At 47.4% G+C, this 72,089-nt stretch overlaps 1 non-coding gene and 1 pseudogene across 1 annotated transcript; both read right to left on the bottom strand.

Annotated features, from left to right (window-relative positions):
• Positions 1–44,090: 44,090 nt before the first annotated feature.
• LOC147690369 (U6 spliceosomal RNA) lies at positions 44,091–44,197 on the bottom strand. Its single transcript, XR_015300290.1, has one exon. It is a non-coding gene; the product is annotated as a U6 spliceosomal RNA (small nuclear RNA).
• A 1,572-nt stretch (positions 44,198–45,769) lies between these two features.
• On the bottom strand, positions 45,770–45,888 carry LOC147690368 (5S ribosomal RNA; annotated as a pseudogene).
• Positions 45,889–72,089: the final 26,201 nt, after the last annotated feature.

The raw sequence follows: 72,089 nt of genomic DNA, 5'->3' as shown, positions 1-72,089 counted from the left end.
GAAAAAAACCTCTAAGAGTGAGATAAAGAGACGGAAAACCAAGGGTTGTGAAAGAAAGAGTCACGAGGTGGATATCAGACTAGGCAGCCTTGTATTCAGCAACACCAGTTGCAGGAGCACCAGCAGCGAGCACTTAAGAAAAACCTGAAAATCTGTTCTTAGCTTTGACAAATTAAGAACAAATTAAGCACAGCCAGAGCAAGCAGAGCATTTTTGCTTCTTTTTTTGTTTTTATTACAAACAGATGCACACCACTTTTAGACAGGACATTTAAACTTGTTATCACTTTTTAAACCTATAATACCTTTTCTATATTTCTGAAAATAATACAAATTAAAAAATTGCAGGCTTGCAAATGCCAGATGTATTGGTTTTGCTATTATTAATTTATACTGTTTCTACTCCCGGCCTCTAGGCCCTCAGCAGCAAATCAGAGTCTGTTAAAGGACTAAAGAATGGGAGCGCGGGGCAGAGTCAACCCTCTAAGGATGGTGAAGGGTGAAATGAGAGGTTTGATATCAATTTTCCACTCCTATGCAAAAGCAACCATATTTTGCAAAGATCACGTTTTGGGCTGCACAGGGAAAGATATTGTTGCACGTTTGTGTTTCTTTTTATGTTCACATTTTTTATTGTATTTGGAGGAATACAATCAAGATAAACAGCGATACATAAATACCAAAAATGTATGCATACAAGTAAAAAGTTAAAAAGTTAAAAAGAATTAAATGACAAAAAGCACCTGAACTAGGATGATAATGGAAGAAAATTACTATATACAAATGACCATGGGGCAGATTTACAAACTCCTTGCGCTTCTTTTAGGTCGCCGCTGCCTCACTTTTGTGATGCAGCGGCGGTGCAAAAGATGCGCCATGGTGCGGGGTATTTACAAAGTGACACATCTCCCAGATGCGTCACGTTGTAAAGCCCTGCGCCAGAAGGAGGCATTCCATCTTAGGGGGGGGAGGGGGTTCCAGCGCAGGAACGCCCCCTAAAAGTGGCTGAGTGAAATCTACAAGATTTCACTCAGTCACATTTGGGCCCATGCTGCGTCAAAATCCTGCGCCTGCTTGAAGTAGGCGTAAGGATTGGCGCAGCATTATGGAGATAGGGCCCCCCAGGGCATTTCTGGAGCTGTGTCGCGCTTGCGACGTAACTCCAGCAATGCGCCGCTTTTATGGCACAGATGCGTGACGCATCTGTGCTGTTTTTGCCCCATGGTGCGGCGCATTGTGAATGCGGCGCATCCAGGGTGGCGGAACTGCGGCGCACAATAACTGGCGCATCTCTGCTGATATGCAGGGATGCGCCAGTTATTGTAAATCTGCCCTCATGTACTTTTAATGACAGAGAGCGTTTCAAAGTCATCGAAAAATAAACATCACCCCAGGTAAAAGGGGTCAGATGAAAGACCCCAATCAAGTGCGTCAATGTGATGCGTGGTAGAATGTGTATGTTTGTGTTTCTCGTGTAGTGCCAGAACCCTTTGCCTCACGTCTTGCAGTGTGCAACTGCTTACCTTTGTAACCATGATAGGGCTTTGCGTCTGTGTATGTTTGTGATTACTTGCTGACTGTTTGCATAGCTGAAGGATAAAGGAGCAGAGTTCAGTGACCCCCGCTCCTCCAACTCACACACCTGAGAAGAGCTCAGGTAGGGAGAACTCTCCATGCCCCCAGATGCCAATGGGTTGGGACGGCCTTCAGCAAACAGCTTGGTTTGCCCATGGATTAGCTGTTCCTTTCCCCAGTTTGGTCCTGCATTCATCATCCCGCCAGGCCGGTTCTGTCAGATTGTTGCGGATGGCATGGCCACACCGCTTTTTATTCCCTTTGTTCCAATCAGTCTTTGTTAATCTTCTGGGGCGTCTTTGCCAGAAGTGTGCACCGGGCATCACAACATCGAAAATAAAGTTTTGGAAATCTTGTTAGGTCCAGCATCCTTCTCCATTTACTCAATTTCTTAATTGTGATAAACCATAATAGTATGAGAGAGTTACAAAGTTTGTAGTTTTTTGTTTTTTACACTAGTCAGTGTCAAGTCAAGATACTTTATATCCAAGAAAAACATTATTACAGAAATATTGCACATTTCCCAGCTCATTAATATGAGCAACTACAAATCTCATTCAATCAAAATTACACCACTCATAGATCAATTCAACCAATAAATGACTTTGTTTTATGAGGGATATAGCAATATAAAATGTTACACCTCTCACGCTAAAAACTCTATAAAAGGTCAACCTCCCAAAATCAAACATACATTAAAAAACATTTGAAAAAAAAATTTGTGTTCTTACTGAGGTGACAAGCTGCTACATATACTGTACACGTCAGTTGTATATGCTGAGAAACAGAAAGTCACCATTTGAACGTTGCTGACAAAAACACTTATGGTGGGATTTAGAGCCTGGTGTTTTAGGATTTGTTGTATGACAAGAGTCAATATCTCGTATAATAAAAAAAGGACAATAAAAAAAACATTCACTTTACAGATAAAACATTACGGGGCATATTATCAAGGGGGTTTATCTCCGCTTTTTTGGCTTTAAAAGCCAAGAAAGCGGAGATAAAACTATCTCCCTATTACCTAGCTGCCGCTAACACCAGTTAGCGACAGCTAGTAGGAGATAGCGACCATCTTGGGCCCCACTTTGCATGTCAGTGATATTTATCACTAATGAGATGCAAAGTGGGCGTGCCAAGATGTTAGAGACTGAAAACAGTCACTAACATCGCTATCTCCTATTACCAACTTTTGGAGATATTCGCGCTAAGCTCGAATATCTCCAAAAGCTAACACCTGCCCTGAGCAGTTCTTAGCAATGTTATCCAATGGGAGGTGGATAACATGGCTAAGAGCATTTGCTCGATAATGCATGAATATCGCTGACTTTTCAGCGATATTCATGCATTGCGGCCGTTTTTTATCGCATTTGCGATAAACCTTGCTAATAGCAAGGTTTATCTGCGATAAAAATCGCCGATGTGCGGCGATAATTTTTGTCTCTAAACAAGTTAGAGACAAAAATTATCGCTAGTTGTTGGTAATATGCCCCTACATTCGTAAAAATAAAATAGAAAATCACCGTCCTCGATCCTCTTCATCTATATTGCAACATATCTTGCTATTATTTAGAGAACAATATGTAAAAGACACCCCGGTGCAAAATTCAAGTTAACTTTGTATGGTGTATCATGTTTCCCTAATTAACACAGAAGGTTACGGGCACCAACAGCATTTGTGCTGGTTTTGCACGTGTTATGTTTGCATTTTCTGCATGTTTTATTTATTTTTTTGTTTATTTTTGTTTGGGTTTACTTTCAGTGCTTTTACGGTAAACCACTTCGGTAAATGTGAGAATCACATGTACTCACACGTTAATAGGCGTTGGTGCTAAAAATTGAGTTAAAATACTGTTTGTTCCTCTTATTTTGTGTTTCAGCAGTGTCTAAACAAACGCCCACACTATTTCAATTTAGAATTGCCTTTATCATTCATAGCGACTGGTGCTCCCTGGCCATCCACATGGTAGGGTGTAGTTCCCTATCCCTGTAGGCAGACCAAGGGGAGGTCATCCTACACCAGCGTTAAGACTACCATGTCTCCCCATATGTAAATAAAGATGTTCTCTACACAGTGGGTAGATTCTCATGCAACCATTCACCAATGGATCGCTTCCATTTATTTGCAGGTTTTATAAAGCGCTATGTGTTACCGTGTGATTATTTCTGAGCACTTGATGTAGATATCAATTGTCCAATTTCGATGAAAGCAATAATGAAAGTTAGTCTTATCAAATAGGATTCTTCAACTGGCCTGATGTTCTACAGTCATTACCCTGACCTGTCCGGATCACAATTAGAAACCAAGTCAAATAGTTTAGGTTCTAGGAGTTTTCTGAGATCAAGATCAAGATCGACCAGCTGCGCTGACCATGAGCGGAGGTTTCTGGCAGAGGTGGAGTGTAGAGCTTTTTTCTCTAGATATGTATTTTTAATTAGCCTCTGGTGGCTTTGCAGATGGCGCAGAGAAGATGGAATTTGATCCTGCCTTTCACTGGGTGTCTGTGGAGGGATTTTAGGTCATGATGAATGAGGTCCCATCTATGGAGGTTTAGGCTGATCCTGGCTGTCTGTTTTGGAAAACCTTGGAATTCGACAATGTGTTTCTTCGTGTAGACAATGTTACAAAAACCCTAGTGTAGTATGATGAGGCACATGTCAACTCCACCCAATGTTTGTTTGGAGTAACTGGATGAGTTTATAAACTAGAGAGAGCTGACACATGAAATCGTTGGTCACTGCTGAATAAACAATAGTTCTCAATCGAGATGTTATCACACTTTCCCAATATTCAGGGTGATAAAGGAAAGGGTTACAAGGCTGAAGCCAGTTGAGCAGTAGCTTGAGACAGTTTCTTTCCTTATGAGAATCTCAGTCTTGGCTCTATTCGTGCAGACAAAGTTCTGGAATTACATGTATTAGTTACAATGGACATGTGAGGGCAATCCCTTTGTGGGTAAATGTCACTTGGACCCTTGGGACATCATCCAAAGGATCCGAATCACCCAACAAAAACACATTCATGTGAGAGGTGCTTCTACGTCTCAATGCAGCAAAGCTGAGTGGCTTTTCACAGGGTGAAGGGTAATGCGACCTCTGTTTATATGTAGGATGATATAATTTACTAAGAGGCTTGAAGATCCACATAGAAACATGGATCTGGATCTGTACGCCTGAGGTACTCAAGAGTTCTCTTTCCATCTCCCAGTTGCCCAGAGAAAGCAAATCATGGTCTGATTGGCCATTCGGGTGAAGTTGGTCATTGTCACCATGTGCAGGTGGTTGATGCTATAAGTAGTTATCTATTTACAGACTACATGTATGTAATCTACGCTTAGTTTGGTTTGGTTGATAGCCTCATCATCCTAGTGTTGTGGACCAGTGACTCATCCACTAAACACCACTTTTGTTTTGAGACTCATCCCTATCCTCCTCTTTTTCCCGAATAAAGATTCCCCTAAAGGATAGGGGATCATTTTAATCCACTCACCACTGTCACCATCCAAACAGTCTCCCTCCTGGTGGAGGTTTTGATGTCACCTGTAGAACGGGACACTCAAGTGACAAGACCCGATGATGACGCTATCCACTGAACCACACTAAGGAGAGATTACATGCGGTGCTTAATTTGTAATAAGATAAGTGCTGGGTCTCTCGTCAGGAGGCCACTGCAGCTGGCGCCACCCATTGTCCCTGCCAGTGCTGCCAATGACAGTAACAACACATCTACTAACTATCACACTCTCACAAGTGTCTCAGTACGAACTATTCCAGGCCACCAAATCTATAAGAATGGCTTGGGGAGCAGGTATCAGTCATTTTTTAATGTATATTGAATTAATAATGGGAGGTGCGAGGAGAGAGGTGCTACAGTGAACATCCACAGCGACGCTGCTGAGAGATGTATGTGTGGGAGGGGCAGTGTGTGAGGTAGGCACAGACCTTGACTTCACAAACCCTAGCTGCAGACAGATGTGCGTGAGGAGAACACAGAGACTCGATTTAGTTTAAGATATCATTCATCATGTTTTCTAAACATCCAGGAATGTTGAAAATAATTGTGGTGAGAGCAGTTTGATGCACTGACCTCATTATGTTTGTCTTTCTAAGAAACATTGATATGAATTTTTCCCACAGAACTTTGCATCCCTTCTATTACACACCAGGACGGCCTCTGCCCACAACCTGCCGTTTTCACACAGCTCCTGTCAGCAGGGTCTCTGGCACTCAGGCGCTAAGGGCGGGAAAGCCGGGGGCACTTGAGGCCAGCAGGGGTGGGGCAGCGTCAGTCATGGGCGAGGCTGGCACACGACTTGTAACTGGCTCTTCTCCAATCAGCATGCCAGTCCTGTTTGAAGCTACAAGGTGTGTGGGCCAGTAGGATCTGGACACCCTATTGGTTAACACTGCTCTTCAGCCACCTCCCCTCCCCCCAGCTCCGTCCACTCTGCCTATCACCCATCAATGGTCTCTTTGTGCCAAGGCCCAGAATGTGGGCTCTGCATTAATGTGTACCATGGAATGAGCCGGAGCTACACCGGTCATGCCACCAAGCTATAAAAAAAAAGTCGCATGTGCTGGTTCGCCAATGGGCATGGCATGATGACTCACTGCTTAGTGCTTAGAACTACTTACGGTTACACTAGTGGTTGGCCAGGGCTGCGGGGCAATGCCTTTAGTAACTGATAGGCCGCCTGATGCTGCTACTGCTGCGCTGCCTGCCCTCAACGTGCTTGGGTTGATGACTCACGGTGATTGGATGTGCGGGGGCGTGGCAATCGGAAATAAATCTGCTCTCAGCACGCACAACCAAATCCGGCCCAGCCCAATCAATGTCTGACTCCCGCCCACAAACGGCAATGCTGAATTAAGGGCCACCATGATGCCATCAAATATATAATCAATGCAGGATTAATGTTTGCTCAATGAATGCAGTCTCCGGGACTCCGGCTCACATTCACACTCAGTGACTTAAATGAAGCACTCACATAGACTCAGGAGACCAAGAATTTAGAACAACACTCTGATAGGAGTTAGTAATCTAACATGATGTCATATGTAACATGCAGTCGTGCAGACGCTTGTAGACATGGCCCTGAAAAGTAAGTGCCGGTGCTAAGCACTGGAAAGCACTGGCACAAATTAAGCACTGCATACATGCAGTCTGTGAACGTCTGGTTCATGGGTCTCTGAGACAAAAAGTTTCGAGAATCTGGTATTAAGACTAATGCGGTTCATTCCCCTCCTTTCTGATAGATAACCAGTACCTCTTGATAGCTAAAATGAAACTCTGCTTCTTCCTCCCTCCGTTCTTTTGATCTGCACTGATGCTGTAAGTAACCTGTTGGTTAATAGAAGTCTTTGTAACCGTCCCTCGCTGAAGATCGTTGGCTGAGGGATAGTTTTGTGTCCTCAAGGTCATCACAGCTGTGTAAGTGTTAGAATGTGTCTACAGGGGATTTGGAAGAATAGGGACCTTAAATGAGGCCTGATAGTGAGAGAACATGGCTTGTCTGCATCAGATCTGGGTAGTAATCAACAATAAGGAATCTAAACTCCGGTCAACAGTACAATTAATAGCATGTAGATTTCAAGAACGTATGGCAGACAACATTTCCTGCAAGAAATACCACTCACTGAAGTGCGCAAGGAACAGCAGCAAACATGAATTATATTAACTACAGGCAGGAAACACAAGTTAGGGACAAGGTTTGGTGTACCCAATATTCTACATGCAATTTTTGTTTCATAAACCTTTGTGTAGCTTACCGAACTGGTCCCTTCAATTACCTATTCAAATAAAGTCAGAAACTCTGGCATCACTTAAGATTCAGGCCTTAACCTTATCTCCCAATTTAACAGAGTTGTCAATGCAACACAATTTCAGCTATCTCTCTTCTGTAAAGCCTCATTCTCTTCCACACCAATCACTGAATAGAGCTAACTCGAGCAATGGTGATGGCATGTCTGTACAAATGCAATGTAGTCTACATCTGCCTCCCCAAGGAATTACAATCCAGGTTGCAAAATCTGAAAGCCAGAATACCCCTACACATAAAGAGTCATGACCTTGTCAAGACACCTTTGAAAGTGCTCTGCCGGCTTCTGGTGGAATTCAGAATAAGGTGCAATGGGGAAATATCCTGACCTGCTACTGCATACCAGCCAGGAACTATTAGCCAGGTACTGCTCATCTGAGCCACCAATGTTCCTTCAACAAATTAAAACATGGTGAAAGATCTTTGTGGGTCAGGGCTCTGAGACCCTGAAATACCCCCAGGCATTGATTCTGGCCAAATACAACTATTCCTGTTTTTATAAATTCTTCATAAAGAGGTTTTTTGTTCAGTCTACAATAGGACTTACTAGTTAAAAAGGAATTATTAGAGAATCCTACCCTATAACTTCCCTTTCTTTTTTTTTGTCCTCATATATGCCACCAGTTAATGAATGCTCTAAAATAGGCGCTCTTCAAGCCACTGTCACAAACTGTCCTTTCCAGCCCTCGTGTTTGTGGATAGCTGTAGAAGATTGCCCAGAGGAATGGTCGTTACCCATCCAACTTCCTTTCGTATTGGTACTTGCTGCTAAGGAAGGACAGGACCACTTACCTCTGGCATAATCATTGGACTATTGTTACTTTTCGATCCAGGCATTCAATGCTGACCACAAATTGACAGATTTATCACCCCCGCATAAGATATCAAGTTTACTCACCGCCACGATGTATTTAAGACAATCCGCAAACTTCGGGGGGGATACAGACTTCCATGCTTTGCAGATCTCTCTTCTAGCGATGATTATTACATAAAAAATAAACTGTGACAAGTTACTGTTGAACACATAATCAGGTAAAAGGCCGAAGAAAACCAATCTGGATGTACATTGAATTGGGACCGACAGTACCTCTTCTAAGAACTTACACAGTTGTTCCCAAAAATTACCTATGTTAGGACATTCAAAAAACATATGGATATCATTTGCGCTCATTAAATTACACCTAGGGCAAAAATATTGCACCCCAGAGATCCTAGAAAGTTTCGCTGGGGTCCAATACACTCTGTGCAATGTGTATAAATGATTTCTTCTTAGATTAGAAGGTTTAATTATCTTTTGGGATAATGAGAAAGAATCTATCCATAGTTTCTCTAATTCCTCAGCTATCTGAACTGAGGAAGGGTCCCATATATTCGCAATCTCTGTTTCCAAATTATCTTTATTATTCAATAATATATTATACCATTGTGCCGTCTCCCTTTTCATTTCTCTAGAATTACTAAATGACTCTAAGAACGGTTCCTCATCATTTGTATCCCAATTTTGACTTCCCCACCAGGCCGAGAGTTGATAAAACTTGAACCTCGTTAACGTCCCACCAGTTACGCCCTCCAGAAATTCCCACTTTAAAACTTTCGATGCATCACGTAGGTCCCCCCATTTCAGGAGACCTGCTCTTTTTAAAGGGAGAGCCAGTTGGTCCCTCAAACACTCCGGGGTACCTGGCGAGTCCCAAATTGGGGAGTATTGGTGATAGTATTGAATACACAACAACTTACACACCTGCGACCAATAGTATAGAGCAGCCTTTAAAACTTTCAGCCTGACTTTTTTAAAGAATTTTTTGTCACCGAATTTAAACAGAAAATAATCAGTACCATAAGGGAGATCCTGCAGCATAGCCTGGAATAGTAAACTGTTTGAAGTAAAATCCAATTTGTTAGCTAATATCCTAAAGTTTTTAAGCTGGAAAGCATAACAGTAAAATAATAAGTCAGGGAGAGCTAAACCACCTAATTTTAATCCTCTCCTTAGCTTCTTCCAAGCTATCCTTGGAGATTTTGTTGCCCAAATAAAAGACCCTATTCTGCCTTGCAAATTAAGAATATCTTTTCTGCTAAAAACTAAGGGAATAGAATTAAACAAAAACGTAACCTTAGGTAGGATGATCATTTTGACAAGATTCACTCTGCCATAGATATTTAAAGGCAGAGTGTTCCACCTGGACAGAAGTTTTTTGATCTCCTTTACCACAATTTCCCAACTAACCTTTGGAATATCGTCTATATTCTGAGTTAAATGAATACCTAAATATCTCATCTTACATTTAGCTTCTGGGATAGGGGGTAAATTATTCCAACACATTACCTCGCTTTTCTCCTTGTTAATAGTGTAACCTGAGACCGAGCCAAAGCTCTCCGCGAGCATAAATAACCTAGGGATTGCTACGAGGGGGTTTGAAGTATACAAAAGAAGATCGTCTGCATACAGCGCTGTCCTGATTAATAATTCACCAATTTTAAACGAAGAGATAATAGAATCTTGCCTTAAAGAACAAACAAAAGGCTCAATGTAGACATCAAACAACAGTGGAGACAAGGGGCATCCTTGCCTTGTTCCTCTGCCAACGTTGAACCATTCTGACAGTCCTCCGTTAACCAAAATCTTGGCTCTGGGACCTCTATATAGAGACTCCACACTTTTGATATAAATTTCAGGAAAACCAAATTTCTTCATCGTTAACCATAAATATTGCCAGTTTACTTGATCAAAAGCTTTCGCAGCGTCTATTGCGACTATGGCCAATGGTTTTTTATTTTGAATTGCGTAGTCAATGGCTCCGATTGCCTGAAACGTGAGTTCATTTAATTGTCTGCCCGGGATAAATCCGCGTTGGTCCGGATGTATAATAGTTTTAATCACCTTAGCGAGCCTGTTTGCCAAGATACCTGAATACATTTTTAAATCCGAGTTCAGTAAAGATATGGGTCGGTATGATTCTATTCTTTGTGGGTCTTTATTCTGCTTCGCAATTAATGAAATGGTTGCATCCAGCCAGGAAGACGGGATTTGCTGACCCTGGATGAAAATTTCATTGAAAAGTTTCTGCATTGGAACTATAAATTCATCCAGATTATCCTTATAGATTTCTGTTGGAAGCCCATCGGGACCTGCAGCTTTATTTCTTGCCATTTTCTCAACTTGAGATCTAATTTCCCCCTCAGTAATTTCTTTTCCCAAAAAGGATATTTCTTCATTGCTCAGATGTGTTAAGTTTCTCAGGATGTCCAGATTTTCTATTTCATCAGATGAGCTATTCACTTTTTCGCGATAAAGATCTTCATAGAAAGATCTGGCCTCCTCTTTGATATCTTCATCCTCAGACAGGACAGCGCCAGTTCCTCGTTGTATTAGAGTTTTAATGTTGTTTCTGGACCTATCAGATCTGGCTTTCCAGGCAAGCAATGATCCACATTTCTCCCCATATTCAAAATTACGCAACTTGCTTACCTCCCACTTATCTCTTAGTATTTTTTCAGAACTTAGTCTGTGGTTAGTTTGTAAGTCTTCTAGTTCTTTTTCCAACCTCAATATCTCTGTTCGATCATTAGAGATGGCATAGAGAAGTTGCTGCTCTTTTATTTTGATTAAATTGAGATCATTTACATCTTTTTCTTTAATTAACTTTCTGTTCAAAGCCATTTGGGAACCGTATATACCTCTTAGAAAAGATTTAAGAGCGTCCCATATGATCCGATCCGGAGCTGAATCATTATTAAATAAGAAAAACTCTCCTATACTTTTCTTAGTACTAGTATTGAAATCTGCTTTCAGTAGAATAGTCCTATCCAAAGTCCACCTATATTCTAAAGGGTTCCTTTTTTGAATGCTAATACACAACTTAACCACAGAGTGGTCCGATAATCCATTTGGGATATATGCAATAGAAAGTGCATTTGATAACATCGCTCTATCAAGCAAAAAATAATCTATCCTAGAGAACTGATGTTTTTTTTTGCTATAGAACGAATACTCTCTCTGGGAACCATGTTTAACTCTCCAGACATCGCACAACGCATACTCCTTGATAATATTTTGCAGCGTACAGATCGATTTTTTTGGGCAATTGTATCTGGCCTTTGAAGTGCGGTCTAGTTCTGCATCCAGTAGCAGGTTAAAGTCTCCCCCTAGCACTATGGGAATAGAGAATTGTAGTAAATAGCTTGCTAGTTTATGAAGGAAACAGGGATTATCTTCATTTGGGCCATAATAAACCCTGCATAAAAGTTTAACAGTGCCCACTGATACCACTACAGCCAACCACCGCCCTGACTGATCTGTAGCCCAATCATGGACAACTATTCCTTTATTGGCACAAATAATGATTGCCACCCCTCTCGTGGTACCCGATTGCTTGGAGCAAAAAATATCCTGAACCCACTTGTGTTTTATAAAGATATCTCTACATTTATTTGCTTCCAGGTGAGTTTCCTGCAAAAAGATTAATGACGCTCCAGCATTTTCTAAGAAGTGAGATACATTAAATTGTTTCTTATAACTCCCTAAACCATTCACATTCCAGGAGAGGATTATAGTATGGCTAGCTTGAGTCATACGAAAATTTTAAATTTTGGATGTGGCTGATAACAGAGCGTAGTACCTTATAACAATAATAATTGGCAAAAAGAAAATACTTTTTTATGGTGCATGAGGACATTTTTTGTTTATTGTTACCCCTTCCCCTGGACCAACCACCCACCCCCCGGGGAACCCTTCCCTCCTGATTGGCGAAAATACGCCCTAGGAGGCCCTTCAATCCTGACTGCCCCTCTCTAAAGTGAAGAAAAGAATGTTCACGGGTCTCGTTTCCCTGTCTTACCTATTTATTCATGCAAACTCTTAACTAAATATGTGGAATGATTTTTTTTTTTTTTTTAAATCCCCTTTTTTTATTTTTTTATTTATATATATATATTTTTTTTTCCCCACCCCACACAGAAACATTCTCTACCCTCCGATGAATGTGGAGGGGATAAATTTGAGAAAATAGAACATCTAAACCATCTCTAAATATGCTATTCCTCCTGGGCCTTCATTCTATCAAGAACAGCATCTACTTCCTCTGGAAACTGGCACGTGTACATTTTATTGTTCCACATGATTTTAAGAAGTGCTGGAAATTTCATCTGTACATTTGCCCCCATGGAACGTAATTCTGGCATTCTGGACCCTAACTCCCACTGCCTTTGTGCAGTTTTACCACCTATATCAGATCTAATGTTATAGGGGTTAGCTCGAAAATGTAGGGAAGTGCGTGATAAACATCTATTAAGGATCAATTCTTTCACACTATATGTTTGGAAGTATACCAAAATCTTCCTGGGGGCCTTTCTGTCTGGATGCAACCTATATGGGTCTCTGTGTACCCTCTGAATTTCCGTTTCTAAATCAATATCCGGACGGTCCTTAAGAATATCTTCACGTAATAATCTGCAAACAAATCCTTTTATATCCTCCACCTCGGCCCCTTCCGGAATTTTTAGGATCCTCAAGTTATTCCGGCGAGATTGGGTTTCCAGTCTCTCCAGATCCATAGCCAGAGATCGGTTCTGGGCTTTCAAGGCTGCTATATCTTTAGAATTGATATTTGAGGTCTCTGAAAGTGATGAAACCTTCCCTTCCAGCGTACTAGTTCTAGTACTGATGCCCTCAATTTTTGCCTCTAAAAGATCAAATCTATCATGCAGACGCAGTTGATTTTTTTCAGAAGTCTCAAATCTGCTTAGTAAATCTCCTCTTAAGGACTGTAGTAAGGATCCAAGGCTTTTATCTGCAAGGTCACTACCTCCACAAGCCCCTTCATCCTCGGCGTCGAGAAGCTGGGGTTCAGTATCCTGTGTAGTATTTTCTGGCAGCTCACTTCCATGACTAGTTTCTTGATTAATGACCCTTATATGACTGACTGGAGACTGTGCAGTTGCATCGATTACCTTAGCTACGGAGACTGCTTCAACTGTTATCTCTGAAATGTTAGCTGGTTCCAAAGCCCCATATCTATCACTCAAGGGAAAAGAGGCTAAAAGCGGGGAAACTTCTACCTGGGTCAGATTATTTAGACTCCGTTCCCCTCCAACCATTCCTGTGCTGTCCGTTTTAGAAGACAGTGCATGCTCCATTATCTTAAAATAACTCTTAAGTGACGGAGTACCTTTAAGTAATTTGGATTTGGATTGTTTTGAGTCTTTGGCCTTACCCCTCTTCGCACCCCCTTTTCTACTTTGTTTGCCAGGAGAAATTGGCTCTGGACCCTTACTACCAGCCTCGACCAAATTAGCAGTATTTAAGACCCCTTTTATCTTGAGTTCCTTTCTAGAGCGAAGCTGGTATCTATTTTTGACAGCACTCTTTTGCTCACCAATAGTTGCACCCACCTTGGGGGGGTTTACAGGCACATTTGCCGAAACAAGCCCCTTCGCTGTATCCCCCTTCCTGGAGGGACTTATGTTTCCCAAGGTAGATTGCTGTGCTGCAAGAATTCCCCTGTCTGTATCCATACAAACTATGGAGTCCCAACGAGATACAGACCCAGGGAGATGTGAAAAATGTTCGCGGCTTATGAACCCTGTTAACCGATACCATAGGGCTGCTCTTGTGCGGAGCCTGATATTGTAACAGCTTACCCTAGGTTTTATGCGCTCTGCAGTCTGCTCTGCCTGGGTTCGTACCATGCTACCTCGACATCCATTCTCGAAACGCCGAGGTCCCGCTCCTGATGCCGACGGTAACGCTTCACCAGAAACGCGATACAGCTGACCGGTTGCCGGCTCCCTGGCGTACCGCCGCACACCGGTCCAATCGTGCTGCTCTCTCATCCAACCTGCTGTGTGGGTCCGCGTAGGTCCTAGAGCCTCCTGTTTCGGCGCTCCCTGCTTCACGCTCGCGGTCTCGGCATTTGGTTTCTGCGGTCACTCTCGGTCGCACTCAGTCCAATGACAGACCCTTTCTTATGTTTATGTTGGCTCTGAAGTGGCCGAAACGATGACACTCTGTTCATCACCACCCCCTTTTGTAAATCGATTTTGGCCACTATAGGTGTGGCAGGGTATACTCAGACATGAGTCCCTTTCTCACTGCTCCATCAGGATTCAAGCAAGCCGGGCCGAAGAGGCTGAAATGCCAGAAACCGGTCCCCGGTAGCTTGTCTCCTTTCTGGTAAAGAATTGGCTTGGTAGTTTAGTCTGCCCTGTTCCCATGATGCACTGGGCCAGGGACAGACTGATTTGCATATAGCCAGGTTCTGAGCTGGGATGGGGCAGTGAGATAAATAACGGTGATGGATCAAGCCCTGATCTTTGGACTGGGTAAGAGTGGTCTGCTCAATTCAGACACTCTGTTCATCACCACCCCCTTTTGTAAATCGATTTTGGCCACTATAGGTGTGGCAGGGTATACTCAGACATGAGTCCCTTTCTCACTGCTCCATCAGGATTCAAGCAAGCCGGGCCGAAGAGGCTGAAATGCCAGAAACCGGTCCCCGGTAGCTTGTCTCCTTTCTGGTAAAGAATTGGCTTGGTAGTTTAGTCTGCCCTGTTCCCATGATGCACTGGGCCAGGGACAGACTGATTTGCATATAGCCAGGTTCTGAGCTGGGATGGGGCAGTGAGATAAATAACGGTGATGGATCAAGCCCTGATCTTTGGACTGGGTAAGAGTGGTCTGCTCAATTCAGACACTCTGTTCATCACCACCCCCTTTTGTAAATCGAAACGATGTGTAGCATGTTTAAAACTTCCTATCAGTACAAAGAATAAATAAAACTGTAAACATGCCTGCATGTGGGAGGACATGAGCCTCATGGAAATAAAGGTGTTGTCCCAAAGCTCCCACCTACTCAGTGTACTCTTTCCAAAAGTACCCCAAAAGGTGTGGTTTATTGCCACACTTGCTGACTAGTGGTAGAGTGCCTTATTTAAAGAAATTATTATTTGTGGTTGACAAATTCGCATTTATATGTTTGTATTTGTGTTTAGGCATGGTTTTTTACCAATCTAAAGGTACAAGAATTACCATAGATAGGTTGAGTGACTGGTAATCTCACTTTGAGAATTCTCACCCAGAGAATCCTGCCAGTGTGTAGATTAGGTTAGTTTTTAGGTCCTGAAGAATTGCCACATGATAATCTTTTACTATGACAAGGGGAAAAACATGTTGATCAATTGAACAATTATCCACTAAGCTATCTAAGACCATTATATCCTGTGGTAGAGATCACCATTTTAATTCGGCAAGTGAACTCATTCATTAAAATGTCTTGTTTTTGAGCATCACTTCACCTATTCTAACACACTTCTTTATGTCCTTACATTTATTTTACCAATCTACACTAACAACTCACACACCCTTACTTCATCTAATGGCGGTTCTATAAAAAGATCTCCGGCAAAGTGCCCCCTTGTGGGTGCCCCCTTGTGAGCGCCCAAGAGGGATTGTAGGGCCGGCCTGACACGGAGCTAGCCCAATGATGAAGCATGACATCCATCTGGGTGTGTGAGGGCCCTTGCTCCTTTTGGAGCATATTCCCCCTTTTCTAAACGGTCCAGGACACTACCTCCCCTCTATGTCCACTAGGAACAGCTCACTATTGTCTAATTTCTAGTGCTGGATTGTGCCATATGTATCAACAGTCATTTACATCAGATGTGCCAGTAGTGCAGTTTGGATGCAGGAAGGGTGCAATGGTAATGTAAAACTCTGCCCCTCGAGCGCTGAAACAAGGTGGCGCTAGGCTCTCAGTGGATGAAAGACGGGTAAGCCACACCCTTCACAGCTCCACATGTAATGCACGTTACTAGGTTACTTTTTGTGAATGCATTATCGCGAGTGCTCAACAAAAAGTAACCAAATACCTTGTACCTCTTTGAAATGAAACATGAAATTTTTCAGAGAAGGAGAAAGTTGTGCGGAGTTAATTCTGAGAGGTTAATTTAGTAAGCAGAGGAAAAAGTTACATTGGAAAAAATATAATGGCTTGATGAAGTTGCAATTTATATTTTGTGCCCTTCAATGCCCCCTAAAATGAGTTAAGTGGAACTTTAGCTTCATGTTTCAGAGGTTCCATCTAACTACTTAAGAAGCCAGGTCCTTTATGCGGAAATAGGGATCTTGAGATAAACGCTTTACATCCATTTTCTGAAAAGCACCAACCGATTGGTTGCCCAGAACTATAAAAGAGCTTGTGTTGTGCCAATTACAGTAAAATGAAAAAGAGTATGACATAAAAACATACACAAAACAAACTGAGGTGTGATTAAACCAATTGTATTAAACCGCAGAAAGTGCATGCAGAGTAGGGGCTGCTTTAGCACAGCAGACTGTTCTTGTTCTTCAGCAGAGAGCAGTGCTTAATTTGAGACGGTGGTTTCCAGTGGTCAGCACCGGCAGTTAATCATCAACACCAGCGCTTTTCATGAGCACCAGTTAAGGACACATTAATTTAGGCACAGGGAGATTAAGGGATTCTCCCAGAATCATAGGATGTTGAGCTGAGGCCTAGACTCAAACCTGGTTTCTCAGCTCCGAAGTTGGCAGCTCTAGCCACTATGCCACATCACTCTCCACTTCCACGGTTAGTAGTTGCTTCTTTTTAAGGAAGCACTAACAGGAGAAATTTGCTGGTGAAAGCTGCCTCCTGATGAGAGCCCTGGCATTTATTTTTTTGTTAACAAAATAACCACTGTCAGAGAGGGGTCTGTGGCCAATATTTGCACCCACTACGGAGTTAATATTGGGATCCCCACTCGAGGATTTACCAGTGTGGATGGGTCTGCCTAACCTGTCCGGCAAGACTTGCATAGGATGATATTGGTGAGTGACAAGGTTATGTTATGTTCAAATACTTTTAAAGCACTCGATTACCTTAGGGTGTCTTGGCGCTGGGTTTGATACTGGAGAAGAGATGCAGAATTGAGGAGTAAGGAGCTGACGGGTACTTTAAAAACAGGTTTTGAAGAGATGCCTGAAGGTCATAAGATTACAATTAGAGTAGGAGATGGGAAGAGTGTCTGAACAGAGGCTCCTACTTGACCAAACACCTGCCTTCACAGTGATGACTGCTGCCTGAAATTATAAACATAAATACAACTACTGCTGAGAAGACTGTCCAGTCAAACGTAAAAAGACCTCCAAGAGTAGAAAGAAAACCGAACCACTCTGCAAAGTGAGGAAAGGAAGAAAGAACGGAGATCAAGCAGTCTTAGAGCAACTGCGGAAAGTTGATGGAGTATAACATGTAATATTAGTGACCAAGACTGGCCAGGAAACCAAATTCAGCCCTGGCAAAACATTCAAACCAACTCACACTGCAACTAAAATGGAGCCGTGGTGGGATGGGTCAAGGCAGCCCACCCTGGTCTTGAAGCAACTTCCTAGCCAGCAGCCTACGGTTGAAATGACAGAGTGCCAGAACGGCCAGTCCGGCCCTGCCTCACAGAATGCAAGTTTACCAACCAATAGAGAAAGCAGTGTGATTGCTGCAGTCGCGGCCGGTGCAGGTAAGAGCAGGGGGCAGGGTGGGCCATGGGGGGTGAAGTCGACAGATGACGATGAGGGAAAATAAAATTAAAAAAGGAGAAAACCACGTGCCTGGTGCTCGCCAGCACAAGGTAAATGGTTTTCTTTTTCAGGTCTCGCCTCTCAATGCGCATGCGCATTGAGTGGAGCGAGACTATAGGGGCTTAAACAGAGGTTTACCTAGCTGGCGATTTGATGCTGTGCCCGTGCGCTTTTAGGTCAATGCGCAAGCGCATTGACCTAAAATGCGCGTGCACAGCATCAAATCGCCAGCCATCTGTTCCCCAGCAGCTCTTCCCGCTCCGCCCCACAAGCTTCCCCCAGCGTGCGCTCTGCCTCAGCTGCACTCCTCCCACACCTTTGAAGTCAGAGCTGTGTTATACAATGGTCTCCTCTCCCACGCCACCTCCCTCTCTGTGTCTGCCTCCCACTCTCCGCTGCCGTTGTCTGTCCTCGTCCCTTCTTCTCCCTCCATCTCTATCTTTTCTTTCTCTGACCTTCCACTCTCCTTTTGAAGTCTGCTTTCTTCGTTTCACATTCTGAATCGTTTCACATTCTGAATCTCTCCCTTTCATCTTCGTTTCTCCCCTCATTTATTTACATTTAAACATCAGCTGTTGTGTGTTTGAACTTGCTGGTGGGGCCCCTTTATCTCCCTTTTTCGGCTTTTGCCGATCCTCTGCGTCGTATCTTTTAGTGGCCTCTTTCGGTGCTTTTTTCCCTCCATCTCTGTACCATCCCTCGCCCTTTCCAGCTTTCTACTACCCACTCTCCATTCACCCCTCGTGCCCCCGTCTTCTTCTAACTCCTCTGTCCCAAATGTCTTTGTCTTTTTACATTTTCCTCCTTTTAGGTCGCTTTCTTCCCCCTTTTCTTTGTCCTTCATTTGTCTCTTCTTTCCTACCTTTCTCCCACGGTCTCTAAGTGAGTCTGTTTTTACTGAACCAATAACATTTATTTTTAGTCCATAAAACATCCTGGAGTTTTTGTAATTTATTTAAATATATACCTGTTTCTTATGTCTGCCCGCTTTGTTCTCTCCTAGTTTATCCCTTCAACTCTCACTGTATCCCCCTCCCCCCCCCCCCTCTGGAGCGGGTGTGGTACTTCCTTCTGCACGCACATGCCAGTATTCACAAATTACCCTGTGATCGTGCCTGGAAATAGAGGAGCAGAGGCAGGGGATTTCCACCTCCTCCCTGGGCTCCCCCAGCCCCACAGAGCCCACACCGCAGGCTCCTCACCTGGGCATGTCCTCCCAGCCTGCAGTGCGGCCACCCTCTCCTCTGGCACTTTCCAACCTCTGCCTCCTGCCGGTCAGCCTCCCTACCTAACTCGTTTTCGCCACCCCTCCATCTCTAACTCTTCCCTTTACCCTTTCATTTGTCACTTTCTCTCCTCTCGTCTGTCACTTTTATCTCCTCTCCTCCAGTCTGTCGCTCCTCACTATCTCTCCCCTACATCTTCTCATCTGTCACTTTCTCTCCTCCTGTCTGTCATCCCTCACACTCTGTCCCCTACATCCTCTCGTCCGGCAAGGATGCAAATACACTGACATTCAAAAAATGTGCGGTGGTGCAACATGAAAACTTTAAAAGAATCTAAAATGTCCTGTACAAAGCACCTAGGAATAGGAGTCTAGGAAATAACAATGACTGTAGTGAAGAAGATTAGCAAAACAGAGGATTTGGACACCCAATAAACGTTGACAGAGATTACAGGTCTTCAATGAGATGCAGATTTGTATATTGGTTGCAAAGAAAAAACACTTTTTTAGATTTCATGGACAAAGCTGTTCTGTGTTTAACAGGTTTTGTCATTTAAAAGGGAAGGAAAGGGAAGGACCTGTGATGCTGAGCCTGGCACTACTTTGGTACGCTATTCCCAAGAGACCAGGGACGGGTCAGAGCCAGCCATCTGGCCAGAGGCAGGCGCGAAGCTTTCTTGGCTCACAAAGAATAAGCTGCCCAAACTCTAGCGCCCACACTCTAGCGCCAACACTCTACCCGCCCACCACTCTACCCTCCAACTCCACCCTCAAAATCCACCATCCAAATCCACCACCCAAGTACTACCACACCCTCAAAATCCACCCTCCGACTACACCCTCTAACTCCACCATCCAACTACACCCTCCAACTCAACACTCCAAATCCACCCTCCAACTCCACCCTCCAACTACAAATCCACCCTCCAACACCACCCTCCAAAAACACCATCCAACTCCACCCTCCAACTCCAACATCCAAATACACCCTACAAATCCACCCTCCAACTACAACTCCAGCCTCCAAATCCAAATCCACCCTCCAACTCCACCCTCCAACTCATTGTTGTTTGTAATATCAATACATGTAAGTCACATAAATACAACCCATATTGCATTACAAATGCTATAGGTGTCACATTTGCAAAAGTTATAACTATTAGCGTTGTAAATGACAAAGCAATTAATTTCACTATTTGTCACAACAAAACATTAAAGTAGAATTGGTCATTTAAAATAGCAATAGCTCAAACTTTCCGAATGAGAAACATATTGCATTGCATTTTAACTCCCTGTTAACTTCTGCTGATCTGATGCTCACTTTCACCACACCTCCTTCTCTAACTCCCTATTCTATTCTCTTCTCCTGTGCTGATCTGCTGCTCTCTTCCACCCCACCTCCTTCTTTAACTCCCTGTTCTCTTCTGCTGTGCTGATCTGTTCCTCTCTTCCAACAAACTCCTTCTCTAACTCCCTGTTCTCTTCTCTTCTCCCGTGCAGAACTGCTGATCTCTTCCACCCTGCCACTTTCTCTAATGCCATGTTCTCTTCTCTTCTCATGTGCTGATCTGCTGCTCTCTTCCAACCCGCCTCCTTCTTTAACTACCTGTTTTCTTCTCCTACGCTAATCTGCTGTTTTCTTCCACTCGCCTCTTTCTCGAACTCCCTGTTCTATTCTCCTGTGCTGATCTGCTGCTCTCTTCCACCCACCTACTTCTCTAACTCCCTGTTCACTTCTCTTCTCCAGAGCTGATCTGCAGCTCTCTTCAACCCGCCTCCTTCTCTACCTCCCTATTCTCTTCTCCCGTCCTGTTCTGCTGCTCTCTTCAACACCTCCTTCTTTAACTCCATGTTCTCTTTGCCTGTGCTAATATGCTGCTCTCTTCCACCCACCTCCTTCGGTAACTCCGTTCTCTTCTGCTGTGCTGATCTGCTGCTCTCTTCCACCCACCTCCTTCTCTAACTCCCGTTCTCTTCTTTTAGCCCTCTCCTGACCTGCTGCTCTCTTCCCCCACCTCCTTCTTAAACTCCCTGTTCTCTTATGCTGATCTGCTGCTCTCTTACACATCGCATCCTTCTCTAACTCACTGTTCTCTTCTCCTGTGCTAATCTGCTGCTCTCTCCCCCCACCTCCTTCTTTAACTCCCTGTTCTCTTCTGCTGTGCTGATCTGCCCCTCTCTTCCACCCACCTCCTACTCTAACTCCCTGTTCTCTTCTCTTCTCCTGTGCTGATCTGCTGCTCTCTTCAACTCTGCCTCCTTCTCTAACTCACGGTTTTCTTCACCTGTGCTAAACTGCGGTTCTCTTCCACCCGCCTCTTTCTCTAACTCCCTGTTCTCTTCTCCTGTGCCGATCTGCTGTTCTCTACCACCCTGCTTCCTTTTTAACTCCCTGTTCTTATCCTGTGCTGATCTGCTGCTCTCTTCCACCCCAACACCTTCTTTAACTCCCTGTTTTCTTCTGCTGCGCTGATCTGCCCCTCTCTTCCACCCACCTCCTTCTCTAACTCCCTGTTCTCTTCTCTTCTCCCGTGCTGATCTGATGGTCTCTTCCACTCTGCCTCCTTCTCTAACTCACTGTTCTCTTCTCCTGTGCTAATCTGCTGTTCTCTTCCACCGCCTCCTTCTTTAACTCACTGTGTTCTTCTCCTGTGCTAAACTGTGGTTCTTTTCCACCCGCCTCTTTCTCTAACTCCCTGTTCTCTTCTCCTGTGCTGATATGCTGTTCTCTTCCACCCTCATCCTTTTTAACTCCCTGTTCTCTTATCCTGTGCTGATCTGCTGCTCTCTACCAACTGCCTCCTTCTTTAACTCCCTTTTCTCTTCTCTTCTCCTGTGCTGATCTGCTGCTCTCTTCCACCCCAACTCCTTCTTTAACTCCCTGTTTTCTTCTCTTCTCCTGTGCTGATCTGCTACTCTCTTCCACCCGCCTCTTTCTTTAACTCCATGTTCTGTTCTCACGTGCTAATCTGCTGCTCTATTCCAACCGCCTCATTCTCTAACTCCTTGTTGCCTTCTCCTGTGATAATCTTTTAGCTCTCTTCCATCCGCCTCCTTCTCTAACTCCCTTTTCTCTTCTCCGGTACTGATTTGCTGCTCTCTTCCACCCCACCTCCTTCTTTAACTCCATGTTCTCTTTTGCTGTGCTGATCTGATGCTCTCTTCCACCCACCTCCTTCTCAAATTCCCTGTTCTCTTCTATTCTCCCGTACTAATCTACTGTTCTATTACACCGCCTCATTCTGTAACTCCCTGTTCTCTTCTCTTCTCCTGTGCCGATCAGCTGTTCTCTTACACCCGCCTCCTTCTTTAACTCCCTGTTCTCTTCTCCTGTGCTGATCTGCTACTCTTCCAAACCCTACCTCCTTCTTTAACTCCCTCTTCTCTTCACCTGTGCTGATCTGCTGCTCTTTAAAACCCGCCTCCTTCTTTAACTCCCTGTTCATTTCTCCTGTGCTGATCTGCTGCTCTCTTCCACCCGCCTTCTTTAACTCCCTGTTCTCTTCTCCTGTGCTAACCTGCTGTTCTCTTCCACCCGCCACCTTCTTTAAATCCCTGTTCTCTTCTTCTGTGCTAATCTGCTGCTCTCTTCCACCCACCTACTTCTCTAACTCCCTGTTCACTTCTCTTCTCCAGAGCTGATCTGCTGGTCTCTTCCACCCGCCTCTTTCTTTAACTCCCTCTTCTCTTCGCCTGTGCTGATCTGCTGCTCTCTAAAACCGCCTCCTTCTTTAACTCCCTGTTCATTTCTCCTGTGCTGATCTGCTGCTCTCTTCCACCTGCCTCCTTCTTTAACTCCATGTTCTCTTCTGCTGTGCTGTTATGCTGCTCTCTTCCACCCACCTCCTTCTCCAACTCCCTAGTCTCTTCTCTTCTCCCGAGTTGAACTGATGCTCTCTTCCAACTGCCTTCTTCTCTAGCTCCCTGTTCTCTTCTCTTCTCCTGTGCTGATCTGCTGCTATCTTATACCCGCCTCCATCTTTAACTCCATGTTCTCTTCTCCTGTACTAATCTGCTGCTCTCTTCCACCCGCCTCAATCTTTAACTCCCTGGTCTCTTCTCCTGTACTGATCTGCTGCTCTCTTCCACCCACCTCCTTCTTTAACTCCCTGGTCTCTTCTCTTCTCCTGTGCTGATCTGCTGCTCTTGTCCACCCCAAATCCTTCTTTAAATCCCGGTTCGCTTCTCTTCTCCTGTGCTGATCTGCTCCTCTCTTCCACCCGCCTCCTCCTTTAACTCCCTGTTTTTTTCTCCTGTGCTGATCTGCTGTTCCTTTCCACAACCTCCTTCTCTAACTCCCTATTCTCTTCTCACATGCGGATCTGCTTCTCTTTTCCTCCAGCATCATTCACTAACTCCCTGTTCTCTTCTCCTGTAATAATATTTAAGCTATCTTCCATCCGCCTACTTCTCTAACTCCCTGTCCTTTTCTCCCGTGCTGATCTGCGGTTCTCTTTCACCAGCCTCCTTCTCTAACTCCCTTTTCCCTTCTCCTGTGCAGATCTGCTGTTCTCTTTCACCCGCCTCCTTCTCTAATTCCCTTTTTTTCTCTTCTCCTGTGCTAAACTTGTGTTCTCTTTCACCCGCCCCCTTCTCTAGCTCACTGTTCTCTTCTCCTGTGCTAATGTTGTTCTCTTCCACCCGCTTCCTTACCTAACTCCCTGTTCTCTTCTCATGTGCTAATCTACTGTTCTCTTCCACCCCGCCTCCTTCTTTAACTCTGTTTTTTTCTCCTGTGCTGAGCTGCTGTTCTCTTTCACCCGCCTCCTTCTCTAACTTCCTTTTCTCTTTTCTCGTGCTGATCTGCTGTTCTCTTTCATCCGCCTCCTTCTCTAACTCCCTGTTCTCTTCTCCTGTGCTGATCTGCTGCTCTCTTCCACCCGTCTCCTTCTTTAAATCCCTGTTCTCTTCTCCCGTGCTGATCTGCTGTTCTCTTCCACTCCACACATCCTTCTGTAACTCCATGTTCTCTTCACCTGTGCTGATCTACGGCTCTCAAACACCCAGCCTCCTCCTTTAACTCTGTTCTTTTCTCCTGTGCTAATCTGCTGTTTTCTTCCAACCGCCTCCTTCTTTAACTCCCTGTTCTCTTCTCTTCTCCTGTGCTGATCTGCTGCTCTCTTCCACCCCAACTCCTTCTTTAACTCCCTGTTCTCTTCTCCTGTGCTGATCTGCTGCCCTTTTCCACCCACCTCCTTCTTTAACTCCATGTTCTCTTTGACTGTGCTGATCTGCTGCTCTCTTCCACCCGCTTCCTTATTTAACTCCATGTTCTCTTCACCTGAGCTGATCTGCTGCTCTCAAACACCCGCCTCCTTCTTTAACTCTGTCCTTTACTCCTGTGCTAATCTGCTGTTCTCTTCCAACCACCTCCTTCTTGAACTCCCTGTTCACTTCTCTTCTCCTGTGCTGATCTGCTGCTCTCTTCCACCCCGCCCCCTTCTCTAACTCCCTGTTCTCTTCTCCTATGCTGATCTGCTGTTGCCTTCCATCGCCTACTTCTCTAATTCCCTGTTCTCTTCTAATATGCTGATATGCTGCTCTCTACCGCATACATCCTTCTGTAACCGCACACACACATACATACAACCATGCACACACACACATACAACACACATACAACCCCACACACATCTATCGCTCTCACTCTATCTATCACCCTCACTCTATCTATCTATCTAGCGCCCTCACTCTATCTATCACCCTTGTGGAAAAAGGTAGGGCTAGGACCTTTCTCAAGATTTGCCCGGCGCTAACCGCCCTTGTACCATTCAAGTTTACCAAGCAATGAGGCAGGCGCCGGAGACCAGAAGGCAGGAAACAGAAGTTTATTCCGACGGAGCAGAACACATCAGAACAGACAACAAGGTATCATGTCGAGGTGCTCTAACAGCCACTCGGAGGCCTGGCCTCTTATACACTGGTTTATGGCATGTGACCTTCCTTTAATACAATCACAACTTTGTAGAGCATGGGAAAGACATCCCCGTAACCCTCGTGTTAATCCCACCCCCATATACATTCACAATAGAGGTCCTCAACCTGCTGATAAGAGAGAGAGTCATCTCGCAGCTGAGTGTGTTGTCGAGTCTTAGGATGTGTGCGCCTGATCATGTCACAGGGGGTGGGGAGGCCTGGATCAAATAGAGGGACCTTTGAAGGAGAGCGACCTCATACAATAAAGAGCAGTAAATGATATCTTCCGGCTTAGGCAATGGCCTCGGACCTGTGTGGACAGTCGGACACGGGGTGAGGGGCTATCAATGGAGAGGTATTCATGCTGTGTGGACAATCCAGTGCAGGAGGGAGGTTTAGCAACAGAGGGGCATTCATGGGAGGGGAGGAGGTGCTGGTCAGGCGCTGGCGTGACTCTCAAGGACAGGGTCATGCAGAAGGGTCGTGCTCAGAAGGAGGAGGGAGGGGGGAGCCAGGGTGCGCGGGGGATGCTTGCTGGGTCAGAGGGGACGTGCTGGCGATCGATCGTGGGCAGGGAGACCATGATGCCTAAAATGGCGATCGTGCACGTTGTACATGGGTGACAAGCTGGCGCAGATAATGTTTAGTTCACAAATTAAATTTCCACAGTCCTCCCTTTTAACATATCTCGCCAACTTGTCAGTTTGGATTTATCCCCATAAGGTCACGTACGTCTACTTCATAGAGGGGACTCATGTGTCCATTTCGGAAGTCCAAAGTCTTTGGGCACATACAGTTGGAAACAAGGCCGAACAAAGGTGGCAGACATTGGATACCTAAGCAACACCCACATAAGATTGCAACAGGTATCAGCACGAAGGAAAACAACTTCCAACCCCAGCTCTTCAAAGTGTCCCAAAACCAGCTCCCAAGCGACCATCCTTCCTGTTCTTGGTGAACCTCTGAGGATAGTCTGTGGAGGTGTTCAATGGCTTTGTAGACTGAAGGTGAGTTGTCTGGCACGTAGGTGCAGCAGCTGGATCCGATGATGCGGCATGCTCCTCCTCGGTCGGCTAGGACCACGTCTAGGACAAGTCTATTTTGAAGGGTCACGAGGCGGACCGCCTGAAGCTCTGCAGTGTTGTTGGCAAGGATGCCGGCAGTGATGTTGATCGTTGTTTCTACTGCCTGGGTCAGGTGCCGGATAGCACGGCTGTTTGCCATTGGGCCCCACAGAGGAACAAGTCCCTTTGCTGCATCCAGGAACTGTGCTCCGGTGGAGTCGGTTTGTCCGAGGTCGTCTGCACGCCTCTGCCGGTGATGGTTGGCTGGGGCTACATATGTGGGTGGAAGAACGAAGGCAATGTAACAGATACCCTTCCAACCCTTCGGGAGCCAGGTGTAAGCCTTGGTGCCACACACAAAGTACATGTTCGGAGAAGCAACGAAGGAAGGGGGGTCAGCTGAGTCCAATGTTCTGGTGATTCGGCAGGCGCTGTAACCCACCAGTTGCGTTCCCTGGCCTTCTAGGCACACAAGGCCGGTGATGTTGATAACAGACAGGGCCACAGTCAGAGTGGCGGTAGTTTGTTTTTGCAGATGTGTGAAGGTGGTTCTGGCTGGATTGTGGAGCACCTGTACTTCGACTCGTTCTTTGGCAGGAATGTCTTTGATGAAGGTGGCGCCTGCGAGTGCAGGACACAGGGCAGCAGGAGTCTTTCCGGTTCTGTTCAGCCAGAACCCAGAGTAGAAGTGTGACACTGTCCGGCCGGAGGTGGCGTTGTCCTTGTGGCTCTCTTGCATGAGGATCAGCCAGGCGAGGCAAGAGCCGTGAACTGAGAAGGGTGAAGGGATGAAGGGAATAGAGTGTCCAGTGGCATGCGGGAGCAACCCGCAGATCCAACAGTTCGTAGCATTTGCAGCAAGGTTGTGTTGGTGCAACAGTTGCACGAAGGAATTGTTCCAGAATTCCCTGCGCCTTTCTCGGAGCTGAGGCGACAGAGATATTAGGTGATGCTCTTTCAGGGGTGTTGGCTGTGCAGTAGGTAGCAATGTCTCATGAGCCGGTGTGCTTTCCTCCAGAATCCAGAAGGAGGTCATGAGGAGGAGGCAGAAGAGGAAGACAATGAAGAGTGCGATTGTCTTTGATTTGTGCAAGTTGTCAGTCTTTGGATTTCTATACTGGGTATTTCCTGTTGCTTCCATCATCTTCTTATCTGGCGCTTCCATCATCTTCTTATCTGGCGCTTCCATCACCTTCAAGGGGGCTCGGTAGCGGGCAGAACCACAGACTTCGTTTAGCTTCTCTCCCGGCAACCCTTGATTGTGTTTAGGTCACCGTTCTGAGATTTAACTTAGTCCGTGGCCTACTTAGCCGAAACTCCCTCCTTTCGACGCAGGAAATACCCTTCTCTGGATGGCACGGTGGGATCAGAGAATTTTGCAAGTTCGAGTGCCTCAGTATCGGGATAACAGTCCAATATCGGTCGGTCTTTGCTCAGGAGCTCTTCTTGGGTGCTGACGTTTTCTGTCGTGGCCAGGTTCGCAGAGACCTTCCGGCAATGATGCGCGTGCAGCCAGTGCTTCTTCCCCTCCACTCGGAGTGCTGTTCGGGTGGTGATCAGCACTTGCCAGGGGCCCGTCCACCGAGGTTCCAGACTCTTGGTTCGCTGGAAATTTCGTATTAATACGAAATCTCCCGGTTGGATGTCGTGGCCGGGGCCCCTGGAAGCATCGGGGATGGCCTGCTGCACCTGTTGATGAATGACAGACAACGTTTTAGTTAACTTGCACAAATAATCAGATAGTAGGACGTCCGGGACGTCATGAATGGAGGTCGGTTTGGGGGCAGTCCATAGATTCATCGGACGCCCAAACACGACCTCGTAGGGGGTCAAATGGTGCTTGGTGGGAGTGGAGCGCATCGATAACAAGGCCAGTGGGAGGGCATCCGGCCAGTTAAGTCCAGTGGTGGCCACTATTTTTGCCAGTTTCAGCTTCAGCGTGGCATTATGGCGTTCCACTAGACCAGCGGATTGGGGGTGGAAGACCGCATGAAATCGTTGCTTCACCCCTAACCCCTTTAGGATTAATTGGATAACCTCAGCTATGAAGTGGGGGCCATTGTCGCTCCATAAAATTCGACAAAGGCCATAGCGAGGGAAGAATTCCTTCAGTAGTACTTTGGCAGTAGTCATGGCAGTGTTGTCACGGGTTGGATAGGCTTCTACCCATTTGCTGAAGGCACACACGATGACTAGTACGTACTTCAGGCTTTGGCATCTCTCTAATTGGATGTAGTCCATCTGAAGGACCTCAAAGGGATGATTGGGGGTCCCGAACCCTCCCCGGGGTACTACAGTTCCTTTCCCGGGGTTGTGTTGCAGACAAATAAGGCACTGCTGAACCAGGCGTCTGGCTGAGTCGGGGATTTTATCGTTATGCCAGACTTTGGAAATGAGTTCGATCATGGGTGCAGATCCTATGTGTGCGGGGGAGTGGGCCATTGTCAGTATGGGAATCAGATATGAGTCAGGCAGCAACCATTTGTTTGCATCTTTTGTTCGCCAGCAACCCTCTTCGTCCTTCAAACCCACCCTTGCCCATTTAGTCAATTCGTGAGGGGTGCTGGCCGACTGTATGTCTCTGATCATTTCCCTTGTGTCACTCCATTTTTCTGCTTGTGACCTAGTCACATATATGCGTGTCACTGTCCTATTCTCAGCTGTGGTTCGTGCAGTGATGTCGGCTAATGCATTCCCTTGTCCGACTAAGTCTGTCACTCTTTTGTGTGCCTGACATTTGATCACCGCTAATCGTTTGGGGAGGAGAACTGCCTCAATCAGAGCGGACACTAAATCTCCGTGGAGGATTGGGGTGCCGTGGGACGTCAGGAATCCCCTCTCCCTCCACAGGAGCCCAAAATGGTGGACCACCCCGAAGGCATACTGGCTGTCCGTATACACGTTCGCGGTGGTCCCTGCGGCTATGATGCATGCTCGGGTGAGGGCTATCAGCTCGGCTGCCTGGGCAGATCGCTGTGTGATGCAGGCTGTCTCAACTACTGTTCGGGCTGTCGTGACTGCATAGGCAGCTGAAGTGGTGCCATCTGGGAGTTTGATGCATGAGCCGTCTACCCATAGCTCTCCATCGGGGTCAGGAAAAGCAGTGTCTCGGAGGTCAACCCTACTCCTAGTCTGTTCGTCTGTGAGGGTCACACAGTCGTGTATGGGAGGAACGTCGGGGTCATTTTCAGGCAGGGGTAACAATGTGGCAGGATTCAAAGTCGTGCATCTCTTAAGTGTGATGTGGGGTGCAAGCAGAGTCAACTCGTACCCTGTCAGTCGTGCGCTAGTCAGGTGTTGGGTCTTTGTCTGGTTCAAAAGGGTGTCAACTGCATGGGGCACTAATACAGTGAGGGAGTTGGAAAGTACGATTCCCTCGCTCTGACGGATGGAGACAGCAGCGGCAGCTACTGCTCGAAGGCAGGCAGGTAAGGCTCTGGCTACAGGATCAAGAGTGGCGGAGAAGTAGGCACAAGGGCGCTGCTTAGGGCCAATCGATTGAGTCAGGACAGACAATGCGCATCCCTCCCTTTCGTGGGTGAAGAGGGAGAAGGGTTTGGAGTAATCCGGCGTTCCGAGGACGGGTGCTGAGCAGAGTGCATCCCGTAATTCCTTAAAGGAGGCTTGACACTCAGCGGTCCAAGGGAACGGGGAGGGGGCATCCTTGGTCAGTAGGGCAAGTAATGGTTTCACAATGAGGCTGTAATTAGGCAACCACTGTCTGCAAGAAGAGGTTAGGCCAACCAAAGAGCGGACCTGCTTTTGCGTTTTTGGGATGGGGGTGTCTAGGATAGTTTGGATTCGGTCAGGGGTAAGTTTCCTCCCTTCCTTGGACAGAAGATGGCCTAGGTAAGTTACTTGTGGCTGGCAGAACTGTAGTTTCTTTTTGGAGACTTTATGGCCATTTTCTGCAAGGAAGTGTAGGAGTTGGACGGTGGCTGTCGTTGCCAGCGGGGTGGTGTCGGCCGCCAAAAGGATATCATCGACATATTGGATCAACACCACTCCCTCTGGTAGCTGGAAAGCATCCAGCTGTCTTTTGAGGGCCTGGCTGTAAATGCTGGGACTTTCAGTGTACCCCTGGGGAGCTCTACAGAATCGGTACGAGCGAGATTTTAAAGTGAAGCCGAAAAGATAACGGCTGTCTGGATGGATGGGGATAGAGAAAAATGCGTTTTTAAGGTCGATAACAGAGAAGGTGGTGGCAGTGGACGGGATGAGGGTCAGAATGGTGGTGATATCAGAGACCACAGGATATTGGGGTACAACTACTTTGTTAATCTCTCGTAAGTCGATGATGAAGCGGTACGCTTTCTCATCTCCTTCACCTTGCTTCTTAACAATGGGTAGGATTGGGCTGTTGCAGACGTTGCTAACCACCTCTTCAACCACTCCTGCATCTACCAGAGACTGAATAATCGCTACCAGTGCTTTCTCACCCTCGGGGGATATCCGATACTGTGGAAGCTTCGGGAGTATGGCGTCCTGTCGTACAGTTATGTGAATAGGATCAATCATCATTCGCCCCACATCAGAGTCATTTTTGGCCCACAGGTACGGAGGCAGGGTGTCAAGCAAGGACATGTCAGCGTCAGTTATGCAGCACATGTGTCGTGGGGGACGGGATCTGGGCATGTCTGGGTTGTCGTACAGGATGACTCGTATTCCATCTGGGGAACACCTAATGGTAGCTCGAAAATGCTTCAGTAAGTCAATGCCCATAATGGCGTCAGGGGAGTTGGAGGAAAGTAGGAATGTCGCGTCAGCAGTGTTGTTTTCTAGTTCAAAGGTAATAGGTACGGACAGGGGGTTAGTGGAGGGCGTTCCATCGAAGCCTATCGACGTTACGTGTGAGCCAGACAAGGGTGCCCTTGGAATCAGTCGTTTTGATAACACACTACGTGTCGCCCCAGTGTCTACCAAGAATGGAGACTCTGTACCCAAGACCTTAGCGGTGACATAAGGACCTTGCTGGTCAACACAGAGCTCGACTGGATCCCTCCCTTGCCCCTGGCAGTCCTATGCAAAATCAGGGGCATTTTCACCTTCGGATAGCTGACATTGATTCTGTCGGGGACGGTCAAATGTATTCAGTCTTCCTGATCTGTCATTATTAGTGTCGTTGGAGTTCCCTCGTCCCTGTACTCTATTCCTCGGACCACCTGCCACATCCCTGGAATCCCTATTTCTATTCATCTCTAGCAAAACCGGACACTGGGTTTTCCAATGGCCGAACCCTTTGCAGAAGGCGCATTGGTCATTGCTAATGTCTCTCCGTCCAGTGTGAGATGTCGGGGTGTGATCCTTAGGAGGTAGATCTCTGGGGGCGTTTGATTGGTAGTTCCCCCTTTGATGTTCCCGTCCTAGCGCTATACCCTGTATCTGGGCTATCATTACCCTTTCCTTCAAATCTTTCTTCTTTTTCTCGGACGCCCTGTCATTCTCATTCTTTTGGTGCTCGTAATACTGAGCCATCTGAAGGATAGCTGCGGGTTTGGAGGCCCCCCAACTGCTCTCACTTGTCTGTAGTTTTTGGGAGACTTCTTGAGTTAGTCCTTTTACATAATTTTGCACAAACAGGTGCTGTCCGGTTGCGGTGGTCATGTCCTGGCCACTGTAGTCGGAGAACACTGTCTCGAATCGGGAAAAGTATTCTGACACATCTTCCTGGGGTTTCTGTCGACAGGCCGTGACTATCGACCAGTCTACTTTTCTTTCCGGGACCAGTGTTTTTAATTTCTGGACTATTTTATCTGGGAGTTCCAGTATGTCTTTCACTGGTTTGCTCCCCGGTTCTCGCTGTCTATCTAGTTTACCGAGTTGGTCCCAGGTATGTCCAAACAGATCCGTGTGGTCAGCCTTCCGGATTTGCTTCCACACGTCAGCCGGCAGACATAACCCAAAGAACAAGTCAATATCTGCTAAGGTCATTATTGTCGAACCCAAGGCTGTGCCTAATTCGGTATAAAATGCTGTCGGGTTCTTTCTTAAGTCGGGAAGGGTTTGCTTGAAGGTTAGGATATCTTGTCGGTCCCATGGTTGGTAAACCCAATTGTACACAACCCTCCCTTTTGCATTTTCATTATTAATATCATCGCTCGTTCCCTGGCCCCGTGGCGGGATCCAGTAAGGAGCCGCTTCTCTGATAGGCATCATAGTATTGGCTACTTCTGCCGAGGTTGTGTCAGGGACCGTAACCTTGGCTTCTGGTTTTTGTTCTGTGAGGTGGCGGAAGACCTCAAGTATTTGCATGAAGAGCTCCGTCGCCTCACGTTCAGTCCCATCTCCAACATCAATTTTCCTATACAGCGTTGTTAATTTAGCGGGACCCTTGCTCTGATACCTATCTTCATACGCGTTCAGGGTGTGGTAGCTGAATCGCAAAATAAAATGCCGTCTGTGGCTTTCGGCATGTGAATTATATATGTTCATTGTGTACTCTTCGCTCTCCCTTCGTTCTACCAAGGTCTTTGCTATTTTGTCGATCCCGTCCCGCTCATCTTTGCTTAATCTATTTAATCTGGCCGATGATTGTTTGCTAGACTCGGGGTCGTCTGATGAGGTCGTTAATGTGGCTGGTGCAAAGGCCGTGAGGGCTGGTGCACTAGCGCTGAGATCGCTTTCGCTCACACTCGGAGCGTGGAAGCTTTGTCGGCAGGGGGCATATGGAGGGGGCATGTAGATGGTTGGGGGACCTAGTAGTAGCTCGTCGTTCGCTCGTTGTTTTGAGGGCAATTCAGGGTAGAGTACAGAGGGGGTCCTAACAGGACATTGGCCTGTCGACCCTAATTCTCGGGTTTGCGTAGCTTCCTTTCTTTCTTTTATTTCCTCTTCTAGTTGCTTTGCGGCTAGGTGGGCTGCCTTTCGTAGTTCTTTCCCTATCTTTGCTTCTTCTCTTTTCTTTCGTTGTTCCGTTTCTTTGCGCCACATGCCGATACTGTCGAGCATAGTGGGCGTGGTCTTATTCTTCTGGAGCGCTATTTCTAATGTTTTTATTTTATTTTCGTCAAAGGAACCTGTCAGTGGCCACTGACTTTCAAGGTTCTTTTTCGTATATTTATGCCATAGTTTAGTGTAAGCTATAGCGACTAGTCCATACTTAGTGAACATGTCCTTATTAGGGGTGCCCTCCAGTGGAGCTGGATGGTTCATCTCTAATAAGCGGTCCGGGCTAAACAGGCTACCAACCAGTGGGGAGAAGACAGGCATGACGGATTACAACGGGGACAAAAGTCTGCACTACCTATCTTATCACGGCGGACAAAGACTAGACAGAATATTTCTATTCTACGTTGTTTGGAGGCCGTGAATACCTCAAAAGAACCAATACCGAATAATCGGCCAATCAAACAATCCAGTGGGGAGAATAAGTGGGCACGAAAAATTATCGCTACCCACTCTTTCTCTACCTGCAAAGAGAGGCCTTGTTCTTCCCTGTTTGCAGACAAAGAATCTCCAGACAATAATCCACGAACGATAGTTCGGGAAACAGTGGGGGAGGAAGATAGGTACGACGGATTACAATGGGGACAAAAGTCTGCGTTACCTATCCTTCACTGCTTGCAAAGAGAGAGCCTGTTTGCTTTTCCCCGTTTGCAGACAGTGAATCTCCAGAGGGTTTCAACAAAGCGTAATACTAGTATTATCCAAAAACAATTTCCTCAATTCGTCGTGTTTACACGACCTTACCCGGACCGCATGGACGGTTTCCTGTCCTCTGGATCCAGCGCCCGATCGTCCTCTCTCCTTCGTATTGTTCGCGGCACTCCTGATGGTTCCCAGTCAGGACCGTAGATCACTCGAGAGAGGTCTGTTCAGAACTAGTGAAGGTCGGATGATCGGCTGTCAGACGAGGGTCTATCGGACATGAGCTCTTCCCGATCGTTGCAGTCGTTCACTCTGTCATCGGGACCTCTCCCACTGGATCCACGTGTCGCTGATGGGCCCCACGCTTTGGGACGCCAATTGTGGAAAAAGGTAGGGCTAGGACCTTTCTCAAGATTTGCCCGGCGCTAACCGCCCTTGTACCATTCAAGTTTACCAAGCAATGAGGCAGGCGCCGGAGACCAGAAGGCAGGAAACAGAAGTTTATTCCGACGGAGCAGAACACATCAGAACAGACAACAAGGTATCATGTCGAGGTGCTCTAACAGCCACTCGGAGGCCTGGCCTCTTATACACTGGTTTATGGCATGTGACCTTCCTTTAATACAATCACAACTTTGTAGAGCATGGGAAAGACATCCCCGTAACCCTCGTGTTAATCCCACCCCCATATACATTCACAATAGAGGTCCTCAACCTGCTGATAAGAGAGAGAGTCATCTCGCAGCTGAGTGTGTTGTCGAGTCTTAGGATGTGTGCGCCTGATCATGTCACAGGGGGTGGGGAGGCCTGGATCAAATAGAGGGACCTTTGAAGGAGAGCGACCTCATACAATAAAGAGCAGTAAATGATATCTTCCGGCTTAGGCAATGGCCTCGGACCTGTGTGGACAGTCGGACACGGGGTGAGGGGCTATCAATGGAGAGGTATTCATGCTGTGTGGACAATCCAGTGCAGGAGGGAGGTTTAGCAACAGAGGGGCATTCATGGGAGGGGAGGAGGTGCTGGTCAGGCGCTGGCGTGACTCTCAAGGACAGGGTCATGCAGAAGGGTCGTGCTCAGAAGGAGGAGGGAGGGGGGAGCCAGGGTGCGCGGGGGATGCTTGCTGGGTCAGAGGGGACGTGCTGGCGATCGATCGTGGGCAGGGAGACCATGATGCCTAAAATGGCGATCGTGCACGTTGTACATGGGTGACAAGCTGGCGCAGATAATGTTTAGTTCACAAATTAAATTTCCACACCCTCACTCTATAGATCTATCGCCCTCACTCTATAGATCTATCGCCCTCACTCTATAGATCTATCGCCCTCACTCTATCTATATATCGCCCTCACTCTATCTATCTTCCCCCTCCCTCTAGCTATCTATCGCCCTCACTCTATCTATCGCACAACAACAGCATCACCCAGGGGCACCACAGCATCACTCAGGGGCACCACAACATCACTATGCGCTACCACAGCATCACTAAACGCCACATCATCTCTTGTCGCCACCACAACATCACTCAGGGCCACCACTGTATCAATCTGTGCAAACATTCAACAACAACTTCTTCAAATATGTTCTCTCAATGTTTCAAGCTTTATTACAAATTTCACACAAAAAATTTGATATTTCCCTTCTGTTCTTATATTTTAGTCACAATAAAATACACTAAACATAATCTTCACAAAAGTTAATTACAACAGTTTAAGCTATTGCCATTATAAATTACAATAACTTTTATTTAAATATTATTCTTTTTTTTAAAACCATTGTTATTTGTAAAATCAATACTTCTAAGTCACGTAAATACAAAACATGTTGCATTAAAAATGCTATAGGTGTCACATTGTCAAAAAATAAAAGTATTAGCATTGTAAATGACAAAGTTATTAATTTCACAATTTAAAAAAATAACACATAAATAACAAATTTGTCATGTACAAGACAAATAACTCAAACTTTCCTAATGCGAGACCTATTGCATTGCAAATGCTTGTTTTCATTTTCTTTTCCGTCATCTGCCGACTTTACTACTAACACTGGTGACAGCAGAGAAAAAACCCTGAAACATCTATTTTGCCTTCGTTTTCAAAATCCAACCGTAGCCCTTAGAGTGAATCTTGGGGAAAAACTGGTCATTGATGTTCCATAAGTAAACCCTGGGTCTTGATCTAGTCCGGCTCATTAGACCTCTGTTGCGGAGATGTACTCCAAGACCTCGTCTGCAGGATTGGTGAAATGAGATTTTAATCTCTTAACCTTAGTTGTGCAATATTGGCCTCTCTGGGTCTGAAGTGTATCAGGTCAACTCCTGGTGATATAATGAAGGTCATTAATATTGTAAACAAAGAAAGAGACATGCTGCAAAAGTATGCTACTGATTCAAAATTGGTCTAAAATATTATGGTGTCACAAGACCAGTATCCGTCATCTTATTCTACAACATGTTTATGTGATCTGTACTGAAGGTTTAGATTTTAGACTGATTTTATTACCAAAAAAGAAGGAAAGAAAGAATGAATGAAAGAAAGAAAGAAAGATGACAGAAGTACGTGAAAGATGGACTGACTTGCATTTTGCCTACATTTATATTTATTTCTATACTTTTGACATTTTTTTAAATATTTGTAGTGTTGGATATTTAGTAATATTTGCAATCATTTGATCTTTCTAGAAGCTCAGGCCTAGATTTATCCATTGGCGGCTCTTCGGCTAAGGCGGAGGAGTGTTGCCCCACTGCTTAGCAGCAGTGAAAGAAAGGAAAAATAAAATGATTATAACTTGAGGTTATTATCATTTTATTTGTTCCTACTGCTGCATCGTGGCGGAGCTGGGTGTATCTGCTCTGCTCAAGGCAGGAGACGAGTGGGGGGCACACTTTAAGTGCGCATGACATTTTGGCCGGCCATCTCCCGCCGGCCAAAGCGTCATACACACTTTGCATGTTCTCCACCCAGGCTGCATTACAGCCTGGGTGGAGAACATGCCAAGGCCCCCATTCCCTGGCTGAGCGCCGAACCACGGTGGTCAGACCAATCACAACGCTGCACTGCAGCATTGTGATTGGCTCAGAAGAGCCTGGGTGTGCTTCCTGGTTCCTGTTCATACCGGACGCGGAGGAGAGACGACATGGGAGAGATGCGGGGATAAGGCGAGGTTTTTTTTTCTTTCTTTTCTTACACCACCCTTCCTCCCCTCCCCACCCGCTACCCCCGATCGATGCCGGCCGCCACTGGATTTATCAAGACTTTGCGTTGTCCTAGCGTTGCGCAAAGAGATGCAAGAACAAAGCAAAGGCTTCAGTAATATTTACAAATCCATGCAAGGTGACATTTGTGCCCCCTTGCCTGGCTTTGTTAAGAAATGTAATGCAACGCACCTGCTTGTGCTGCGTTATGTTACATTGCAAGTTGGGAGACGTTGAATGGGTGGAGCATGGGCGTTCCCATGCATCCACCCATGGATTTTGATGCATTCCCAGATTCACTAAAGCTAGTAAACCTATGAATGTGTTAAAATGCTACGCCTTACCCAGTAAGGGGTAACAGGGAGAAATATCATTATTTATCCTTGTTACTTCCTCTTTTTATGTGTGATGCATTTCACATCACACATAGAAAGAGAACAATGCCTCTAAGATTGTTTTGTGCAGGAAGGCATCCGTTCCTGCATAAAACAATCCTGCCCATAATGGAGTGTAGTGCATGGATCCCTGTGTTGAGATAGGCGACACAGAGTGCAAATGCTCCATGTCTTTGTAAATATGGAGTAATTCTGCTCCCCCTTTCAGCAATGCAGCACACCAACTTTCCTTGCTGCCCGCGTTGCGTGAAGATTAGTAAATATGTCTCTAAATCTTTACAAGAATATTCTTCCATCTGAAACCTACATGCTTTAAAAGACATCACTTGATCGTGTTTCGGTGCTGCGTGTGATTCTTCCTCTTGGCAGCTCCACAGGTAACCAGGTGCAGCCGGCGCAGGTAAGAGCAGTGGTGCGGAGAAGGGGTGGGTGGGGAGGAAGTGGACAGACGACGGGATAGGAAAAATTAGATTTTATTTAATTTTACCTATCACGTCGTCTGTTGACTTAAATCCCCCCCCCCCCCCTCGTACCCCCTCCACCCCCCAGCCCCACCGCTCTTACCTGTGCTGGCTGCGCCTGCAGGTAACATGAGTTTCACTGGCCTAAGCGTCCTTATTGCTCGATTTATTTCTGGTACTTTAAACTGGTATGATGAAGTAGGTAAACCCTGGTAATTAACTCCCCAACTTTGAAGATCAGGTATATGTACTCAAGGAGAACCCAAAATGGCACAGATATGAAGGGATAAAAAAAACACAGTTTCACTTTCTCTCATGGTTAGATAGAAAGTGAGGCATTACAATCCATCAGCAAATACTCTTTCATTCTCCCTGTACAGTTGCCAAACAATCAACGTATATTATCTCAAGTAAAAGAAATGAAAAGTGATAAATATGCATGCCGGCCTGGCCACTTCTCAAGAGTCAGATGCGGTGAGCAACACCCAGAAAGCACTCTCCCTTCTTCACACACAATATTGCTACTTTAAATGGTCAGTGAAACAAAGTCACTCTAAATTGCAGGCAAAGCTTTTAAAGAAAGATTACTGAGTTATTTTAGGAGACAAGGCATCACAAGCTAAACGCTGTTTCTTGAATATCATTCTTATGTATTTATTTACGTGGAAAGACACAAGAATTTCAGCTAAAGATGCTGTACATAGTAACAGAGCATGCCACAAAATGTCATAAACAGTTTGGGTAGCAACAGACACGTTGTATCAGGGTTGATGTTAGCCAATACCTTTTGATTTTTGTAAAATTATATATAGAATACATTTACAGGAGTTCACAGCAGGCCCTCATCATAGATTGGTCTGTTGTTGTGTCATTCACATTTTTCTTTTGCCTGCTACAGCATACAGCATGGGGGAAAGGGCCAGCCAATTGCGTGAGTGATGGCATTTTGTTCTTTCACAAGGAGCACATCCACGCACAAAGTAGTTCACTTCGGTACAATAGTACGACCATGTGCACTTTTTGTTACCAACATTGGTTTTGCTTTAAAAACATTTTTTACAAAATATATTGTTGAATGCCAGTCAGCTCCTACAACAATAACGTTTTATAAAAACCATGGCAAAACAAACATTGACCATACCAAAAGGCTGTCAGCTTGATGTGTTAAATGCAAGACAGCTGTTGATTCGGGGGCAAAATACAGGCAAAACGAAAAACTAATAATCAACCAGATAGATAACGTGGTACATGTATAAATATTTAATTCTGAAGTCATTAGAGGGTATTTGAGTGCAAGAGTGAGTTAGTTAGAATTAGTTGAGGCTGCTTTCACGCATGAGTTAAATGCAAAAAGAAGAATTGATGGACAATGCCGATCAATGTGACCCTACGTGGGAAGGGTACACCCTTAATTGGGTCTAGTGCTCCCTGTCCCACTGGATTCAAGCCAGCCTAGCTGATGAGGGGTGATGCCCTGAAACCGGGCCCAGGATGCTTGTTTCCAGTCCAGGGAGGGCCTAGCTTGGCAGTTTGGGCTGGACTGTTCTCATGTGGAACAGGTTAAAGACTGATTTGCATATGGCTGGGTCTAAACTGAGGTGGCGTGATGAACAAAAGAAGAATGGATTAAACCCAGATCTTTGTGACTGAGGGTGAATGTTTGCATTGTTCAGCATTCTGTCCATCATTTATTCCTTTTGCCGCCCTAAGTGGGAAGGTTAGGGCCAGACGTGGGTCCCATGCTCACTGCGCCACTGGATTCAAGCTAGCCTGGCTCAAGAGGGGTGATGCCCCGAAACCGGTCCCAGGATGCTTGTTCTGGTCCAGGGAAGACTAGCTTGGCAGTTTGGGCTGGACTGTTAACATGAGGCACAGGGTCAAGACTGATTTGCATATGGCTGGGTCCAAACTGGGGTGGTGTGGTGAGGAAAAGAACGATGGATTAAACCCAGATCTTTGTGACTGAGGGTGAATGTTTGCATTGTTCAGCATTCCGTCAATCGTTTGTTCCTTTTGCTTTTCAAGTATGGGTTAGCACGTTTATAACAGAGTTATGGATGTGGCGAGAGAGGAGCTGGATTGCAGTGTGACTGAAAGTCAATTCAAGTGGAATGGACCTATCAGTTAGAGTGAGCACAATCATAAAGCAGCACACAGAAATCTAGGGACAAGGGGAAGAATTAAGCAAGTTGAGTGCAGGTCACAATGCATGTCACATATGACAAAACCCCTTACGACCGCTTGCAGGTGCTGTGTCTTAATGTACACTAGTGTTATGAAGCTCCCGCTGCCTGTTTAGGTCTCCACAACCTCTATGTAGTGGAAGATTCATGTAACTGCTTTCCCCAGAGAAAACCCCCTTTACACTTCAGTGCACTTACTTTCCTCAGCTACGATTCCATCAGATACAAATGTTGGTCTCCACAGCTCCAGTATCTGCCTTGGGATATTTTCATTGTAAGTTTTTGCTCATTTATGTATGATAGTCGGGTACAGCTTTGCTCGCCCAAGTAAAGTGTATGATTTGGTAAAGGAGAATAAGTTAATCATGTCTGTCCCAAAACAATTGGAAGCATAAAGATAGCACTATGGAGGATCTAGATGCCCGTCACCTACAGACCGTTGATTTCCTGGGGCGGCAAGCTGGAACTAAAAATAAAGATGCTGAAAGAGGTACGCACGAAAATAACACTGACCAGAATCATTATTCATAGAAAACAGAAAGCTTGGACCTTAAGCGCACTTGCCAGACATAGCAGTGATGTGTCGATAGGACAAGTGCATTTTATCCTGGTAGGCAGCACGGTCTCCTTCCTCCAACCATAGTTGAGTGGCAGAGGAACAGTCATTTTCCAATAGGAAAAATGATCTGTATGGATTTATTAGTGCCTGGAAGTGCATTGAAGAACCAAATCATGTGATGTTGAGGAGGCAGTTCAATGTTCTAGCTACTTTATCCTCCAAGGAGGAACCAGTCTCTCAATTGGTTTCATCTTTTTTTACAGGTTTGTTGGTGTAACAGAGCCGCCCCCCCCCCCACACCCCACCAGCGCCTTGAGACCCTCCCGGGTGAGTAGCTGCACTTTACCAACAACTAATTGATTGAATGAACATGTACTCCTCAAGGCAATGATTTGACAAGATGGACTGGCCTGTGACTCCTTTACATTCACTAAGGAGAGCTAAAGATTTCTATCAATAGGATCCTCAGACCAAGATGGACTTCAGGTTATAGAGCTACTCCTTACGTCATCCTCATTTTCTGTTGATCCACAGGACACTAGGCTTAATCTCCGATGAGGAGTAGCCCGTCCATGAAGAGGTGGAGAGCCTCCTCTTCTACCTCTTCTACCAATTGCTTCTACCAATCGCTCTTCAAATTTTGTCTGGGTGTGAAAGGTTTGAAAGGAGACAAGTTCACTGGTTTTCGGGTTGGCAGGCTATGTCAAGATGGGGTAATGTGACTATCTACATGTATGAAGGCGGACAACATGAACTTCGGCCTTAATTCTGAGACCTGGACACCCGGAAAAGGCTGCATTAAAGGCTGTTTGGCATACCTATTTGCTTCTTGTATTGGACTTAAATGGAAAAGACATTTTAAATAATATATTTTCCTGGAGGATGGGGATTTGGGACTAGTATGATAGGGAGTAAGCCTAGGCTATGCTGACCATATCTTGAAAACCGAAGGTTAGTACATGTCACTGACACAGAAGTAGGACAGCAATTTTGCAGTGAGTATGGTGCATAGAATGATTTAATTGACAGCAATCATATCAATCTAAAAAATGCATGACAGTGAGGTAATAAGGTTCCAAGGTTGGTCTTTTTGGGGCACTTAAATCGACATGCATTATCTGTGTCACTTAAATTGCAGCTACTAGCAAATCCAGCACAGGATGATTTGCCTCCCTTCGTTCTTAGGTCTACCTCGTTAAAAATTAAAACATGTCATATATTGATAGAAATTAGCAGGAAAGGCACAGAAAAACTGGAACTTTCCCCATGAACTAGGACCTTTGATCAAAATAGCGCGGGGTCCTTCCCTTCGTGCTCTAGTCAAGAGTTGCTCATACCACTTTTGTTTCAGAGTTTGGGAGTGATTTGATCTGGCTTGATTCTGGGGTCACTTCCAGGCGCCCTGTCTACATACATGCCAACATTTTAGAAGAGGAAAGTGGAAGACTTTAAAGAAATAATTGGAAGAATGTATTCCCTCTGCTGACTTGTCTTGTATTGCAGCAAATGCAATTTTAGGCGGGAGACAGCCAAAATAACGCCATTTTTTGCTTCCAACATCGGGTATGTGTCTATGAATTTGTTTTGTGCTCATCGTAAAAAAATTTTTTTTACCAGTTTGTGCTTGTTTTTGTCCTGCACTGTAGGTTAACAAAACTATCTTGAATAAACATCCATGGCCTATATCCTGAGCCCCTGTATTCTTGGGAGTTTGGGGGGATAACCACACAGTCCTTAGTGTGAGCAGAGCAACTTACACAGAATGAAACGGTGGCACAGTTGACATGTTTAGATGACAATAGTTAATCCGCAACTTAATAAAACCGAAACAAAATTGCAGACAAAGCGAAGCATTTGATGCTTTCTTACTTTTCCGCCAGAGAATGCTGTTATTATTTCGGCCCAGACTAAGATGGCGTCTGTCGCGGCGCGAGAGAGAGGTTCATGCAGGCCTCTAGCTCAGTTTTCCTAATGAGCCCGCTTGGAAGCCTGGCGCTGCCAGAGCCATCAGGGTCTGCCAGCGACCTGGCCACTCGCCTCCTTTGAAGATTAGAGCCCTACCTTGCTGTTAAAAGCTGAGACCGGAGCCTTTCAGGACGATGAAGAATAGCAAGAGGGCCGATAGCTTCCTGTTCAGCCTGTCGTGCTTGCGGCTTCTGTCCACAAGTCTTTTGAACCGTGTAATGTATTTTGTGTGACGCTAAGAAAAACATCCTTGTCAGTTGAGCACAAAGAGGTAGGAACTTTCCATTACGAAACAGATTTGAATGGCTTGGCCTCAGGATGGGAGAAGTAGATGGGGAAAGGGAGGGGGAAGAGTCACCGCCACCGGCTTGCCTACTACATGCATGCCAGAAAATTGAAATGCATCCCAAATGGAGTAATGCCCCGGTTACTTACCGGTAATCTTCATTACTCCGAGTATAGTCTTCCTCGCCACATGAGTTACATAGTGAGCTTCAGCTCCACAACAGAACCCTCCAAAGCAAAAAGAAACCACCTCCCACCCCCTCCCAACATGGCCGACCAGTCCCACCTGACCTCTATAAGAGGCGGGCCGGCCCAACCAATCAGCCTGATCTACCAAGCAAACAATGAAGCCGATAGCCAGACAGGGAGGGGGGAGGGAACTCATGTGGCGAGGAAGACTATACTCGGAGTAATGAAGATTACCGGTAAGTAACCGGGGCATTACCTCCTCGTTAGTCTTCCTCGCCCCCTGAGTTACATAGTGAGCAAATACCCAAGCCAAAAAGGCTTCATTGACCACCATAACCACAACACCACACGGTGATGCAGAGAAACCAACCCAAGGTTGATGTATAACAACCGAAAAGAGAACAGGGATCACAGGAAACCTGAAATCAAGACCTCCAGGAAAAGAAGGCCAACCCGGAGTCGCAGCTCCAGCACTCAGAATGGCCCCAGCGAAGTCCCCCCGGGACTGCCAGAGACCCACCTACCAGGCGGGGGACGACCACGCCGAAGCCCGAGAAAACTCCACAGAGGAGACACCCACTAATGGGGGCCCAGGGAACAGAGCCACACCTCGCGGACCGACCCCAGGCCCCCGCCGGATCCACCGAACCCAGCGAAGCGTAGGGAAGGATGCCAGCCAGCGTAAGCCCGTGAACCAAGGCGGAACGAGGGCAAGCGGCCCGAACGAACCGGGCCAAAAGACACAACACAGGGCATCCCATCGGGAAAGGAAAGACGTGCGGCCAAGAGAAGCCAAAACAGCACGTCGAACAACCAGCACGGACAAGGGAGGAACCCCGTCGGCCGGGAAACGCGGTAAACCACCAGAGTCCGAGGCCCCAGGGAAGGAACCCCGGGAAGGACACGGGGGACACGCCGGAGGAACAACCCCGTCCGGCAAAACCCGCCAGAAGGGCGGGGAGCGGAGGAACGACCCCCGCACGCCCATCCGCCCAGCAGACACCATCACCACCAGGGAACACCACCTGAAAGGCGAGGAACCGCAAAGCCACCGAGGGCCGGGGCCCAACAGGGCGGACCCCGAAGAGCTCGTAGAACGAGAGAGAAGACTCCTGTGGCACGCCTCACGATTTTGCGAGACACCCCTGCGCAGGGGCCCTGCAAATCTCCTCTGTAACGTTCCAATATAAGTATATGTGCAGCCGAAGCGAGCACCCAAGGGGGAGACCGGCAGAGCGACCGTGGGCGAAGGATAAATAACATCGGAGCCAAGCGAGCCACCAGGGAGACCAGCCCGTCGAACATCGGACCGTGGAAGGCCCGCAAGGCAGCCCAACGGACCCACCGGGACCAAGACCCGCAAGGGGTCCACGGAGGCTGGGACAGCACCAAGCCGACCGCGCCAACGCGAGAAGGGCGCCCAGCGCCGGGCACAGGATCAGGCCTGCAGAAGGAGGCGGGCCAGCCGACAAGAGCCGGCTCAACACTGACGCCGAGAGCGGGGGACCCAACCATGGTACGGGAAGATCCAGGATCGGCCAGGAGGCTCGAACCGCCAGCTCGCCCAAGGAGAGGGTACCCGGGGCGGTTGACCCCGCCGGGATCCAAATACCGGAACGCACCACGACAAGCGTGTCAACCACACGCGGGTGCCAGGCAAAAACTGCCACCTAGGGATACCTCCCCCGCCCAGGCCGGAATCGAACCCAGGCCTGTGAGGGCCGTCTGCACCAAAGGCACAAGACTCACCCATGAGCTAAAGCTCCCTAGTTATTCACCCCTGCAATGATCCAAAAAGAGTCCACGTGCCGCCGAGGCGAGCACCCCGGAGCATCCCGGCCCTGCCCAAGCGAATCCAGCCGAGGACCCGCGATAACAGAGGGCACGGAGGAAACGCGCACATCAGCCGAATGGCCTCGCAAAAGACCGGGCACCCCCAGGACCCAGGCGGAGAAACCAGAATCCGGGCAGGAGGGCCGAGACCCCCACCGTGAACAGAGTCACCGGAGGCAGACCGAGACGAGGCCCCAGGCGCTGTAGCACCACCGGGGTCCGGGTGATACCAGGCAACGAAGGAAGATCCGACTCAGTCGATCCGCCTCCCCCTAGTCGGACCCTGCGGACAGGACAGCCCGAAGGGCCAGGACCGGCTACTCCGCTCCAGAAAACAATCCCCGAGCAAGGAAACCAAAGGGAGTGAAAACAGCACCCCCCCCGAAGGCTGACACCGCTCCACACCACCAGGTCGACTGTCAAGACCTGGGGGCATTGAAGCACAGGCGCAAACGACGGCAGGTCACCCTGTTAGCTAGGAGGACCGCCAGCAACTTCCGTGTTGCGCGACTGCCGGAGACCCAATCGACCCGGCGCCCAAGGGCGCCCCCCCCTGAACGAACCAGAGGGGAGGACGGGGCCCACCGAGGGAGGACAAGCCCGAGACGGGCACCGAAGGGACCACCGCCCCTAGAGCAGGGAGCCGACGGAGGGGAGACACCGCAGAACCAGACGAGGCCAAAATCTAACACACGTCCAGACGGGGAACACCCAGACCCCCGCCCGGTGCAGAAGAACCACCAGGCGGGCCAGGTGCAAGTACCCCTAGCCGGCAGCCCCTGGGAACCTCAGGCAGTCTCCCCACCCGGAACCAACCGGGCCCGACACTGCAGAAATACTGAAATCAGACGAGATCAGGCGCAGGCAGGGCGGAATTGCCCTAGACCCCACGGGCCAGAAGGCAAACCCAACGGAAGCATCCGCAACCGAGGGCGGGATCCAATCGTAGGCCGCAGCCAACAGCACCTGGTAACCCCAGGCGGACTCCCCTCCAGGCACCAACCCGGCCCGACCCTGCTTAACTTCTGAGTACGGACGAGATCAGGTGTTTTCAGGGTGGCATGGCCACAGGCTCCCGGCAAGCCCTTCAGGGTCGACCATGGAAGGGGCAGGTACCCCAACCTTTCGATAAGGAGGGACTCCGCGGAGAATCCGCAAGGCCAGCCAGCCCGAAGAGCCCAAGAACCGTGCCAGCCACGGCCCAAGATGGGACGAAATGGAGGCGACAGCCCCCCCCCCCACCCCCCAGGGAACCCCCTGGAGCGGGACGGCCGAAGCCAGGATCTCGGGATGACCAACACGGGAGCGGCCCCACCAGTACCAGACCGGGAAACGCCGAAACCGGGGCCCGGAAGCCCACAAGAAAGCACCTTGTGGCGACCGACATCCCGTATCCGGGAGGAATGGCCGAAGGGCCCCACCCCTGCCAGGGCGGGATGCCCCTCAAAGAGGATAGGCCGACAAGGACGCCGGAATGGACTGCGCGACCTCCCAGCCAGAATAGCGCACCACACGTCTGAAAGGGTCGCAAGGCGTATGTACAAATGCCTCCGCGGAACCCATCCCGGCATACCCCCCGAGGCGACCACTCCCGGACACCCCTAAGGAGGAGGCCAAGCATCCTATGGAGAGAAAGTAGCCAACTAACATTATCAGGACCTTTTGAGCCCAAGCCCCGTTGCGGCGGGGAATCGAACCCCGGTCCCGGGCTAGACCACAGTATCAGAGACTGCAGCTCTAACCATTGGGCCACAATTCTCCACCAGGGCCATACACCCCCCCCGGGGCCACCGAGAGGGCGACGAGGCGAGGAGGGGGCAGGGCCACCCGCCGCGCAAGGACCTCGATGGGACAGCGCGGCAACACCAGGAGACCCCGCAGAAGGTGATAGAAGAGGAGGTTGAACCCCCGCCACCTGAGGAGAGGCATCGCAGCACAGAAGAGCACCCCGCACACTAGGCCGGCGCTCCAGAAACTCGCCCACCCGACGGGTCAGGGCGAGTCCACACCGCCTAGAAATACCCGCCGAGGCGGTGAAGTGCATGCAGAATTACAACCCGAAAGCTGTTACACTGTATGTGAGATGCCCCACGCAGTGCCAATACACACAGCCCTGGCATTTCCAGGAAAACACGACACCCATTGGGCAGCCCAGCTACCCGACGGGCGTAACATGCAAATCACAGAGTCATGTAAGCACACATAGGTGCATAAATGCCAAACGGAGCGCTGGACCCCAAAAGCCCACACAGTGGCCCGGGCCCTTCGGTAACGACCTGGGGATACACGGGGATGCCCAAACACCCCATATCCCCTGCCGCCCCCCCTCCCTATAAACCACTGGCACGCTATAGCAGCACCTAACCGGCCCCACAGGACCGGGGGCAGGAAGAGGGGGGGGATTTCTAGGCATAAGGCACCAGAGACCGCTAGAGCAGGTCCACCACCTTAACACCCCAGGGACTGCTCACGCCGGCCCATCTTACCTGTACCGTGCTCTGGAGAGAATCGTGCAGAACAAAAAAAACAGGCTGATTGGTTGGGCCGGCCCGCCTCTTATAGAGGTCAGGTGGGACTGGTCGGCCATGTTGGGAGGGGGTGGGAGGTGGTTTCTTTTTGCTTTGGAGGGTTCTGTTGTGGAGCTGAAGCTCACTATGTAACTCAGGGGGCGAGGAAGACTAACGAGGAGGTAATATATTTTATAGTATTGAAGTTGTTTGTATAGTTCTCTTCCACACCCTGGTAAGGTGCTGAAGCGCTTAGCGGCTACTCCGTGATACTTCATAATGGAGGGGGTGTATGTCTTGTATGACCTATGTGGGTGTGTTAAGTGTTGTATGCTAGGAGTGGATTCATGATCTTTTCTTGTCTGTTATTCCTCCTATGCATGAGTTTCAAGGAAAATAAATGGATCAACAGCTCTTAGGCATTAGAGATGGTCTCACACTGACGTTCGTGCAATCTGTCATGCAGTTGGTCATGCAAGCTTTCAGGCGAGCCGTCCTGCCGGTTTTCGTGTAGTCAGTCATGCCAGCAGCTTGATGCAGGCGATCGCGTAATCAGTCATGCAATCAGTCACGTAAGTGTTTCTGCAAGCGGTGGTGTATGTGATCATTCAAGAACACGCGGAAGAAGCAATGCAAGTGTAAAGTGGATGTAAAGCTGTGCAGAAGGGTGAGCAGGAAAGTATTTATTTTTGCAGTTGTATCTAGTGCAAACAAGGTCAGAAGGCATTAGGGCACATTATGGTGACAAATGCAATAGTTCAGAGGAGAAATGAGGCAACTATTGAAATAAGAGTGTAATAGAAACATCCCTTCCATCATATTTTTAAAATTTTTGTTTAGAGAAATTTGTATAGCGCACTACCACTCCAGGGAGCATCTTGGCGCTTTGACTTGTGTACTCAAAGATGGTAAGGTTTGTTATTTTCACATTGCCATTGTGAATCCTAGACAAGTGTTTTGCAGGTAGCATCCGCCATACTGTAGATCAACGTTTTAAGGGATTTTCTAAACTTCTGTTCGCAGGTAATTGTGCGGAGTTGATGAGGCATTTTTCCTCCTCTTGTAGCAAGTCTAAACTTTGGGACGACCATCAAGTTGGGTGTTGAAGATCTGAGTTCTCGAGTAGGATGATAGCGATTAAAGTTTTTGAGCAGATATTGTGGACCCTGCTTGTGAAAGGCCCTAAAGGTGATTATCAGGACCTTAAATAAGATGCGCTTTTGAATGGAGAGCCAATGAAGCTCATCCAGTGCTGCAGAGGCTGAGGTTTTTCTGGGCCATCCTAGAACTAGTCTTGCTGCAGCATGTTGGACCATCTGCAGCCTGTGCAGGGCTGCTTTGTTTGCCCCCACATACAGGCTGTTGCAATAGTCCAACCTGGATGTAATTAGCGCCTCTGCCACGGTGCGCCTGGCGGACAAAGGGAGGAGGTCAAACAATTTCCTGAGGTCCCTTATTATATTAAAGCATGACCCAGCCACTTCTCTTGCCTGTTGTTTAAAAGATAGGGTCTCATCGAATTTAATTCCCAGATTTCGCGCCGCTACGATGGTGCTGGGCGGGGCCTCTGCCTCTTCCGGCCAGCAAATCTGGGGAGAAGGGATTATTTTGACCAAACTGTACAATTTCTGTTTTTACAGTGTTGCATTTCAGATGATTGTTGTTCATCCAGGCGAAAGTTGCCTTCAGGCAATTCCTCAGAGTCTGCTCAGCAGCTGTCGGGTCCTCATCCAAGGTGAGGACTAACTGGGTGTCATCGGCATATGCTATTGTGCTGATGTTAAAGGAGGAGATGAGCTCAATCAGGGGGACCATGTAAAGATTGAATAAAATGGGATTCAAACTGGAGCCCTGAGGCACCCCTGACTGAATCCTCCTCTCTTCGGAACAGAACTGCCCCAGCATAGTAATCTGCCGTCTTTGCGTCAGAAAGTTGTTGAACCATTTTAACACGGTGCCCGCTATGCCTGCACTCGTCAGGCGATGTAATAGAATAGCATGGGACACCGTGTCAAATGCTGCTGATAGATCCAATAGGATCAAGACTGCCTTTTTGCCCTGATCCAATGCAGCTCTAATTGTTTCCATGGAAAACAGCAAAGCAGACTCTGTCGAATGGTGGGCCCTGAAGCCAGCTTGATTCGGTTGAAGAACATTGTTCTCCTCCAGATATGCCGTGAGTTGTTTATTAACACAGGCCTCTGCAAGCTTACATACGGCTGGTAGGAGCAAGATGGACGTAAATTAGATAAAACTGTGGGGTCTTGGAGAGCTTTTTTCTGAAGGGGTCTAACAGCTGCGACCTTCCAGCATGATGGAATATCTCCTGTTTGGAGTGATGAATTAAGAATAGAGTTGATCACTAGATTGACCTCCTCTTTTATGACTTTTAACAACGCTGGGGGGGGGGGGGGGGGGTCAAAAGGTGAACCTGAACTGAGGTTGGAAATAGCTTGGGAAGACTCCTCCAGGCTAATCGGGGCGAAGGTTTCCCACATTATAGTACAGGGCCTATCATTTTGAACTTTGTATGCTGTATCTAATTCTTCTTGATGGATCTGAGGAAAGTTTTTTGTGAGGTTAGATATTTTCTGTTCAAAGAACATTGCTATTTCATTACAGAGAATCTGGGATGGCGGAATTTCCTGGGAAAGTATTTTGGGGTTCCTAAAGCTATTGACAATTTGAAAGATCTCTTTTTGCTTATTTCTAGAAGCTTCAATCAGCTTTGTGTAGTACATTGTTTTAGCGCGTTTAATTGAGGCTTGATAATCCCTCCTGGCCTTTTTATAGGTCTCCCGGTCGTTACTCTTGTAGTGATGGCGCCATCTCCGCTCTGACGCTCTCACTTCTCCCAGAGTTATTTTTAGTGAGCTTGTATACCAGGGGGCAGAATTTCTCCCTTGTCTAGTTTGGGGTTTAGTACCCCGTGTTTTCATTCTTTCCCCAATAGTTGTCATCCATCCCTCATAGCGTTCATGGTCAATGGTCACATTCCCTGACAGCGATGGTTTACCCGCCTCCACCCAGCTTTTCAAATCTGGGTGTTCTATGATTTTCCCCCAGCAGGGAATTGGCGTCTCATTACCTGGGATAGATCTTTTAGTTGCCTTCTGATTATCCATTTTCAGGCTGAAACCAATAAACTTATGGTCTGACCATGTTTGGGTCAGTGGTGGTTCAACCTTAATTGTGTTTAAGTTGGAGCTGATGCAGTCCAGGATATGCCCCCAGTTGTATGCGTTGGCTCTCTTGTTTGTATCGTCAGCCCTAGAATGTGTTGAATTTCTTTAAAGCACAATACATTGGGATCACTGACACTATCCAAATGGAGGTTTAAGTCTCCCAGTAAGGTGAGATTAGCAAATCTAAGAGTTAAATTGGTTAATACTACCCCCACACTTTCTAAGAATTGAGTCGCTTGTCCAGGGGGTCGGTAAATCAGTACCCCTGCAAAAGTGAAAGAATCGTGGTCCTGGAGATTAAAACAGAGACATTCCGCTCCTTTTATGTCTGGTAGTTCCATAGTGGTGAATTTAAGGGTGTCACAATGGATAATTGCCAGCCCTCCTCCACGCTGGGAGGGTCTGTCCAACCTCTGTATTTGGAAACCCTGAGGTAGAGCCTGAACTATATCGAGGTTGGACCAGTCTCTGAGCCATGTTTCTGTCACTAATAGGCAGTCTAGATCTTTTTCTGAAATGAGGTCATAAATATGAAGAGCGTTCTTACACATGGAGCGAGCATTTATGAGTCCCCCCTTCAGGATTCTGCCTGTCTCTTTACCCCGCGATCTTTGGCATGGTTCTAAATTTTGTTTACATTGTTGACAGCCTATGGGACCTGCCCATTTATCCACATTGAGGGCTTGATGGCAGTGTTTGGGTTGGGTATTCAAAGATAATATAAGTTCTTTCGTAGGTAAATCCTTTGTGGGTACCTGAGCAGCGTATCTAGCCCTATGCCCGTCCTCAGCCTGGACGGGCGCAGACGGGCAGGACTTTGGCTTGACTTCGGCGCGACAGCGGCGCCGCTGCGCGGAGACGTGGCCATCTTCTTTTATAGTCCCTTCTGCAGCGCTAGAGCGCTGGGACTTGCTTGTTCCCCCAATATGGCCGCCACAAACCACTCTTCTTCCCAGCACCTATTCGGCTGCGTTCGGAGGGGTCAGTGCAAGTTATTTCTAGTTGTGAGGGGATTTGGAAATGTTCTTAAGATACGGCGCAAATCAAATTTTTAACAAAAGTTCCAAAGCAAAAGTTAAAATTACCAGTAGGCTAACACCCGGCTTTCCGCCTCAGGTGTACACGAAGTCTCAGGAGTTTAAAAGAGGGAATCCAGGAGTATTTAAATAAAGGAAGAAACTGCCACAGTAGATGGGGGGTCAAGAGATGGTACCTGAGGGGGTCAAGGCATAGAAGAAGCAACAGGGAAGTAAGGAAGACAAATCGGTTAATGGATTTATCAAATATATAACTTAGTACTTTATTAGATTTGTAAGCATAAGAAATTGTTTGCAGTTGGTTAGACTTCCAAATGCCCATGAGCGGCGTAGCAAGCGTGCAATGGGTCATAATGCAAGCAAGGAAAATTGGTACCCTAATTACTCAGTTGAGTGGTGAAGTATGGCCACCATTGGAGTGCAGAGGATCCCCCCCAATGAAGCGGCACCTCCTACACTATTGATAGCTATGCCCCTAATGCCTAGACTCACATTCCAATTCAAATTTGCAAAGCCCATTTTCCAACATTCCCCCATCTAATTACTTCCATACATTAGCATCAGAGCTTGCCTGATTCTTGCACAACCCAGACACCCTCATTCACTTTGTCTAATCCTATACTGGTGCAACCTATATAGTTGCTTGTGATCTTCAGATAGATGTATGCCTTTCATTTTTTGGCACTCTATGTTGACTAATTGGTGTTGGGGTCTCACTCCTTAAGAAGAAATGTGTCGGAGGAGGTTGGCAAGGACCTTTCGAACTCCATTACCACACGTTCAAATTTTTGCTTTAAAATATACTTTGTTTATCAGACTTTTAATAGGCTTCTGAAACTTAAAAATAGGTCTAAGACTCTTGCTTCTTCATTTTCTTCCTTCCTAAAAAGATATTCTCATTGAGCTATGTTGAGGCTACATTTCTTTACATTTGTTTGATAGGGGATACGTTCTCTATCTTGGCAGGGGCAGTTTTGTGCTGGGTTTGTTCCTCTGACCTGTTTGCACCGTACCAACTCCTTCTACGGACATTACCCATATACCAGGCACCCGCTGAGCGCCACTTCTTCCTGACTCCCATCCAAACCCAATCTCTCCTCTTGCACTAGAGATTCAATGTATGTTGTGTAGTAAAAATCCGGTTTGATAAATCAATCAATCAATCAGTCAAGGTTGGTAAAGCGCACTACTCAGCCGTGAGGGTCTCAAGGCACTGAGGGAAGGGATGTGAAGCAGCTCCAAGGGTGTCATTCAAAGAGCCAGGTCTTGAGGTCCTTTCTGAACTGGTGCAGTGTCTGGATTCGTCGGAGGTTAAGAGGGAGTTCGTTTCAGGTCCAGGATAAATAATTTTTTTGAATTGAAATGTGTGGCTGAAATACACTGCTCAGCCTCACCTAAGCTTCCTCCTTACTACTGCGATGACTACCTCTTGGAATGTGTAAACAGGTAGGTTTCATTTCCATAGCGTCCCTGCTTTAATTTTCTTTTGTTTCTTACAAAGTTTCTTCCTAAAACAAATGGCAGTCACCTACTGCATCCTCCTGTCGTCACACAACTTTTATAATTAACAGTTCCCCCACCAGTCTGTCCTCTGGAGTTATCAGTTAAGCAGAGTTAAACCCATGTTGCCTCAATTGTGCTATTGTGGAATCCTGGCAGTTCACCTGGGCCCTGGCTACCTCAGATTCACCTCTCAACTAGCAATGATTCTAATGAGGAAGAAAACTTGATCCACTGAGTCACCTTTGTGGTCATAGAAACCTGCAAACTCTCTCAGGATAAACCAGAGAGCCGTTGCCTTTTCTGTGTAAATATAGGCATTCCAAGTTTACCATCGAATACACCTTCTACTGCTTAATTTGCAGATTTTCATTAAAAAGTCTTTCTACCGCAAATAGATCTGCTATTAAGAACCCAGCATATGGGGTGCAGTGTCTTGTCAGACATTTTTGAAACGTTATCAGCTTTCATCTGTTGAGATTGCTGTATTCAGACCTCAAAAAGATGATAGTTTTGTGAAGTAGTGTTAACTTTCTCGCATGATGGACTGGCAGTACTGCTTTGTCTAAAAAAAGAGAAACTTTCATCTTAGATTTCATTCAAATGGTGGTGTGTATTCATTTTTGTTGTGGAAGTGTTTTGATTAACTATTCATGTAATTCACCAACAACCAACCAGAGAGCGTTAACATGCACTCAGTGGCAGCTAGCATGTAAGGAGGGCAGGGGGGCAGGGAGATAAAAATAAAAGTAAAATACAAGTAAAAAAAAAAGAACCCCACTTACCTTCCTGGCGCCACATCCTCCTCTGCGCTCGGGTCTTCTCCAGGCAGGCAGGGTCCCGGAAACTGCAGTAACCAATCCTGGTGCTGCTCTCATTCCGCATGAGAGCAACGCCAGGATTGGAGGAAGCGGCCTCTCTCGCTGCTCCAGAGGACACTGGAGCCCTGTGCTGTCTGTAACCGTTGGAGAAGTTTAAAATGTGCATGGCTCACTGGCCATCACTAGATGGCCGGCCAAAAAGACATGCACACTTTAAACCTAAGTGTCCTGCTTATCACTGATTTTTGCTGCTCCCTGACTGGCAGCAGCAGAAATCAGAAATCCTCACCCGCGTCCTGAAACTTGGCTCAGGACAGTATTTTTCCATCTCTGGGGGCAATTTTTTTGTGGGGCGACGCTCCTCCGCCTTAACAGAAAAGCCGCCCCTGCTTGTACACCCTCCGCACAATTTTCTTATCGATAGTCTTACATTTAGTAACTCTGGCCCATAGCTTAGTCCACAGCATAATTCGATTGGCAACAACAATGGTCCATGCTGATGTTGTTTGTCTGCAACTTAGAACCACTTTTCTAACAATGATGGCACAAGTGAAATGAAGTGTTCTCATGTGCCACAGTTGATATGTTGTATCTGGTGGTCTCTGCCCCCACCCTCACTTCAGTTATTTTAAGCTCCGCTTGTTGAAACAGTTTTTTGTACAGCATGTCTTACACTAAGGGCCCCATTAGGATGGCGGGCGGACATCCCAACGTAAAACGGAACCGCCCGCCATAAGTGCGGCGGGCTCATGGGGGCTATTAGGATGCACCCGTCACACTGGTAGGCGCATCCCATATTTTTAACATTGCGCACTTCAATGCACAACGTGACAGGCACCGTGCGGTGCGTGCCACGTTGTACAGTGAAGTGCAGGGGGTTCCATAGGTACCCCTCATGTGCAACCCCCACCCCCCCGGGGTCCCTGGGGGCCAGCAACGGCCCCCCACAAGACATTCCCGCATGCCTTGCCGCCACGGAAAAGCATGTTCCCGCCCACATCCTTATATGGATGGCGGTGTCTAACAGACACTGCCTTCATATGAAACCCTTTTCCGCCCGGTCAATGAGTTGACCGTCTCGAAAAGCGGTGGACGTTCTTTCCATATGCCGCGGTGGCAATCCGCCCGACATCCTAATGGGGCCCTAAGTCTTAACAGATAAAGATAGAGAAATACAAATAATTAAAAAAATTCCCCAGATCACACGGATAACAAGAAAGTGCCTCTAACCGACCATGGAAAATATTGTAAGGTAATTTGTAAATGTCCAATGAAGAACTATGCTCCTGCCTCTACTGCATGATATGAAACCATTTAATGTTGGAATTGAAGGCATTTTTCCAAATTATTTTAGCTACTTACCACAAAATAGTAAAATGCTAAGTGGAAAAGAATGTGAAATATATTTTTAAGAGGAAACGTTGCTTACTGTTGCATGATGGCAAGATGGCTCAGAGAGTTAAAATTTGCGGGTGGCATCTGCAGGATCAGAAGGTCACAAGTTCAAATCTAAGCAAGGCAGACAAGGGGGCTGATTCCGACTCTGGTAATGCAGAAGCTGGACGGCACGCCACTGCCCTGCTCCCACAATGCCAAAGTCAACTGCTGGCCGCCCGCCAGATTAAGAGTTTTCTCCTGGTCTGGTGGGTGGTCCTTTGGCATTTCCACGGTGGTGCCTATGAAAAAGGCATCGTTATGGGAACGCCAAAGCAAGTTCCTGCACAGCATGGACTGTTTAGTCCATGCTGTGCTGGAACTGGGCATGTACGCACACAGGGGGGCACACATGTGCCCCCCTGCATGCATCCCATTGTACTGGGGCTACAGGTGGACCCGGTAGGGCCCCCTTTGTTTCCCCACCACCAGTATTTTTATGGTGGGCTTACCACCATGAAAAGGCTGGCGGTGGGGAAACTCAGAATATGCTTGGCGGTGCTGCAGCAGCACCGCCAAGCATATTGCTGCCCCACAACATCACGCCTCCGCCAGGGAACGCGGTTCCCTTGCAGGTTCGGCAGTCCCAAAACGGTCTGACCACCATACTTGTAATACGGTGGTCATACCACTGGTGCGGCTGTCCCCGATGGACCTCCGAACTCGTAATCAGGCTCTAAGTATAACTAGCCCTATTCAATTATGCAGTATTGACATCTGTGATATATAACGCTTAGCAACGATTGTAGTGTCATATAAAATGTTATATAGTACTCGTTATTCATATATAAGAAAATAGAATGAATGCGATATAATCACACCAAAAAACAAAGTTTACATTACATTTAATGATCGCTAACTGGCTAATAAGTATTCACCATCTTTGTTACAGTCTCATTGACAATCCCGCGGCCAAGCTCGCCTGTGGCGCTAGTATCATCTCCCTTCATCCACCTTAGCTGAATGTGCTCTGTTAAGTAGGAACGGGGGGAAGACACCTTGACTTATGCCTACTAGTTGTGGAACCATGATAGAAAGACATCTTCTTGGTCCACGGCCAGTAGAGAGAAGGCCGGAAGGAAGTTTCTTCATTGTGATGCCCCTGTTCAAATAAAGCACAGATAAACTGCAATCATAACAACCTCCCTGCAGAACAATGTCTTTATCTCCCAAGTTTCAGATCTTTTGTTTTGTCCCCTCGCTCTTTGAGGTGATGAGATGTTGTTTTTCTGGAAATAGTTCCTCTCTTTCCTGTTCTGGTGCAGATTGTTTATATTAAGGACGTTTGGAGTGATTTCAGTTTAAACCCCAGTCCCCAACAAAAAGCTTGCGGTTTAATGTCTGTCAAATAAATATTTGTCTTTACTTTTTAACTTCAATCACCTTTGTAGACTATGAAAGTCACTTTTCAAAATATCCTTTTTTTTAAACAATAATCCACTTGTGCTCCCCTATTGAATCCTTACAGCTTCCTCACAGGCCAAGAAATACTTTTGATTTCCATGGGTTTATTATTAAGTACAGAAACAAGCTATATTTACAGGCTGCTGTCTCAACAAAATGCTAAGGGGCTAAGTCATTGGCAGGCCTGCTATACATAAAAATAATGTGGAATAAAACAACATAACAGAGCTGCCACAAAGTCAGATTTAAAACTCTGCAAAACATCAATGCAAGTATTTATAGTTCCAGAAAAGGTAGTTGTGGGGCGAGTGGTATAGGTGGTGCTGGATTCGGTGTTATTTGGGGTCCATCGTATTGAGGTTGATTTGCAAAATGCTGAGGTTTGTTGGTGAATAAGTGCTGCAATAATAGTTTGGGGCCCAAAGGGGGAGGGGGGGGAGGAAAAAGCACCGACCAGAGACTCAAAATTAGGTGTGATAAAGGCTGCTTTATTGGAAGCAGGTGCACCTTAAACAATGAAAACCCTTGGCCTGCGCCATACAAAACTATACCTCACTACATATGCAATTTCCTGACAAAACCCCCCACCCCCTCCCCTAACTGGTTCCCCCAATCCACAAACAGTAAACAATTAGCAGAAACGTCAATTTGCCTCTCCACCTGGCAAAATCCTTTATTATGCTTGACCTACCCCCCGCTAATCCAACAACCGATCTCCTACACTTCCCCCATATATTAGAAAGAACCGCCCCAAGGCAAAAAATCACCCCACACCTGCTCCAGCGACACAACCAACCCCACAACTGTTGAGCAAAACTAGATGCACCGGCCCCAAAGAAAACTCCTTCCAAAAACCACCGCACACCACAAAAAAACCCTCCTACACCCTGAAGAAAAGTAATCACCCCTCCCCCTGCCCCCCAGGCCCCGTACTTGAAAAACCCCCTAATCAACTTGATCGAAACCCAGGGAGGGAGGGTGGGAAATCAATTACCTCCGCCACACCCCCGCCCGGCTGCTGTGTCACCAGCCACCAAAATGGTGGCCTGTGACTCAAGATGTCCGGTTTTAAAGGGGACCAGCCCAAAACCAGCCCAAAACCAGCCCACCCCAGCCCAAGGCTACCAAGTAGCCCAAAACCAGCCCACGTGCGGTGCTGGCTCTACCCCCACCCTCCCCCGGCCCCAAAACTCCCCGGAGGTGGCAGGCCTCCCGTTGGTCGGCCGCCCCCCAAAGCCCCATTGGGGCCCAAAGGGGGAGAGGGGGGGAGGAAAAAGCACCGACCAGAGACTCAAAATTAGGTGTGATAAAGGCCGCTTTATTGGAAGCAGGTGCACCTTAAACAATGAAAACCCTTGGCCTGCGCCGTACAAAACTATACCTCACTAAATATGCAATTTCCTGACAAAACCCCCCACCCCTCCCTAACTGTTTCCCCCAACCCACAAACAGTAAACAATTAGCAGAAACGTCAATTTGCCTCTCCACCTGGCTAAATCCTTTATTATGCTTGACCTACCCCCGCTAATCCAACAACCGATCTCCTACACTTTCCCCATATATTAGGAAGAACCGCCACTCGAAAGGCGTGCTAACGGCTTTCGACCCCTCCTAGGACTCCTGCCCTTCCGGATATCTGCGCCCCAATATCCCGCTCCAGTGCCTCCCTCAAGTGCAGCACATAACTCCATTCCGTACCCCAGGTGAAAACCCCATCCCCCTGCAAATCCACTGCCCCGTGCCGCAGCTCTGGGTGCTACATCCTCTCAACCTTCTATCCTCCCCGAAACCTTCACTTCCTTGTAAATTCCCTATGTGTCCTATCTATGGCCGCTGGCCTCTCGCCCCCCTTCAACCCACCTGGGACCAAACTCTGACCAAATGACCTGACACCCCGCCTACCTGCGCCGTATCTCTAACAGATCCCTCTTCACTTGTTTAAACCCAACGCTAACCCTTTGCACCGTACCAAGCCCATGTGAGGCACACTCTCCCCTGTTCCACTGCACACAAAGCCTGCAACAACGCATGCCAGCTCATGCCCCTTTTCCTTGCCGCTGACAATGAAACAACCTGTCGTCTGACTCCAACCACTGATTCCGTTGCTTGACCCAGTCCCCCTTTCTGCCTGCTTTACAACCGAGTGTGCACCAACATAACTCTCCAGCGCCGCTGCAGTTGGCCCCTCCCCTGCACCTGAAAAGACATGCATGTGAGAGGCGAGAAATGTCCTTCATGTCGTATGTTAATTTCCCACCCCACAGCCTGCAGCTGCCCGCTAACAGTCCGACCTCCAGGGCCCGAGGCCTTCTTCAACCTTGACGCGCCGCCTCCATTGCCGCCCCCACTCTGACGCAATGCCTCCGTAACACCATTGGGTCCTCACCCATACACCATAGGGCGTGCCGCAGGACCCCTAACGCCTGAGCCGCATACGTCCCCCATTCCCCCGCCAATGGCGAATCGCCCCCCGAAAGCCCCCGTCCATCGACTTCAACCCGAACCGTAAGACCCGCTCCTGCGGAAGCCGCCTATCCCCCTGCCCCCACTGCACCCGACCGCCGCAATTCCTTCCGTGTCCGCTCATATGCACACCATGGAAACGCCCCGAACGCCTCTCCCAAGCCAATCCCCCTTTTCTCCGCCCACCGACACCGTACCCGAGGATGCGGCCGTGTCAAAACCGGACAGCGTCAGACCCAAAACGACGACGTTGCCATCCCCTTGGCCTACGGCAGGCGTGCTTCCATGGCCATGGAGTCGAGCTCTCTACCAAGGAATGACAGCACCTAAACTGGGACCGTGCGTCTTCTCTGGTGCCCGGGGCACCCCCAGGTAAGCCACAAGGCCCGGAAAACCGTCCAGCTCCGCTGGCAGTCCGTCGAAACCCGGCCGTCCCACCAGCAAGAAGTAAACCAGATAGTGCGTCACCGCCCAGAGCCTGTCCGCCAGGAAAAAACCCACTGCAAAATTCACCTAATGGCGCACCCAGCGCACCCAAATTTGAAGATCCCATGGGCCGTGCTGTCGCCCCCCCATGCCAGCCTTGCCGCCCCCTCGTTCTCTGGCAGGCGTGCTTCCATGGCCCGGAGTCGAGCTCTATACCAAACAAGGACAGCACCGTACTGGGACCATACATCTTCTCTGGCGCCAGGGGTGCCCCAGGCAAACCACGAGGCCCATAACTGACCAGCAACCGCCGGCAGTGTGCTGAACCCGGCCGTCCCACCAGCAAGAAGTCCTCCAGATCGTGCGTCTGTCCCAGAGCCTGTCCGCCAGGAAAAGGCCCACTGCAACAAGGAACTGAAATGCCCAAACGCGCACGCGAAATCGAAACCCCCATGCTATGAACCCCCCCAAGTGCCCCCCGGTCAAACCGGGTCCCCACCGACCGTTGATCCCCCGGATGCCTCCGAAACCACCAGGAAACCAACCTAACCCCGCACTTTGCCCAAAAACCTTCACCCACCACCGCTGGGCTCCTCTGCACCATGTCCCTGCTTGTATACAACACCCCCGGGAGCTCCGCCGCCAAAGTCACCGACCGACTGACCCCCCCCCCCGACCCGCACGCTGCTGGGACAACCGAGACTGACCGGGCTCCTTCCTGCGCCCAACCCCGTAGGGGAAACCCTCAAACCCAGCCTCGCGCCTCCAAACCGAAAGAGGGGGGGGACCCCATCCCTGCCCCGCTCTCCTCCTTACACACCTGCCCCGCGCTGGCCCTGTGATCGCATTGACGGCTCAACTCCTCCACCCTCACCGGCGACGAGCCTATGCCCCGAACCTTGCCCCCTTTTCCCCTCTCCCCGCACCCCTCCTGGCACCCCCTCCATACCACGCCATTCCCCGACGCCCCCCCCAGGCTCCCCGGCATCCGCACCAACCGACAGCCGAGGATTACTCAAACCACTCCCCTACTCCGCCACCATCCTTACCTGGCGTCAACGCCGGCGTCCACTGGATCCCGCCGCCTAGCCAGCGGAGGCGGGGGGCCTCTCTCTCGGCGCTCCTTGCCGTGGGCATACCTGAAATACACTACGAACACCGTTACTTTGCTCCCCCTCTTTCCGCATCTCCCCCTCCTCCTCCGAATCCTCCACATAGTTCAATTGCCCCATGGCCTCACCCCCTTTCCGCATTTCCCCCTCCTCCTCAGACTCCTCCACCAGTTCCAATGGCCCATGGCCCCCTGCCCAGCACTGGGCCCATCCTTCCACCTTTCGCTTGTAACAAACAGTTTGCTACCCTTCACAGTTTGTTTGCGTAGGTACTTGCACGAGTTACACCATCGCCTACGTAACGCTTGTTCTTGTGCCGGAGTGTCTGCCACTTATTGCCGTATTATACCTCTACTGGTACTTTGTACGTTTTGTAACCTGCACACATATCACTTTTTTCTCCTGTGATGCACCAATTGCTACCTCATGTATTTTGGTTGCTCACTATTGGCCCCTTTGACCCATGTAACCCAACGTTTTCTTTCGTAATTTGTTCATTTGTAACTGTTTTCTCGTGTATCATTACTGGTCCTATTGTGAAGCGCTCTGACACCTTCAGGTAACGTCTGCGCTATATAAAATCACATAAATAAATAGATAAACTCGTCCCCCAATCCCCCCCTTCATGGCTCCGTCCTACTCCCCCTGCCACTTGCTGACACAACCACATCCAATCCCCCGATCCAAGCCCTCTCTACTCTCACCTCCTCCTCCCCTCCTCCTTACTGTCTCCTCCACTGATGCAATCATGGATGGACCAGCTGAATCTATGAAATGACACAACCATCCCTGTCGACAGCGCATAACCCTGGGGCCTAAACGTCACACTACACAATCTACCCACCCCATTACCACAATTGCCAAGCCTGCTCGACACCAACTGCGCCCTCTTAGTGAGCTCCATCGCTTATTCCCACAGCATGACCTCAACAACCCTGGTCCCATTGCTGGTCCTCACCAAGACTGGACTACAGCAATTCTCCCGACCCCTCAAGCCTCCCACTCCTCTTCCCCCGCTATCTAGCGACCCAACCAACTCCTCCCCGGCTTTCCAAACTGACCTCAAAGTTCGCCACCCTCAAGGCCCTTCCAAAGTTAAATCATGCCACACTATTACCTGCAGGCAGACCCTTTTGTATAGAAAATTCCTTGTCCCTCCAACTATGTAAGTGCCGTTCCAGTGGGCACGCGTGGTCCATGAGACTGCCATTATTGCAGTACTACTCTGCACCCGTGATTGGGACTCTTATTAACATGCCCACGCCACGGGTCCAGTGTAACACCCCGTTTGCCACCTCCTACATTTGTTCATTTCCAATACTTTCACAGGGGCCACCATGCCCACGTAACTCTCACACTTGATTACCTCTACTAGCACATCGCTTTTGTAACCCGCATACATGCCACTCTCCTTGTATTTTGTTTGCACACGCTTGTCACTTATGCCTCATGTACTGTAACCTTGCTTAAGCAATCCATTCACTCATAATGCTCCTGTATCCGGTCTGTTCTTATTATCAAATGCATAAATAAATAAATAATAATCCGCACTGTTAAACAGTCTCATGCCTTCCTCGGAACCCCCGGCGGCCTTCCTGATCCTTCGGGGTGGGAGTGGCGGGGCCGCACCGCCCCGCTACCCCTCGCGCGTCCAAGAATGGTCCCTCGTGGGAACACGACGGCCCGTACCAGGCAGAGCCGGCCCATCCCTCGGTCGAGTGGAGCCGCATGCTGCTCTCCCGACCGCCTACCTCAGCGTCCCTGCCCAGAACAAGAGGTGTGGTCCAGCACGCCGGGGAACAAACCCCCCTACTCCCGCCCCCAAAAGCCCCCAACTCCCTGCCGAATCCCCCCTCCCCGCTCGCCGTGCCTCCAAACCCCTCCCGCACCTGCCCAACCTCCGTTCCCTGCCGGACACCCCCCTCCCCACTCGAAGGCATCCCCCCTCCCAGGCCCTCCCGCCCCCCCCACTCGCCCCGCACCCCTCCCCTCAACCCCGTCCTCCACCCCGTCACACACTCGCCGCAGAACACTCCCCCACCAGCCCCACCATCCCCACCCAGGCTCTCAACTCCTGCCCCCCCCCCCGCCCGCAGAGATGGAGACTCGCGAGGGCCCCACCATGCTCACCTCCCCCTCGGGTGCACCCCCCCCCACGCCACTCCTCTGAGGTTCCGTGAGAATCGTAATGGCGTTTTTTGACTCGTTCGAATATGGACGAGTTTGGTATCTATGAACCGCAAATGACGAGTTTAGTGGGTGTACGCGTTTTCGCTACGCTACCTTGAACCGTTCGTCTTATTCGTGGGTTTCTCTATCTGAGCCCACGGGTCCCATTTTAGATACGGCATCCATTTTGTCTCTTGCCCTCAAGTAGTCAGCGAACGGACACTGTCCGCTTCGTGACCCTGGGATTCTCAAGCTCTTGCGGAAGACACGTGTTTCTTTGAGGGTGTCTTTATGACGAGGGGGATGACACTGCAAAGGCAGATGGCCCCGCTCGAGGCTCATCTTGCCGTGCCAGTCTATTGTTTCAGTCGTGCATGCATTAGGCACGAATCCTTTGATCCTGCAATCATGCTTCCGGTATTGCCCCCTACACTCTTTTTCAATCTGTTGTCTATCCTTGTCTTCCTTTCACCTGTTTCTGTCTCTTTTCTTAACTCGTTTACAGCCAGAACGGAATGTACTTAATGGTGGGATAACGTACTTTTACAGTTGGGAACCGGCGATGCTACTGTAATTATGTTCCGGGCTTCTGAATACATGAAAGAAACCCTTTTTGAAGTTTAATGTGGGAACTGAGTTGTAACCTTTTGTTCGCCATGTTGTGTTATGACTAAGATATGTATAAAAGGAGCGATCCACTGTTGCAATTCGAAGCAGTCTCTCAGAACCTACACGTAGTGTACTTCTTTCTGTATCCCTGCAGTAAATAAACGCTGATCTTTGACGCCGAAGGAAGTGTCCCGTGTCTCTGTGGTTTGTACGCCGGAACAGGTAACCCACGAAGGTTTCAGGTGTTGTCCCCTGGCACCGCTGGGCCTTAGAATAGCCCAGTCCTTCACCTCCCCCTCCGTCCGCCCCCATGTAAATCCAACCGAGATTCTCACACGACATGCCATTTCATAACCCTACGTCACGCATCATGAAAGCCGAAATGTCACAAGAGAACCGGTTCCTAACGAGAGTCTTGTGCCTCCGATCGAACTCACTGAACCGGCTATGGGGTATAGGACCAGCGGCGAGGCCGCACAGTGGAAGCAAGCTCCAGAGCCAAGACACTCCCAGAAGACGTAACCGAGGCCGAGCCCCCCAGCGTCTCATCCATTCCGCCGCCGACGACCTGACCCACCGCATCTCCCGAAAATGGGCGGGGAGGGCCACCCGAAAGACCGACTCCCTCAGAGGCCCCCATTTATCGCACACCCCGGCCACAAACATCACCCCCCCACGAACACAACGCCTCAAAACCAAAACCTCTCATGCGCCCCCGCAAATATGAATCCGCCGTACCACCGGCACCAACAATTACTGTACTAGCGTAACAATCGCGCTTATTGCGCCTCCAACAATTACTGTACTAGCATAACAATCGCGCTTATTGCGCCTCCAACAGACAAGAAAATTATCAACGCCGAATGTCACCATTACACGAACGCACGCATCCTCAATAGATGCACAATCATCATGCAGTATATTTACACCCGCAAATAATTACCAAATCAATTACCTCCGCCACACCCCCGCCCGGCTGCTGTGTCACCAGCCACCAAAATGGTGGCCTGTGACTCAAGATGTCCGGTTTTAAAGGGGACCAGCCCAAAACCAGCCCACCCCAGCCCTAGCCTAAAACCAGCCCACGTGCGGTGCTGGCTGTAGTTACCTAAAATGGAGTTAATCTGGGTTCAGCAGTATGTGCTTACTGTCTGTAGGCAATACTCTCAGACCAGGCCTCTGAATCTTTCCAAACTCATCAAGGTGGTATGCGTCCTGTTACACTCATGCCCTAAAGCCCTTCTCTCCCCCTCATCCACTCATCCAGGGCTTGGTCAAATCCAGCACGGTGTACAAAACACTCAGTAATGACATGGAATTTCTTTAGGAGGATGTGTGAGAGGGAGGAGAAAAGCTACAATACAAGAAGTGGAAGAAGAGGTGCAGGCTTAAAGAAATGGCAGAGAAAAAAGCTGCATGTGGAAGAATTAGAGGGGAATCTAGAGGTGAAGAGGTGAGAAGAGTTGCTGTATTAGAAGCGCAGAGAAGGAGGAACGTGTTAATAGAAAGGGAAGAGTGGGGGGGAGAGAAAGTAGCATAGATAGAAATGAGAGAGAGGGAGAGTGATAGGTCTTACCTATCAAGTGTCTTCTATTTCTAGAGAATCTTTCCTATCCTGTCTCTAACCCCTTCTTAACCCTCTTCAGTCTTATTTATACTTTGCACACTGCTTGTCGCCCACTCACTAACACTATCACTTCTTGTTGTCCTTCCAAGCTCACTTTTCTCTACATTCTAGCTCTGTTTTTTGCTTGTAATATCGTTGATAATACTATCTGGTGCTCTGCTCTATCTTCACTCAAGATCTCTGGTTCTGTCCTATCCTGGTTTTCCTCCTGTCTCTTGGACTGTGCTTACTCTGAACAATAGGCCTTCAGTATGGTGCCCCTTTAGTGCTCTGTCCTTGGTCCGCTCTTTTTCGTTATCTACATCAGGAATCCAATGTTTATTTTCTCTTTTTCAGTCTTCACAGTGACTCCCAGATCTGCCTCTCTTTTCCATCTATTGATTCCAGTCCACACATAACAATGTCTAACTGGTTTGCTGCAGTCCTTCTAAAACCTAATTAGAATTTTCACAGCATCCTCACCTTTTATCAATTGACATGCTATTTCTACCCTTTCACCCGCATCTTCTTTTCCACTTTTCTCCGAAGCTCACAATACGTGTCACCTTCAATCTCTTGCTCTCTGATCACATCCGATCTGGTTCTCACAAATGCCTGTGTCAACTATGGAGTATTGAGAAGAAGCATCGGGTTCTCACCTTTCATGCTACTAAAATCCTGATCCTTACTCGTGTATTTTTTGGCCGAGTCTACTTTTGAGCCATCCTTGCCTGCTTTCCTTCTCTATCACAATTCTGATTAAATTCTTCCATTCACTTCATAGTTTTGATTTTCTGAGTATCTTGGCTGGATGGATATGAAATAATGCCATTGGCGGCTGCAGGAAAATGACAGAGTTGTTAGCTTCATTACGCCTAATCTGGCATTACTATAGAAATTTCCCGCACAACCTAATGATCAAATGTCCCTCTGAATTGATGCCATGAGGACAAGTAGGAAAGAGGCTACCCAAAGAATGACCCAGCCTACACTGGATCATAAAGAGAAGAAGATTTATGATAGAAAGTAAAAGATGATAACGAAGACAATAGACAATTGGCATCTCGAAAGGAAAAATACATGGGTTCACAAGAGTCAGCTCATGAAATCAGAAACAACATTTGATAACCCAAGCCTCAAGGTCAAATCAATGGGAAAAATTGAAGGCAGTTGCATAGTAGAGGTGGGAGGTAGCTGTGGAGAAGGCCCTGGACCGTATCACCCCTCTAAAAACAGTGGAAATAAAGAAGCGAGTACCTGCTCCATGGTACTCTGTAGAACTTAAGGAGGAGAAGGGTCGGTGTAGGGGGCGGGAAAGAAATTGGAGAAGAACCAAATGTGCTGAGGACAAGCGGGCCTATAACGGCTGCCTTCGGCACCATCTTCCATTCCATCCTGCTTTGCAGATTACAGGATATTGGTGTCGAGGGCCAAGCTCTGGCATGGTTGGAAAGCTTTCTGTCAAGGAGATCTCAGCGGGTCAAACTAGAGCCATTTCTGTCAGCAACCACCCTAGTGGATAAGGGGGTCCTTCAGGGCTCCATCTTAAGCCCTACTTTGTTCAACATATACGTGGCCCCGTTGCCTGCTATTATAAGGTTGTGTGGCTTTGAGGCGATCTCATATGCAGACGACACACAGGTGATTATTGCATTTGAATCGGATCCTGTGGTCACCAGAACGAAGTTTAAAACCTGTATGTTGAACATAGCGGCTTGGATGAGGGACAATTTCTTCCAGCTCCACTCCAACAAGACGAGATTCTCCTCTTTGGGAAGGCGGAAAACTTTTGGACACCAGATTGGTGGCCTTCGGAACTGAGGGATTCTCCGTCCCCCACAAAGCAGGCCAGGAATCTGGGAGTCCTACTGGACAGCAACCTATCCTCCGAAGAATATGTAAAGTCACTGTCTAGTTCCTGTTTTGGGATCCTGAAAATGTTAAGGAACGTTTTTCCTTGGATCCCTCTGGATGCAAGAAAGACTCTCATCCAGGCGTTGATTGTGAGTAGGCTGGACTATGGGAACGGCCTAATGGTCGGGGCCAGAGAAGAACTCTTCTATAGGCTCCAGGTACTGCAGAACACCGCAGCAAGAATTGCTTTGACTAAGCCTAGACTTACCCCGTCTCGTCCCCTGCTGCAATTCCTACATTGGCTGCCCGTTAAGAAGAGAGCAGTCTTTAAACTTCTGATCCTGGTGTTTAATGCAAGGCAAGGCCTGGGTTTGATATACCTAAGAAAGAAGGTAAGGGGGTATGTGCCGGGGCGCCAATTAAGATCCAGCAACCAAAACCTTTTTGCACCGTGCAAGATTAACAAAGCCAGAATGGGAGTACGGGCTTTTTCATATCTGGCCATCTTCCATTGGAACAGGCTGCCGGAAGAAATGCGGGACTGTACATATTTGGTTCATTTAAAAAAGAGTCTAAAGACCTGGCTGTTTTTGGAGCCTAGGCCGGCCGAGGGACCTATTTTTTCTGTACCTCCAAGCGCCGAGAGATCCCCCTGGATATGATTCGCTGCGCCATACAAATGTTGAATAAATAAATAAAATACATAAATAAAATAAACTCCACTTGTCCGATAGTGCCCTCTATGAGATGATGTGATAGAACATGAAGGAAATAATGGTTGTAAGTGAGAATATTGATGTGAAAATATTAATATACAAAAATATTGTGGCCTAAACATGGAGTAAAAAAATATCATGTAGGAAGTATATCTGGGTAAGTATAGATTTACTGTTCGGCACTCCACATCTATGTACCTTGAATATACATATATTAACTTGAGATATGTTAACTTGAGATACAGGCATCTCAATTTAAGTATAGTAAACCTAAACCTAAACTTATCTTCATAATACCTTTGTCATTAATATTTAGGCACAAATGGTTTTGAAGAATGTCTCACATTCTGGTAAACACCTTAATAATGCCATCTAATATGTAGATGAAAAGAGACAATTCTGGCAGTATGTAATATAATAAGGATGGATTGAAAGATATCCGAATGTTTAACCAATATTGTGGAAGAAATGTGTACAATAAACTACAAATATGTTTTTCGTTTCGTTCAGCTACTTTTTCATTACCTTATGTCCAGTGCTTTAAATGGGCCAGTCCTGCCCGGTACGGAGTCCAGACACTTTTTTCTTTTTTCTTTTGAGAGGGAGAGTACTGGCACTTTTCAAGAGTGACGTAATTCATTTAATTGGAGATTTCCGGCTCTTCTCAGAAACAAACAGGTGCTCAGGTTCTGAGAACCGGCACTTCCATTTTTCCATTTCAAGCACTGCTTATGTCCAAGTAGAATACTGATATATATCGATAAATTAAGAACATTTTTGCCAAAGAAAGAGCACTTTTTTGCTGTGTCTGTATTACAAAAATGGAAAAACCTTTGCCCACGCCCCAGGACAGGCTTCTATATTCTGATCAAACTCCTTTTGCCCTGCTGCACATTCAATCAGAAACCCTTGAATACCTTCAAATGTAAGCACAATACAAGCAAGTAATGAAGTGGTTTACAGATTTTTAGGCACAATTATGACAATTTTCAAAATATTGTATCATGACATAATATCATACATAATACTTATTAAAATTACTGAATTAAAATGTGTACCATTTCAATATGAAAAAATTAGTACTTTCTGACCCACCCACAATTACCCTCCAGATACAGACATCAGGACCCAAGTAAAGCTGAACTTAGATGATGGTATGATTTCAGATATCAGGCCCCAGGCATCATAATTTGCAGTTATAGACCTAGACCTAGACAGTTTTTCGATTGTGAGATAGACATTTCTAAAGGCAACCAAGAAAGTTACATCTTATACTGTGCAATGAACTACCACACTGTCCGTGAAGGAAGCCATTGCATGTGTTAGTTCTGCGTCTCACTTTTGCTTAAGGGCAGTGCTTAATTTGTAAAAAAAAAAGTGCCAGGGCCATCGACAGGAAGCAACTGCAGCATGCAACACCTACTACCCTTGCCGGTGCTGTCAATGACAGTACCAGTATAACTGCTAACCATCACACTGCTACAAGTGTGACAACCATGCCCCAATGCTATAAGAATGGCTTGGGCGGCAGGGATTAGTCATTTTTACGTTGCATTGAACGAATAAACAACAGTTCTGGCCCTGATCTCTAAACGGATGAGGGGAGCTGAGTCTCCAGTATCTCACAGATAATGATTGGCCTTGGCCTGAATGGGCCCCTCTATGAAGGGTTGGGGACCCCTGTGTGCCACAGCCTCCGCCTCGCCTCATCATGACACTGCTGTCACCATGAGAGCAGCCATGGTGATTGGTCTGAGTGCTGTGGTTCGGCACTCAGACAGGGACTATGAGCATGGACTATGAGCCTGTAAAATACAGCCTGGTGGGGAACATGCAAATTGCGCATAACTGTTTTGGCCAAGGAGGTCGGCCAAAATGTCATGCGCACTTAAATGCCCCAACCACTCCTTTCCTGCTGGCTGCGACAACAGCCCAGCCCTGCCCCTCCCCCGTAAACCTCCCTCAGTGGAAAAATAAAATGATAATGACGTTGCGCTATTATCATTTTATGTTTCCTTTTTGAACAGTGCGGAGGAGCCCCTGCTGCAAGGATTGAAATGTGTTAGATATTGCAGGATTAACCAGGTGTTTGGCTGCTTGTACTGGCGAAGCCTTGTGAGCGTCCTTTGTAGGCCTATTGAAGAGTAGTCAAATATGACAACATCCGCTGCTTACTGCGAGGTCCCTAGTCAAATCGAGCCGAGTTTCAGGAGTACACTCTAGTTCTTTGTAGGTACCCACTGAGACCGAGCATGTAGAAGCTGAAAAGCAGGAATAGTAGTGTGCATCCTGCTTCATGCCCTAACCAGTAAAACATTTTTAGGATAGAACTTAATTCTGGCTCAGTTTTAGAAGAAACTCTGTATAGCTGTCTACAGAGTTAATATGTCATATATTCAGTGCTTAATTTGAGCCGGTGGAGGCCACCAGCACTCATTTTTGGGGACTAGCCCTTACATCAGAGCAATAGAGGGAAAACACATTGAACAGAAAAAGGAGGAAGAGAAAGATGAAAAATGTCACAACGGGAGAATGCAGGAACCTGTAAGAGTGAGTTAAACGGACAGAGGGTGTCTGGTAGTGGATTAAAAAGGCATGTGGTAGATTTAGGTCTATGCAGCCTTGGTAGTCAGAGCATCAGCATTCAGTTGCACTGGATGCAGGATTCTGAACAGAGTCCTGGGCACCTGTATTCTTTCTTTTACTTTTTAAGCACAGTTTATTTTGTGTGCACTTTGCATGTTTTAAGTGCTTGTATGTGTATTAATTTACCTAGTATACTGTTTTTGATTACACAGGTGGGTAAAATCACCCATTCAGACAAATTATCCTTAATGTTGCCTTCTCAACTCTGTTAAACATTGCTCTGTAGTCTAGGAAAGAGGAATGCAACCGCTCTTATTGCCCTTTTGGCTTTGCCAATGCTTGTTAAATATAGGGTGGTGACAGGACCCCCCCCTGGAATCTGGAAGAACGTTTGACTAAAATGAGTACCTGTGGAAGGGACATAGCCAGTGTGCTCAATACCCCAGTAAACAAGCATTTGCAAGGCAATAGATCTCGCATTTGCTAGAGTTTAAGCTATTGGCATTGTACATCGACCTAGCATTACAAATGCTTGTTTCACACTTAAGGCTGGTTGAACATGCAGGAAGGCAAGAAATAGTTGCCTTGTAACGTTCTTTTGACGATGCTTTGTTCGGTTCTGCACGCATAATTGCGAAACGCTCCGGTAAAAAGAAAAAAAAGCCACAGGAAGCGTAAAGATGGTGGAGAGAGAGGGAATAAAAGGAGGAAGTGTCCAAGCATATTTCTATAATTAAGACAGCGCCCGCTTCGCGGGCATCCACGCAGCAGGGAATGGAGCGTATTTAAAAGTTTAAAAGAAATGCAAAATCTGTTAGGAAGCGGCCACCATTACTGAAGCTGGCATCCCGTGCGTGCTGTGTCCATTAATTAAGTAAATAGTTCTGGGAACTGCTCATGAAAGCTCCTGAGTTAGGACACATTTAAAAGGGGCCGTCCTCATGGGAGGTAACAACAGAAAACAGAGAGGTACTAAGGAGGGATTAATAAACCTATTAACAAATCAGAAGCCAACATTTAACAAGCATTTACAATGCAATGGTCTCGGCAATATTATAGGTAGAGCTATTAGAATTGCTCATTATTTTTTTTATCTTTTTTGTATCCCTAAATAAATGGCATTGTCATTTGTATTGGCATTAGCTTTGTTTTTTGCATATGTGATACCTATTGCATTAGCAGAGAGAGAGTGAGGTAGTGAGATAGAGAGAGCGAGTGAGGTATTGAAATAGAGAGAGAGTGAGGTAGTGAGAGAGAGTGAGGTAGTGAGATAGAGAGTGAGGTAGTAAAGAGTGAGGTACTGAGGGAGAGGGATGTTGTGAGGTAGTGAGATATAAGCATAGAGTGATGTTGTGATGTAGTGAGATAGAGAAAGAGGCACTGAAAGAGAGAGTGAAAGTGAGTTAGTGAGATAGATAGAGTGGGGTAGTGAGATAGAGAGTGATTGAGGTAGTGAGTTAGAGAAAGAGAGTGAAGTTGTGAGGTTGTGAGCTAGAGAGTGAGGTAGTGAGAGAGTGAGGTAGTGATGTTTTGAGAGAGAGAAGTTGTGAGGTGGTGAGATAGAATGGAGTAGTGAGGTAGAGAGTTATGTAGTGAGAGATAGGTAGATAGAGAGTGAGGTAGTGAGAGACAGAGAAAGTGAGGTTGTGAAAGAGTGAGGTAGAGGGATGTTCTGAGGTAGTGAGATAGAAACAGTGAGTGAGTTTGTGAGGTAGTGAGATAGAGAGAGAGTGAGGTAGTGAAAGAGAGTGAAAGTGACTTAGTGAGATAGAAATAGAGAGAGTGAGGTAGTGAGAGAGAGAGTGAGGTAGATAGAGTGAGACAGAGAGAGTGAGGTAGTGAAAG

This window comes from Lissotriton vulgaris, chromosome 9 (genome assembly GCF_964263255.1).
Source record: "Lissotriton vulgaris chromosome 9, aLisVul1.2, whole genome shotgun sequence".
NCBI lineage: Eukaryota > Metazoa > Chordata > Amphibia > Caudata > Salamandridae > Lissotriton > Lissotriton vulgaris.
This window is presented reverse-complemented; position numbering and strand designations above follow the sequence as displayed.